Genomic DNA, 72089 nt, shown 5'->3' with positions numbered 1-72089 from the left:
CTTTTGTTTTCTGCTTTGCACTTTTTAACTTTGTTCTTTTTTCCCTTCCCCCACCCCCCAGAAGGCTACAATATAGTTTGGATATGTTTCTCGATATATGCATACAGATATACACTTATACATATATACATGCATATATACACATATACTTTTCCACATATACTCTAATCCTGATCTTTGTTTTTATGTTTGCACATATCTCTTGTTTCCTATCCCTCCTGCCTACTCTACTTTACTTCTACCCACTACATTGCCTTCCTATTACTTGCCTACCCCCTCCTCCACCAAACACCCTGCCCTCCTATTATATGCCTTTTCCCCTCCATAGATCCTTCCCCTATCCTCCCATTCCCATTGATCTAAACACCCTTTACCTATTCCCTCATTCTCTCCTCTAAAAATCCCTCTCTTATCCTAATCCCTCCCTTGTCCTCTCCCACCTCACTAAACCCCTATCATTTTATTACTTCTAAATTTAGAAGAATTTTATACTCTTCTAAATATATATATATATATATATATATATATATGTGTGTGTGTGTGTGTGTGTGTGTGTGTGTGTGTGTGTTGTTCTTTCTTAAACCCATTCCTGATGAAAGTAGGTTACCAGAACTACCAGCCTTCCTCCCCCGTCTAAATCCTCTGTATCCTTTCTTCTTCTTGCACCTCTCTTGTATAAAATAGTTGCTCTTTTTAGCTGTTTCTAAATGGTTTTACTTTTTAAATTCATATCATAATCAGGTTTATCCCTCTCTTTCTTATAAGCTCAGCAGTTATTAATAAGAATGTTAGACATACATTTTATGTTATATAAAAGGTAAGCAGTCTGTTCTTGTAAATCCCTTATAGTCAGTCTTTGGTATGTACCTTATGTTTCTCTTAGTTCTTGTATGTAGAATCTTCTATTAAGTTGAGGATTTTTTTTAACAGTCTTGAAAGTCAGAAAGTTTGTCAAATGTCCATTTTTTTTCATTCAAGATAATACTGAAATCTGAAGGGTATGATATTTTCATCGGGAGCCCCAGGTCTTTTGCTCTTCGATATACTGTGTTCCAAGATCTGCAGCCCTTTAAGGTCTCTGCTGCTAGGTCTTGTGTAATTCTAATTGTGGCACCATCATATTTAAATTGTTTTAATTTTGATGCTTTTAGTATTTTGTCCTTGATCTGGGGATTTCAGAATTTGACTATGATGTTCCTATGAGTTTTCCTCATTGGATCTCTTTTAAGTGGTGTGCAATGGATTTTCTTTTTTTCTACTTCCCTGCCTTGTTCTAATGCTTCAGGGCAATTTTCTTTAATTATTTCTTATATTATTGTATCAAGTTTCTTTTTTTGATCATAACTTTCAGTTAGTCCAATTATTTTTATATTTTCTCTTCTTGATCTATTCTCCAAATCTGTTGTTTTTCTTATGTTTCACTTTCTCTTCCACTTTTTCATTATTCATGTTTTGTTTAATTATTTCTTGATCTCTTATAATTTCACTGGCTTCACTTTGCCCAATTCTAATTTTCAAGGTGTCATTATCCTCCTTGAGATTCTGTATCTCCTTTTCTAATTGATTGACTTTCCTTTCATAGCCTTCTTGTTTTTCTCGGGTTATTTTTATTTATTTATTTGGTTTTTCCACCATCTCTATCATTTGATTTTTAAAGTCTTTTTTAAGATCTTCGATAAATTCTTTCTGGGCAAGTGATCATTTAATGTTGCTCGTTGGGGATTTCATTACTTCACTGTCTTCCTCTGAAGATGAACCTGGTCATTTATATTCCTGTAATAAGTTTCTATGGTTGGATTCTTTCTCCTTTGCCTGTGCATTTTTTTTGTGGCAATTACTTGATTTTTATAATCACCTCTAGCCCTGGGGTGTGGGAAATGGTGCTTCTTTTCCCAGATCTTCAGTTCCCTCTAGCCTGGAACCAAAGCCAAACTTCCAACCTCCTGTAAATGTCCGCAACCAGGGGCATTCTACCCCACTGCTTCTGCACTCACTAGGTACTTTCTTGCCCCCACAGCTCTTCACAGCACAGCTAGGTCTGGCGTTCTTTCTCAGGAGAGGTTCACGTAATCTTCCTGGTTGCAAAGGAAGGAACTACTTGCCTCACTATCCTGGGGTAAAAAGTTCCAGTGGCTGGAGCTGAGGCAGCCTCTCCAACCAACTAACCCCAGGGCTTGCAGCTTGTTGTTAAAATGAAACCTAGCCTGCAGGTGTTTTCATCCCACCCCGACCAAACCCAGTCCTGGGGTTTTTCTTCAGATCTTCTCAGACTGTCCCTGGAAGATCCTGGTTGTGCCCCTATTCTTCTTTTTCTCCACACTACTTTGTTAGCCCTAAGGTGATATTTTAACTCTTTTGTGGGGGAAAATCTTGAAAGCTTGGAATTTTCTGACCTACAGTGCCATCTTCCCACAATTCTCTCCCCCAAGCCTTCATTTCTGAATGGACATTGCCTCCGTAAAAGTGAAAAGTGTTAAAGACCTTAGCATGAATAGGCCAAGGTCCCCCCACTGTATCCTGGGCCATTTCCAATTGTCCTGATCCATATCTGGCCACTGAACCCAGAATAGCTCTGGGGGAGATAGTGAGGCTGGTGAATTTGCACAGCCCTCTCTCACTTACATCTAATTCACTTGCCGGTCATGGTGTAGCAGCAATGTTGCTAGCAGCTATTGTGCGTGTGTAAGACCAACAACAAGAACACACAGAAGGGCTGCCAACACAGGTTCTTTGATATGCTTTTCTAAGGAAAGCAGATTTAAGGGGTTAACAATCTCAGTTTAATCAAACATACATATGTCATTCACTTAGTTCTGGGGGAAAAGATCAGCCCCCTGAACTTCAAGGCAAATATAAACAGAAATTACAAACATCAACAGACAGATTTTGTCTGATTCAAATCACAATTCATAGTTACTAGAGAAATACCAATATCTGTATGGGTTATCAAAGCCGGGGAGGGGGCAGTTACAATGGCTTGCCCAGAGTCTCAACATTCCTTCCATGAGTGAGCCCCAAAAGTCAAACACGAAGCTCCCCCCAATTATATCTTGTTTGGATCCCTGAGGTCTCTGACCTCACCCAGTCTGGGTATGTGAAAGTCCCCTATTCCCAGTATCACATCATGTACAAATCAATGACTCCTGATTGCCTCAGTGCTGAGAAATAGCTGAGAAATATACTAAAACAAGGACAGCAAAAGGTTTCCCACAAATTCAAACAAAGGGGAGACTTGATAATCTTAGCATCCCCAAAGGGAAGAACAAGGAAAAGCCTGATTGCCTTAACTCATGGCATCACCTCCCTGATGTCATGGTCCCCTTTCATGAATAAAGGACAAGCAGGAACCATTCATTTGCCAACCTGATTTTTTTTGTTTTACTAAAGTACCATCCTTACCACTTCATTTCTCTTATTCAACTAGCTCCAATGACTCTGTATTCCCACAAGGAACAAATATAAAGTCCTCTGTTTGAAATTTAAAGCCCAATACAACCTTCCTAGATTTCCAACCTTCTTATACTTTACTCATCAATTCTACAATCCAACTACACTGGCTTTACTTGCTGGTCCTTACGCACCAAATGCCATCTCATCTGCAAAATATGAGTTTACCTAGATGATCTTTTAATTTTTCTTCTGACACTATATCTATTATTCTATGTACTTATAACCCATACGGTCATAACTTGAAGAAGTTTTACTCATTACTTAGAGGCTAATTGCTATCACCCATCAAAGGTAGTACACTATTCCAACATGGTAGAAACTCTAATGCATCCTAATGACTCCCAAGGTTCTAGGCAATTTTCTAAGACTATAAATTTTAGAGAAGATGGCAATTTGCATTGGGAGAGGGAGTTTCCTCATTCAGCAGTTTCTTATCCTAATGAAATCACAGTTCTAGTCTCTTGCATTATTGCTAATCATATGCATCAGTGTGGCATAGTGCATAGAATACTGGGTTTAGAGAGAGAGGACCTGGGCCCAAATAACACTTCTGATACTAATTGGCTTTTTTTTAACCAAGGGTAAATTATTAATCTTTCTGTGCTTGATGCAACTCTCTAGGCCTTGTATATGTGGAAAGTTCACATACCAAGTTTCCCACATGGAGAAAATCACAATTATATTTATTATTAATAAAATGATAAGGGTAGCTCTTAAATGATGAGCTATTATATATAATTCAATGTATTTCTAAGAACATTAAACAAATTTATTGTTGGTTTCTGTTATTTTATAGTATTGATGCTCTGTACTTTGACACTCATTTTTAAAAATGACTTTGAGCATGCTATACTGTCTCACACTGTCCTTCCTTTGCACTATGACAAAGACATCATATTAAAATTTGACAGTAAAAAGGAAAGAAAAATGAGTTTCTGCTGCTTCTTCTGGGATTAGGTTAGGAGATGAGGAAGATGTTGATTTATTACTACTTGGTGACTTGACCAAAGACAGTCTAAAGATGATATTTCATTTCCAAAATATTGTGCTATCAAAACGTAAGTATATAACTGAAGCAGTAAAAACAGTATGGCCCCTATGAATGGGGTCAGGACATCTGAAAGCCAGTATCTTAATCTTAGAATTGTAATAATAGTGGCTTACATTTACATAGCCTTTCAAGGGTGGTAGAATGGGAAGCATACTGGTTCTGGTATTACAGGAACTGGATTCACATCCTACCTCTCACACATATTACCTGTGTGAAGTTAGACAAGCCACTCAACCTCCTTGAGCCTCAATTTCCCCATCTGTACAAAGAGCAGGGAGGGTGGTTTGAATGGCTTCCGAGGTGGCTTTCAAATCTAAATCTATGTTGCTATAATGTTTATAAATTTTTTTCTCCCAACAAACCGGTGAAGCCTTTAGTGTACATATGAGTCCCATTTTAGAATGGAGTAATGGAGGCTCAAAAATGTTAGATGATATACCAAGAATCACATAGCTGTTGAGTATCAGAGCCAGGATTCAAACTCAGATTTTTGATTCAAAAATATAGCACTTTTTCTACTGCACCCCACCATTCCCCAACCATGCTGTAGTGGAAAGAATTCTGTAGTAAGGACCTCTTCCAAGTATAGGTGGCTGTCTGTCACCTTAGAATTTAATATGACTTGTTAGGGTATTACTAACATTAAAGTGCTTCTTGGCTTACTTATCTCAGCTTTGTCCATATGGGTGTTTCAGCCAAGGTAGTAATTTCTGGCTTTTACATAGTAGGCATTTCTGACAGATTTTGGAAATAAATGGACTTTCCCTGGCTGCTCCTCTTTTTCATAGCCTCTTTCTATAGAAATTGCCTGATTCATTTCAACTCCACTGAATCATCTGGAGCTCTAAGATCCTTTCACTAATTTTTTTAAAGGGACATTAGGCTTATTAAACTTGAAACTGGGGCAATGTTATAGATTATCTAGATTTTTTAAAAAATAGCATTTGGTAAAATACACTATGCTTATAGAAAAATATGGAGAGGTATGTGCTACACAAAAATATAATTAAATGAAGCCAGAAGTTTCTGAAAGGCTGGATTCAAGGAGTAGACACTTGAGGTCCCATGTTACCTTGACAAAAAGTCTGTAGTTGAGTGTTCTAATAATGTGCTTTGACCCTTTTGCTGCTTAACATGTTTTTTATTAGTGACTTGGATAAAGACATAGAAAGTATCCTCATCAAATTTGCAGAAAACACAAAGGTAGAAAGGATAGCTAACACACTAGATGACAAAGTCAATCCCCCAAAAGACCTCGAGGCTAGACTAGAGCATTAAGTTAAATCTAATCAGATAAATTTTCATAAAGATAAAATGCAAAGTCTTATGTTCATGTTAAAATATCCATTTTAAACAAGTAGGTGATGGAGTAAGGCCATATGGTTAGACAGATGTTTGTCAAAAAACATCTTGGAATTTTAGTAGATTGCCATCTCAATTTGCATCAGGATTTGAAATGATAGTCAAAAGAACTAGTGGGATTTGGGGCCAAATTAAAGGAGAGATAGCTTCTCTCTCTTAGAGGGAAGAATAATGAAGTGGCAGGCACTTTTTATTTTACTTTGGTTAGATCACACCTGAAGTGTTGTATTCAATTCTGAGTGCTATAATTTAAGAAGATCATCGATACTTTGAGCTGAGGGGGTCAGAGGAGGGCAATCAGAATGGTAGAGGGTCTTGAGTCCATATGGGAAGAACAGATAAAAGAATTGAAATTGTTTAGCTTGAAGAAGACTCAGGAGTGGCATGATCACTGTCTTTAGGTATTTGAAAGTCTGTTATATGGAAGAGAGACGTGACATTATGTTTAATGTAAAAGATAGACTCAGCAACATTGGTTGGAAGTTGCAAGGACATAAATTTAGATTTGATGGCAGGAAAAATTTCTTAACAATTAGAGCTGTTCAAAAGTAGATTGGAGTTCCTTGAGAGGTCTTCCCATGGAGACTAGATGGCCTCTTACTGAATATGTAGCAAGGATTTTTTTTTCCTTTGAGCACAGGTTGTATTAGTTGCCTTTCAAAGGTCTTTATGACTCTAAAATTGTATGAATCTGTGATCATAAAGATGATAAAAAAGTTACATTTTGGTGCTAGAAGAAAAAAAGTGTTTGTGTATAGGTTTTCTCTAATTGTAATGAGATTTTTGCTCTTTATGCTTTGGAGGCGGTGCCTTGACATCTCTTTTCAGAATAGGAGCTTCTTTAAACTAATCACATACAATGCTTAATTAGTTAACTATGTGATTCACAGGACCCTCTTGCCCAAGCAATGATTTATCAAGTGACCTCATTTACAAGTGGGTTGTGGCATTGAACATACTGGTGGGACAGGATATCTTACCACACAGCAGGACATTCAGGGCAGACATTGTAGAATAAATTAGTCAGTTTTAACTTTTTTCTTCCTATTTCCTATGGATTTAGTTTTGGATATTTGAGGGATAATTTTTGGTTTTTGATGGATCTTTTGAGTCAAGAATATATTGCCTTTAAATAACTGATTAAAATTTGTTAGCTTTTAAATTTCTTTTATAATTCTAAAACCAACAAATACAAAATAGAATGGTCACATGCATAGTATAACAGAGGAAGTAACTTGTACATAAAATTGAGGATCTTTTTTAAAAAAAATATAATAAATTTCATATGTAACTTTCAAATATATCCTACCTGTCTGTAGATTAAAATTTTGTGGTTTTTTTGGACTTTCTTCTATTCTCTATCCCTCTTCCCCCATTATTGGGCAATTGTTTTCTTCCTCATTTTCTCTCACTTACTAGAATGAAAGAGAGGAAGGAAGAAAGAAAGAATGGAAAGACAAAATACAGAGAGAAGAAAGGAAGCAAAAGAAAGAAAAAAAGAAAAAGAAAGAATCCCTCTGTCACACAAGCATTTGTAATAACAATACTACTTGCCCCTACTATCGCTATGTAAGACCAATAACACCAACACACAGGAGGGCTGCTAGAACAGGTTTTTGATTTGCTTTTCTAAGGAGAGCAACTTTAAAGGGTTAACAATCTTACTTTAATTAAACATTCATATATCATTCACTTAGTTCAGGGGAAAAAGTCAGCACCCTGAAATTTCAGAGAAAATACAAACAGAAATTACAAACAGGAATTTGGAGCAGAGAGAAAAACAGAAACCAACAGAAGCAGGCTTCTGTCTGTCTGACCAAATTATAATACACAGTTACCAGAGAGAGAAGCACCAACATCTGGGTTTTCAAAGCTGGTGAGGAGGCTCTTAATGGCTACCCGGAGTCTCATCTGGACAAACCACATGACCATTCCTTAATGAGTGAACCCCCGCCACCAACAAAATGCCCACCTCAGAGCATATATACCCTGTTTAGGGCCCTGGGGCTTAGTACCTACTTAGCAAAAGGGTGTGGGAAAGATCTTTAAGCACTAGCAACACATCATATTTATTGTTTCCAATGAATGCCTCTTGATTCACACAAAGGCAAGACTCATCAAAGGCAAATGATTGCCTTAGTGTCGAGAAGCACTCCAAAAGAAAAGACAACAAAAAGTCCCACTTTACTTGCTATCACAGCATTGTCAAGGAAAACAAATTCCTATATTGGCCAAAAGCCATTCTGAATTGGCATATTAGTCCATAATCTGTCATGTGATAGACAGCATTCTTTTTTTGTCAGTCCTCTGGAATCATGATTGATCGTTTAGTTGAATAATTCTAAAATCCTTAATTTTTTTTTAAAAAAATGATAAACATTTTAAACTATTGATGTACGTAGTTCTGTTCACTTTGTATCAGTTTACACACGTCTTCCTGGTTCTCTTTGACATTGCTTTTTTTCATTTCTTATATCTCATTATATCTCATATATTCATATACCATTTCTTTAGCCATTCTCTAGTTGATGGACATCCCTTTAATGTCTATCTAGTTCTTTGCCACCACAAAAAGATCTGCTATAAATATTTTTGAACACATAAAACTTTTTCCTGTGTTTAAAAAAAATCTCATTAGGGTTTAGGATTGGCAGTGATATCACTTGGTTAAAGGGTTGTAAAGGCAATCAGTAAATGAGAAGATCTTTCCCGCCCATTTGAATAGGCTTGGGGGGGTGGGTCTCAGGGTCCTAGGGGGAGTAGCTAAGACCAGAGCCAATGGTAGGCGCCTGAGTTGTGGTTGCTCAGAGGACATTCTAGTCGATGGGATGACGTCTGTCACCTATATAAAAGGAGAGAACACAGCTTGGAGATTGAAACGTAGTGGAGGCAGGAGAAGGAGAAGCGGTGGTGGTGGCGGCAGCAGAAGGGGTGGTGGCAGTGGCAGCAGGTGCTACTGAAAGCAGGACTGACCCTCATGCAGACTGGAGAGTGCTGAACAAGGTCTTGAGGTCAGTGGGTAATCTTCTTACTGGAGGGCCCTAGCATTGGGGGGAAGCACCAGTATGGCTTGGCTTGCTGCCATAAAATTTTCCTGTAACCTCCTGGTCACTATTGTGAGATGGGCATATTGGTTTTGGAAGGATCTTGCCAAGATATCAAATTGAGGACACTGGTCAGTGGGTCTGCTATTTTGGAGCTTGAATAAATGCTTTAACTCCTCTGTCTTCTACTTAGAGAATTCCTTATATCCTGCGATTCTGGGCCATTCAGGCATATTCATGATTTTCTTTGAAATCATGAATTCTGCCTTAATGATATAAGGGCATGTACTGTTTTGTAACTTTTGGGGCATAATTCCAAATTGCTTTTTTAGGATGGCTGGAACAATTCACGGTTACACCAACGGTACATTGATATGTATATTTTACCACTGTTCCTCCAATATTTGCCATTTTTTTTGTCCTTGAGTCTAATGACCTGGCTTCAAATCTTGACTCTTGAGCCACCTGTGTGATACTTTGGGTGCCATTTATACCCTCTGAGCCTTAGCTTTCTCATCTGTCATATGAAGATACTCAAATAGATGTCTTCTGATGCTCTTTTAAGGTCCAGTTTTATTATTTTAATGCATGAAATACAAAATGGAGAATCTGAGATCAGAACCTGACAGCAGCTTGTTTTTAGTAATAAATGTGTATCTATGTGTATGTGTATGTATATGTTTGTGTGTGTGTGAGAAAGAGTGTGAGAGAGAGAGAGAGAGAGAGAGAGAGAGAGAGAGATAGAGAGACAGAGAGAGACAGAGAGAGACAGAGACAGAGAGACAGAGACAGAGAGGGAGAGAGAGAAAGAGGGAGAATTTCTTTTTGAGTAAGATTTTATTATTTTTTCTTGCTTCCTTTTTAACTACTACACTAGAAACCTGGAATGGACTTTAGAGATCATTCTACTCCAACTCTTTTATTTTACGGATAATGAAACTGAAATTCATAGAAATGAATAACTTATCTAAGTTCACAGAGTTCATAAATGATCAAGATAACTGTCACAGATAAAAGTTACTTCGAGTCATTGAAAGTATTAAAGCTATAAATGTACAAGTGATTAAAAATAATCATGAACATATTAGAGTAAATAGTAAAAGTTTCAGGGTTTTTTTTAGATGAATAGGGACTGGACCTGTGATTTCACTGATACAGGGAAAACTCCTGGATGAGGAAATTCCCTCCCCCCAATGCAAATTGATGCTGTCTCTGCAATGTAGAGCCTTCAAGAGTTGCCCAGAGCACTGAGAGGTCAAATGATCTGTCTGGTGTCACGCAGCCATTGCATATCTCTGATGAAACTTTAACCTAGGCATGGAGGCCCGAGCACTATTGCCATCCTGCCTCTATTTGAAAAATTATTAATAACTTTAAATATGTATCACAGAAGAGTGCATTTGTTTTAAATAATTAGAATGTGTAGTTGAATTCCCTCAGAATGAAGGATCTAAACTCCATTATTTAGCTTTCAAGGAGGCTGTACTCTGTGATCGGGTTTGGACCCACTTTTTCAGTTTTATCTTTCTTTCCTATTGTCCTTTCATGTGCTTTGCTATATATAGGCCTATCTTTAATCAGAGTGAAAGGATCATAGTTTTAGAGTGGGAAGTTGCCATGTAAGGAAACTGAGGCCCAGAGAGGTTAAACAAATTGTCCAGGGTCACAAATCTAGTATTTCCCTGAAGATTTGGTTCTTCCCTGAAACAAGCACTGTACAGTAGGGACATTTATTGTAACAATAAAAAACACTTTCCAAACATGTAACCAAAAATCTCATGGATCTTAGGTGATCTTACCTAACTAAATTCAAGAAACAGAAAACAAGGTCTGGATGTTTCAGTGACTGAATCACAGAGCCAAGCAAACTTGCCTAAAAGGTATATTTAAGCATTATTTATCATTTGAACAACACCAAACACATGTTTGAACCTACTTTCACAGTTCAAACTATGAAAAAATGACCTGTGAATAACCTGTGAAAACTATGAAAATAATGCAATTGATCGATCAGTAAGTATTCATTAAATGTGTAAGTGTGCCAAGTATAACGATGATTTTTGTTTTGGACAAGAGAGCACTAGTAGCTGAGGAGATCAGAAAGTGTTTCATGTAAAAGATGCCTCTAGAGCCTGGTGCAAAGGTTTTAGGATTAATAGAAAGAATATGTTCATAGAAAAATGATAGTTTCTACATTGTGAAGAAAAAGGATTCAAGAGTAAGATTTGAGGGGTAATTCCCTTCATTAGTTTCTTGTAGCCTGTTTTATTATTAAATATCATGTGATATTTCCTCTTCACAATATATTAAGAAATATGTTATCAAGTCCATCACCAGAAAGTTGGCCACTATTCATTGCACTTCAAAAAGCATTTATTAAGCACTTGCTGTATGTCAGGAACTGTTTTAAATTCTCAGGATACATTGAAAAAATGAAACAATCCTTACCATCGAGGAGCTTATGTTGTTTTGAGAAGAGAGGGGAATGACATGATGCATATCAGTAACTATAAGTTATAAAAAATATTACTTTCCAGGGAGAAGGGCATAGATCTAATAAGGGTAGTTTGCTAACAATACAACAAGAATCGTAGGGGACACAATATTTACATAGGGGAGAGTGGGATAAGGATGTTCTAAGGATGACATAGGTGGTTTTGTAGGAGCAAGAAGAGGTAGTTAAGGAGTTGATCTTGGCAGTAAGAATAAGGATTTTGAGTGGTGCTAAAGAGCAACAGATTATCTGACTATTTCTAGTAGCAAAGATAATATCGATTTGATTATTAGTCCATGAGAAATAGGTAGAATGTGGGAGGAGAGATGAGTTCCACCTATGTGAAGGGCAGATAGATATCCAGTCCCTGGTCGTATATGATGACCAAGGCTGAAGCTTGTGGAATTCTGGAACTAGAGGGATTATAGAGCAGGGGGTTTTTCGGTTATTCCCTCTCAGCCAATCAGCTCTGTCCCAGAACTTACTCAAGTGTCGAATAGATTATCTCCCCCTCAGTGGGTACAGAAGGGCACATCTTTGTTCCTGGAGTGGTCACTGGTACAGAGTGGGACGGGGTGCAGGGCAGATATCCACCAGGTAAAAAGAAACAGTATGGTGAAATATGAAGAGAGTCAGGAGATCTGGGTTTGAATCACAACTCTGCTCTCTTACTATCTGTATGATTATGGGTAAATTTCTCTGTTTCAATTTCTGCATGTATAAACTGAAGAGTTTGGACTAGGTGACCTCTAACTACCCTTCCAACTCTAAACCTATAAACATTTTTGGGCCTCAGGAGCTCATGAATACTGATGACTAAGGTACAGAGGAGTCGTGCTCAACATCAGTGGAAGGAATATCTGTAGTCTCTGAGGCATGCAGTATTCAGTCTAGTATATATTTTGTGATTTTTTTCCTCAGAAATTAAAAAAAGCAGTCTAATGTCATTCAATATCATTAATATTTCTCATTTTTATAAAAAATGGGAACACTGTTGAACAGCATGACAGTTTACAGAATGTTTGTCAGCTACAGATAAGGATTGATATAGCCAGCTCTGAGCCAACAATAAGATTATTTTTGACAAACTTTTCATTTGATTTAGGGGAGTATGAAAAAGCAGGCTCCCACTCAACTGAACCTGCAGATAATACCACCAGGAAAGCTAAATCCTCTGATTATAATCAGGTTTCAATAACAACTCCCAAATCCAGACCTTCAGAGATAGCTAAGTCATGACAAACTGTGGATTTTTTATTTTTGCCTGCTGAGGAATATAATTATATTTTTTAATTGAGCAAACATTGAATATGATCATATACAAATGATATAAAGTGAAGAATTGATTCAACTAACCAGATAGTTGAAGTTTAAATCATCTGTTTCCCAGATAGCTAAAGACCTGATTTGAATGTTATATGTTTTGTTGGATTTCCTGGACTTGGTTCTTTACCCTAGAAAGGGGTCTATTGGACACTGCAAGTCAGGGTGTCTGGGGTAGGTACGAGTTCTGTTGTTTATTAGCAATGTGACCTTTAACAAGTTATTCATCTTCTCTGGGCTTCAGTTTTTTTATATGTAAAACAATTGCGTCGAACTCGATGCATCTGTCCTTCAACATCAACTTATAATTAGAAATATAATGTGAATTTAAAATAATCTTGGTCTCCAGGGATGCTTTTGTTGAAAAGAGGTATAAAAAAACAGCCCTGTATTTTGGGGAAATTAGGGAATGATAGATTTTAACCAAACTGAGTCTTTTCTTGCAGAGAGAAGAAGGGAACAGAGAAAAACACTTAGAATGCCTCATGAGTCAGTCATTCTATCAGCATGGCCTCCGATAGCAAAGGAGTTTAACTGATCCCAGTGATTATACTTGGACCTACTTATGAAAAATGTATTCAAAAGGCCTCAGGCCTATACACCATAGTTAGGTACATGTGTAACATGTACCAGCCTTCCGTTGTATACTTCAGCATGAAACTACACATGCTCTAACACAGATGAGTCACTCAGATTAGTCTGCATTTCTGGGAAAGGTTGATTGTGGACTTCCATTACATGTACAATTTTATTTTCCAAAATCTGAAAAAAAGACCGTAACCCGAGGGTGGTGGAATTATCGAATCATGTACTTTTGTATATCCGTAGCTCTACATCAGTGCCCCATCGATGCTTTGAATACTATCATATAGCTACCATGCGGCTAGTTGGCTCAGTAGATAGTGCTGGATTTGGAGCAGGGAAGACCTGAGTTCACATCTGGTATCAGACATAGCTGTGTGATCTTGTGCAAATCACTTAGTCTCTGTCTGCTTTATTTCTGACAACCTACTGAAAATTTGCACCAACATGTCCCAGTAGTACCCTAAGATGAACATGCATTAGCAGCTTGGTGGTGAATAGAGTGCTAGAATATCTACTGCGGTGGATAGAGTGCTGGGCCTGGAATCATAATGACCTGATATCAAATTACTTACTAGTTGTGTGCCCTTGGGGGAGTCACTTAACCTCTATTTGCTTCAGTTACCCTAACTGTAAAATTGAGATCATAACAACACCTGTCTCCTTGAGTGGTTCTGAGCATCGCATGAAATGGTATTTGTAAAGTACTTAGTATAGTGTATGTATGATGCCTGGCACACAGTGCCATAAAGGCTTGCTTCCCCTTCCTTTCCCCATCCCATTAACCCTGTTGTTAGATTGCATGTTTGTGTGGTCTGATATTTTATTTAAGATTCAGCACCAAATTTGTTCAGGTAGGAAACCTAAATTTGAAAAAAAAGAAAAATCTGTTATTGACCAGTCAGAATAAAACCTATTTCATGTTTTCAAAGTTTCTTTGCTGCTAGAGCCTCTAGTGTGAAGGATAACAGAAAGCTAAGGTAAAACTAGCAAGACTCTTCAAAAATGTCTATAGTTAAATTTAGTGCTCTATTCAGCTGCAAACAGAAATGATCATTCCCCCCCTTTGCTTTGTCTAAGTCAGTCACCTAACAGATATTTCCCTTTGTAGTCTCTGCATTTCACTTTCATGCATTCTTCTCTATAGTTTAACTTGCTTCGAGCAGCTTTTCTTCTTTTTGCAGCTGGGTAACTTCCCTCAGGTGCTTTTGCAAAAACTCGGTCTGCTTCAGTGACAATCCCTCACCCAAAGGGCAGATGTTAACCCCAGAAAGAATAACAAGAAAAAAGCAAAACAAAGCCAGTCAAGCCGAGCTCTCATCTAGTATTATTTTTCACATGAATAATGACTATTAAATTCATCTTCTGCCTTAAATGACAAACCCTAAGGGCAGATCTCTCTCTTGGATGACGCTTCAGTGACACAATTAGTCCTGTGCATGATTATGATGTCTATTAATATAAGCAAATTTTAAAATCTCTTTCATTTTTAAGCACTGCTGCTAACCCAGGATTTATTTTTTTTTGTATTCTGGAGTTTACAAATGGCATGAATATTTTAAATGTTAATTTATTCTGATATTGTTATAATACCACTGGAGACACTAGCACCTTAATTTATCCCTGGGCACCTTTGAAAATAAGATTTTTTTTTCCCTCAGTGGAAATTCCTTAAAATGGAAAAAGGAAAGATTAAAATAAAGGGAAAGTTGGAATATTATTCATGTAAGTCTTCTTTTTTGAGATTGCTAATGGAGTAAATTATAGTTCTATTATGCCTTGAGAGCTGGAGATAGTTACATTCTAATAAATTGTTAATTTGCGTCTTATGGCTTACAGGGCCATAGGATTAGACATGGAAGAGACCTTAGAAGCTATCTTTGTCTAATCCTCACATTGTAGGGGCGAGGATATGAGGCCTGAAGAGGTTAAGTGACTTACCTAAGGCTATAGGGACGTCAACTTTTTTTTTTGCATGCATTCGTAATGCACATTCTTGATTGGTATGGTAGATTATTGACAGACTATACCTATAACCACCTCAAGTCAGTGAAAGCCATATTACCAATGCTAGGGCATGCCCTGGAGGGACATGTCAAAAACAATCTGAGGAAGAAATAGTAAACATGCAGGCTTTTTTGGCTGGGGTAAAAAAGACACAAAGTTGGCACAAAGTTAGGACAGATTCCTATCAGCTGACATTTTCCACCTCACCTGACCTCCTGTTAAGGTAGTTGCTTGTAAGGAGCAGAGTAAGCATGGTAAGATGGCCAGTGGCCTTTGTTTTGGCAAAGCTGATTTAGCTGATTAAAATTTTAAAGACCTCCATAATTTTGACAATCACAAGAACCTAAAACCTCCTAGCCCACCCTACTGGTACTGTGCCCTTCTATCCAATTGTGTTAGCTGGTGAATCTCTTCTGAAAACAATCCTTTCAATCCTGGGTCCAAGGAACAATGTCTTCTTCGTGGTTTTGGAGGAGAATCTATACTTCCTGTAAGGGAGCCAATTGAATCCTGTGTGTGAAGTCAGGGGGGTGTTGGGGAGTACTGAAAACACTGCAGGACTAGGAGTGAGGAAGACCTGGGTTCAAACCCTACTTCTAATACTTTTGATCTGTATAACACTGGGCAAATAACTACTCTTTACCTCAAAGTCCCCATCTTTAAAATGAGGAGTTGGACTCAGTGGCCTCTAATGTCTCTTTTAGCTCTAAATTCAGCTAAGTGACACAGTGGATAGTACCAGACCTGGACATAAGAAGACCTGAGTTCAAATCTGACTGCCACTTACCAGTTGTTTCACCCTGGGCAATCATTTAGCCTCTGTTTGTTCTAGTTTCTCGGTCTGGAAAATGGGGTTAATGATATCATCTACGTCTCTGGGTTCTTGTGAGGACTGATTAAGATAATAATTGCAAAGTGTTTAGCATAATGTAATGGCACATAGTGAGCACTATATAAATATTAGCTGCTTTGATTATTATCATTCGATAGTCCTATATGTGGGCTGAGTTGGCCATCTCTTCCACATTGCAAGGGTAAGGCACAGCACCCCTGTGATCTGGAAAATTCATGTCAAAGTTTTTGGCTCTCCCTTCATACCAGACAACAAGTCTGAATTTTTTTTCTTTTATAGGGTGCTTACAATACCTTATTGAAAATTTGAGTTGATATTGTACATTAATATGCATATATTTTATGAGTTTCTTGGCTTCTAAATTTTTTCTGTGTGGTCTGCTGGCCTTTGTGTGTCATCTGTGGCTTCCGCAAAAATCCTCCCAAATTCTCATTTAATTTCTTATTCTGACCTATGGTATATTGAAACAGCAATGGGGAAAGTGGTGATGTGGAAGATATTACTGTGTTATGAGGGGTAACTACTCCTGGTGAGACTGTTCCTAGACTAGGCTAAATTGGCCCTTGTCTGAGACTATTGCTATGAGACTCTCCTTCTTTCTCCTACTCCCTATGAAAGACACTCAGAGAAGAAATAAATACCTTCACAATATGTGAAAGTGGTTTGGAAAGTACCAGACGCCATCTGCGCATTATTAGTTGAATCATTATAGGGTGACTTTGCATGGGAACCTAGAGCTGAATTGATCAAGAAGCTAAGTTGATGGTGATGGTAGATGTGATGTGAGATTCAGGAACTAGCCAGATGAAAACAGGCTCTTGACATTTATTTCAAAGCTTACAAAGCACTTTAATGTACATTATATCTGTGCTGTGCCACTCTCAGCATCAAGGTCTAATTATCACCATGGGGGGAGGGGGAAGAGTTGAGGAGGAATTTGAACCTTAACCTCCCATTGTGGAAATTCTCTCCCTTATGGGCAATTAATTTGTGATTAATTATTAATATTCCTTACTCTTGGTTAAAAGTCACTGGCAAGAAACTGAGGCTCAGAATTGTGGGGTTGAAAGAGGTTGGAGGTTGGTGGTTTTTTGCCTTTGGGGACACACTCATTGAAAGAGTATTGGTGACCAGACTCTGGATAAGCTGTTGAAGCAACACCCCCAGCTTTGAAAATCCCGATGTTGGTGCTTTTCCCTCTGGTAACTATGGTCAGACAGCTAGAAGGCAGTCTGTTGATTTGTGTTATTTGCTCTGTTGATATAATTAATTATTGCTTGTAATTTCTGTTTGTGTTCTCTCTGAAGTTCAGAGTGCTGGCTTTCCCCCCTGAACTTAGTGAATGATATATGTATGTTTGACTAAAGTGAGGTTGTAAACTGCTTGAAGTCGCTTTCCTTAGAAGAGCAGATCAAAGAACTTGTGCTAGCAGCTCTCCTGTGTGCTGGTGTTGTTGGTCTTTCACCCTCCACAATAGCTGCTAGTAATATTGTTGTTACAGGATCAGATGAGACAACATATGTAAAGCCCTTGGCAAATCTTAAAATACTACAAAAATAGTAACTGCTATTTAGGGTCAGAGGAGCTGGATTCCAGTGCCAGCTTATTCTTGCTGCCCATGAAACTTGGGCACTTCACGTGATTCTTCTGAGCCTCAGTTTCTTGTCTGTTAGATGAGAGGGTTGGACTGAATGGTCTCAAAGGATTTTTCTAGCTCCAAGTCCTGGACTGTGTGATCTTAAAGAGTGGTCTATGTGGTTCATTGAAAATAGGAATGGGGAAACTGGCAAATGTATCAAAATGACAAGGAGTCTTTATTCATCATTAAAGCTGGGATCTCCTGATGATGCCAATGACATTTAACCAAGAGTGAAGAGAACAATTGAATAATTATATTTTGAGATTAGTAAACCCTGTAAAGCCAGTGTATAGGTCACACAGCAATAATTCCACGTGGCTAATAATATTCTTCACTAATTGACCATATAATATTATATATATGCCTATCTACAAATTTTAACAGGTATAGATTAGACTTTATCTCATTATGCTAGTAAGAGTTACTCATGTAGAATTCTCAAGAGGTTTTCACATGAAATGCAATTGGAGAAATATTAGTAATTAAGCTATAAACCTGTACTTGTAAACTTTATTTGAGTCATATAATTTGCTCTTGGTAGCTTTATACTCCTCCAATGTTACATTTTATCTTATCTGTCTCTTCCAAAACAGACTATCTCTCAAGAAGCAAATTAGTTGTGGCATTACAAGGTTCTTAAATGTATTGCCTTCTTTTTCTTTTTTACACTCCTTTAATAGAAAAGAGACAGTTCATTTGGTTATTAACTCACATATCACTGATTTCATCACAGAGAGCGGAATGAACCCATTTCTCACTTGTATTGCTTCACGCCATCATCTGAGAGATGGCTTCCAAGGGCTGCTGAATAACTTTTAATATATGTTGTCATTTAAGTCTCGAATTTAAGTTGTTTTCTCTGAAACTAATTTCTGTAGAACATGGACTAGGGGCTGGTCTGAGTTCTGTTTTGTTTCTCTTATTCAGCAGACCTCAGTGCTAAGTGACAAGTGATAGAAACATGAGAAATAAGATTATTATGCCTCTGGTTTGCAATTTTTCTTTCTATATCTCTCATTTTCCTGTATTACATTTTACTTACATCTTACAGATTGCTGTACATATCTATGACTGTAAGCTCCTTGAGGACAGGGACTAAAATAGTTTTATATATTTGCCTCTCAAAAGCCTTGCACAATGTAGTAGGTCAGTAAATGTTTACTGAATGAGTTTTTTTGAATAAAAACACATTATCCCTTTCCTACTAGACATTAAGAAAATATTAAGAAAGGAATTACTTTTCCTAAGCCAATTTTGGAGAAAACTTCAGTGATGGAGATTGCTTCATTAAACTCATGAGGGCTGACTGTAGCCTTTAAACATCATAAAGTCAGCTCCATTAAGGGTCTAACAGTAAAGTACTTGGCTTGTGTCATGAGTGAATAACAGTCATGCCCTTTTCTTCTCAGGGGGGCCTATGGGTCCTTTACTTTTAAGATAAAAAGGAGAATAAAATGATGTTAGCCAAAGCTTACTTCCCTATAGAAACACATACATACACATATTTACATATGTATTTATATACATGTAACACATATGTGACATATATCTATACATCTATGACATACAAATACACATATTTATATCTGTGTTTGTATGTGTGTGTATATGTTTATATATGTGTGTATACACACAGAGCACCACAGGACTACATTTAAAAATTTTAGGTTATTGGAATCCTATGTACTATCCTCTTAAATTGTTAGCTATATTTCTGCTTTGAATTCATTTGGGGAAAGATGTTATATAAATGCATTCTAAAATATTAAATACTAAAGCCAGGAAATGCATCCTAAAAACCTGTCAGTACACAACTCTTATGAGCAAGCTCGAGACTGTTGGAAGGATTTGTAAACCAAATAATTTGGGATCTATTTCATATATTTAAATATCTTTTTAAAAAAGATGAAATTATTAAATTTGAAGGAGAGAATAGAAAAATATGGCTTTGAGAAACTGTGGTTACACTAGGATATTTGGGGGTCATTGATGTATTTTGAGATGTCTTGAGACTAGGGGAACTCCTATGCCCCCTCTTCCCTGCCAACACAGAACTTGAGCTTGTATTTTAGGATCTGATCAATACAAAATTCCTATACATATACGGGCTTGCTCTGTCTATTGTAACAAATATGTTTTTATGTGAATAGTTTATCTAATTCAAACAACAACAAACACTGACACTCCGTGTCAAAATGGGAAGAACATTGAAATTGGAGTTTGAATATCTGAATTCCAATTCTAGCTTCAATACTTTATATTCATGCAACCTGTGTATGTTACTCCATCTTTCTGAGCCTCGTTTTCCAATCTGTAAAATGGGAATAATCTACTTTATGGGCTGCTAAAATGATAAAGTAAGATTAAGCTAAGTGTTTTGCATGCTTAAGGTATGCCTAGTTAAATAAACTTAAGTTATTACTACAATTAATAATAATATCGTATTATATGTATGTATTTAAAAAGCATTATGCTAAATGTTAGAGAACACAACAATAATTTAAAAAATATTTCTGCTCTAAGAAGTTTGTTATTTAGTAGGGAAGAGAAAACTGCATACAAATAACTATAATAAAAATATAGAAAGGCATAACGGCATAGAGGCATGAGCGCTAGGATTGGAGTTGGAAGACCTGGTCATGCTACTTACTACCTATGTGATCTCGGGGAAGTCATTTCATCTCTTTGTGTGTTTCTTTTTCCCCTTATGACATTTGAGGGTTGTATTAGATAAGAGGAATTATTAATCTTTTTTATATCAAGGCTGCCTTTGGATATCTGGTGAAATCTCTGTACTCATTCTGAAAATAATGTTTTAAATGCATAAGATAAAATATCTAGGCATTCAAAGGAAACTAGAGATGAATGAAAATAAATATATATTTTTCCCACTCAAGTTCATGAGTTCCCTGAAAATTTTCATCTTTGGGGTCCATGGACCCTAGGTTAAAAACTTCCAGACTACATGGTGTCCAAGGTCTATTCTACATCCAAATCTACTTATCATAGTATAATTAGAAGGGAAATTAGAGGGCATATAGTCCCACCCCTCATTTTATAGATAGGAAAACAGACCCTTAGAGATGAAGTGATTGGTTAAGGCCATATGGACTGAGTACAAGCCTAATACTCATTCTACTCCATTTCACTGCCTTCTCCTAGGCTTATGATCTGAAGGACATGAGTGGGGTATGAAGTACCATGAAAATTCAGAGGATAGAAACACTGCTTCTAGGTGCATGAGTATTAAAGAAGATGTCAAGGAGGAGATGGCATTTAAGCTGAGCTTTGAAGGATGGGAAGAATTTTAAGAAGTGAAAATAGAGAGGAAAGCATTCCAGATACAAAGAATAGTGCAAAAAATCACAGAGATGGGAAAAGGAGGATAGATGAGGCCCAATTTATATGGTATATAGGCTATGTAAAGTAAGTATGAAAAAATAGATTAGATTGTATAAGGTTTTGGTTTTTTGTTATTTGATAAATATTGGAGACTAAGGCAGGTTTTTAAACAATGGAACAATATAAACAGAGATACATTTTAGGAAGATAAAGCTGGTGGCTTTGTGCAGAATGGATGCTATGGAGGGGGAGAAAATGGAGCCAAAGACATTGATTAAAAGCTATTGTAATCATCTAGGTAGGAGGGAGTTATGATGTGCATTTGGGTGGGGGCAGTAACAATGAGAGACACTTTCAGAAACAGAATTAAAAGAATTTGGATAATGAAGGAGAGCACAGAGAGGAGACGGCATCCAGATGATAGTAACACTAAAAAAAAAAAGTCAGGAGGAGCAACATATCTTAAGAGAAACCTGATAATTTCAGTTTGAAGTGTGGGATCATGGGAGAGCTAGGAGAACCAGTACAGTGTCACAGAAGCCAAGTAAGGAGAAATCATAAAGCAGTGGGAAACCAGAGGAGCCAAATACTGCACAGAAGAAAAAAGAAAACCCTGAAGACTGAGGAAAGGCCAATTCATCTGGGAATTAAGAGTTGAATGATGAATGCTAAGCAAAGGGATGAGTATGATTTTGGATGTGAGGAGTTTAATAATGAATGAATGGTGAGGAAATTGGGCATTTCCTATACTTTTAAGAAACTTGGTAGTAAAAGGGAAGAAGATGATAAGGGAGGAGCATGAAATGATCTGATAAAGAGACATTTAAAAATTTATTTTGTTTTGTTTTCAGAATAGGAAATATTAGAGCATGCTTATAGGTAGAGGAGACAACCAGTGGAAAAGAAGAGTTTGAAGATACATATAAGAGAACTGGGGAACGATTGCTGGAGAAAAGTTTTTAGTTTCAATAAGGCATGGTGTATACTTCTTTGTCTAACTAGATCACAAACTCCTTGTGTCTTATATAAACTTTATGCTGTATCCCTTTCCTTCTCAGTGCCTCACACAGTTTTGTGCTCATAAGAAGGCACTTAAAGTGCTATTGATTGCATAAGTCCAAGACAGCATGTGTATATAGCAGTGGCATTGAACACGTTCTTTTCTTTAAAAGGAAGAACTTGTTCCCCAATGTACCCCTTGTTCTTTCCAGCTGAAGGATTTGTTACAAGCAGTTGTTCTCTGACTTGGGTATAAGTGTGTTTTTTGAGACCATTTTGCTTATAGAATAAACATAATATGTACCAAATTTTCTGTTTGTTTATTGTTGTTGCTCTCTAGATGTCAATAATTATCTATTGGGTTTTTTAAATTTTTGCTTCACAAACAGCCCGAAATAGCATTATTCAGGTACTAAATATTTGGTGCTAGGACCCAAATTTTAAGATGGACATTAACAAACTGAAGCATGTCCAGAGGAGGGCAACCAGAATTATGAAAGGTCATATAAACCATTTTTTTAAGAAACAAAAGGATTAATCTGGGGCACAAAATGAGACATAGTTGGGGAGTGTTGTCTTAAAACACTTGAAGTGCTGTCATGTAGAAGGGAGATTAGATTTATCCTGTAGTTCCAGAAGGAACTAGATCCAAGTGGTGAATATAAGGTATCAGATTTTGCTTATTTAGTGAAAAAGAAAAATTCCAATTAAAACTTTTCAAAAATGGAACTGGCTATCTTATGAGGCAGTGAATTCTTAGTCACTGGAAATTTTGAAGGAAAGACTATATTGTCTTTCTCTAAATTTGTAGGAGGGACATATATGGTCAGACACTGTATTAGTTCAGCACTAGGAGGCCTTTAACCTAAAGATTTTTTGTGACTCATGCCATGAATTGGAAAGTTCAGGTTTTTTTCAACCATCAGGTGGCATTGTTAGACACTAACTGATCCTATTTACCAAAAACTTGTAAAAGCTATGTTCCAGTTAGACAATCTTCTGGGAAAATGTCAAGCTTTCTAAGGCTCTCAGAGAAGAGTTTTCTACTCCCAAGCTCCACCTCTCTCATTGCCACTGTATATATCTCACAGCGGTGTTGAGTATGTTCAGAAAAGACTAGTACCTCTTGTAGGAGGGCTGCTGAACCCTTTCCAGGGCTGCTTTCCACCTTTGCTGTCCATCTGATTCACCCAACTCTCACCTGTGGCTCCAAGGAGCTGTAGCATGCACAGCAGCCACACCATGATACATTATTTTGACAAATGGGCTAAACTATTTTGAAGGTAACTGAGGGGGGCTCAGATACTTAGGTGAGTTAGGGAGGTGTCTACCCCAACCATGTAAAGACCTTTCCTGGAGGAATGGGACATTGGAGAGCAGTTTGTTCCAGTGGCCATGAAGGTTGCTGAAGCAGGCATTGTGGAGCCTTGAATTGGAATTTCCAACTGAAGAAGAGGTTTTGCATGCCTTTAGGTTTCTCTGAGGTGGCAAAGTACCTGGTGCTGATTCTATTTCAACTGAGATTTACAAGGCAGGGATCAACTGCTTATATAAAAGCTAACTAAAATTTTCTGGGTTATATGGAAAGTGGAGGTTATCCCCTAGGAGTTTGAGGATACTTCCATTGTTCATCTCTATAAAAATAAAGGAAATAAACTGTCCCATGAAAATCATGGCAGGGGAGTCTCTTTCTTGGTCATTCCTGGCAAGATTCTTGCCAGAATCCCCCTTAATAGGCTGATATTTCACCTGGAAAATGGTCATCTACCTAAGTCAATGTGGCTTCAGGAAGGTTTGAGGAATGGTCAAAGTGATGTTTGCTGCCTGATAACTCCAGGAGAGTTACCAGGAGTGGAACAAAGGTCTGTATACAACATTCATTGATCTGACCAAGGCCTTTGATACTGTAAGTAATGAGGGCTTGTGGATAATCCTGTCAAAATTTGGTTTCCTAGAGATGTTTATCAGTATTGTATGTCACTTTCATAATGGCATGCTTGCCTGGTTTTGGGTAATGGATGATATTTTTAAACTTTCCCAGTCACCAATGGATTAGAGCAAGGCTGTGTGCTTGTTCCCATGCTTTTTAGCATGATGTTTTCAGCAATGTTATCAGATGCCTTCTATGAGGATGAAAATGGCACCAAGGTTAGCCACCATGCTGATGGTAAAATATTTAATTTGAAAAGTTTACAAGCCAAGACCAATGTGGAGGGGGAGTTGGCACATGATTTTTGTTCACAGATGATTGTATACTCAATGCATCTTCTGGAGCCGAAATGCAACAGAGTATGGATGGATTCTCTGTTGCTTGCTCTAATTTTGGACTAACACCACCAAGAAAACACAGGTTCTCCACCATCCAACACCACACCATCCATAAATGAAACCATTGGTTACACCAAATGGAGAAATTTTGAATGCTGTGGATAAGTTCACTTAGCTTGGCAGTATACTTTCCAGGCACGCACACATAGATGATGGAGCTGATGCACACATTTCCAGAGATAGCTCAGTGTTTGGGAAGCTCCAAAGGAAAGTGGGAGAGAAGAGATAGTAGACTGACTACCAAAGTGAATGTCTACAGTGCTGTTGAACCCTAATCATATGACCTTGGCATAATTGAGTCAGCCAGCCATACGAAGATAAAAGACATGTTAAGATGTTTATATAGTGCTTTTATTCTTTGCACAGATCAAGTAAAAGGAACAAATGATGCACTATATAAAATCTACCATATGACTGCATTTGGGATCCTTCCAGGCCATTCTCAACTAGTCCAAACCCAGCAGCTCTAGATTATAAGAGATGGAGTGACTTGCCCAAGGCCATCAAGATAGTAAATAGCAATAATAGGATTTGAAACCATATTTTCTGATTCTAAGTCCAGAATTCTTTCTGTTATAGTTTATTACTTCAACTGGAGACTTTGTGGTGAGATGAGCAATCAGCCTCAGTATCCTAACTTACATTTATGTTAGCATTTTAAAGTCTACAAAGGATTTTGCATATATTACCTTACTCCACAAGCATTTATGAAACATACTACATACATGCTCCACCTCTTTCATGGTCAATAAAATAAGATGCTTTGATTATATGATCTCAAAGGTCCTTCTCAATTCTAAATCCATGTCCCTATTAAGCCTTGAAATTGTCCTAGCCTTAATAATCCTAGTGGTCCTAGTTTTGTAATCTTCTAGGACTCCTTTCTTTTCCTTCTACTTCCCCCTCAGCCCCTTCATGGTTTGGGTCTGGATCTGTAGGACAATCTCCTTTGGCAACCACAAAGTCCAGCTCAGTCCAGCCCTTTGAAATAAGGTGGCTGATAACTCTTTGCTTCCTGTGTCATAGTCATAAGATAAGGCCAACAAGATCTTAAAAGTGGTTCCAAAAGAGAAGTTCCAAAAATATTTTGGGTGATCACAATGTCTCTGAAATCAATATATAGTCTCCTACTGTAACAATTTTGAAGGGAGAGATATTTATTTTGATTATGAATTCTGGTATGTTTGTGAACAAAACAAAACAAAAATCTTCCCCCATATCTCACATTGTTTCACTTTTTTGCTAAGTTCGTAGGATCAGGTCATAGAATCATAGCTTTAGCACTACAAAGGATCTTAAAGGCCATCTAGAACAACTCTGAGAGGTTGTGTCTTGTCCAAGGTCACACATGCAATAAATAGGAGATCCAAGATATGTAACTTCTGGAAAAAGTAGAAAGTAAACACCACCCTTGGATGGAATTTCCATTTAATCACTTTTCAGAGTTAACATCCCCTCCCCCACATATCTTGAGGCAAAGAAAATCAGTCTATTTTTCTTAGGAGGAAGAAGCTGAACTAGAGACAATGGGTAGAATATGGAAAGAGTCACATGAGGGAATGACGTAAGGAAAAAATTTCTGGACAGTTAGAATAGTCTCAAAATAGAAAAAAACCATTTCATCAAGAGAAGTATTCAATCAATGATTTGAAGACAATTTAGTGATATAATTTAGAGGATTCTTGGTGTGTTGGATCATGGGGTCTCTGAGGTACCCTGCAAGCTGATATTCTCTGTTTTTGTTAGAAATAAAACTAAAGTTATTTTTCCTTTTTTTTTATAATTTCCAAGGAATTAAAAATAGTAATTAATTCAGGAAAAATTGTGAGGCGCATGATGGAAAAAAAGTCTATAACACATTACAATGATGAATAATGTATGTAGGCATAACATATCAATGAGATTCAGTGTTGGAAATGAAGGTTGTCTAGCTCTTATAGATATAGTGAGAACAGCCCAATTGTGGAACTTATGGATTGTCAGGAAATCTAGACATAGGCTGCTGCATGTTTGGTTGGATGGCCTGTGGAAGATTTATTGGAGGATATGGATGAGAGTCACACAGGATGATCCATTCACTTGGAATTAAGACTTACATGAATTAGATCACAGATCCAATAACACACTGAAGAATCAATAATCCACCTACCTATGTACTAACTCTCAGGATCAAAGGCCAGGTATGATGATGTTTCCTAGATTGTTTAGTGCCATAGTGGTTTTGAGGCAACCATTCATAAAGATGTTTGTTTTTGTCCTTTGTGGATTGTCAACAGTCTACAACTAATTTCAACTTGGTTTTCCACTTCAACTGTTGCTGGGAACAAGCCCTAATATAAAGCTGAGTGTGAGAACATTGATCTCTATCTTCCTTGGGCAAAATCAGGACTAAAAGTAATGCAAAGACAGTTTCCTACTTTTGCAGCTCACTGAAACTTCAAATACATTTCAAAGTTGTTTTTCAGGGATACAGATGTGCTTCTATCATTTATTTTAACTTTTTTCTATTCCACATGGATCCATAGTTGTTCACCATGAGAAGAGACTGAATGCTAAATTTGATAGCCTTATCCTACTCTAACAATTTGTGTTTCTTTCTTGTATCTGGAATTTTAACTTGTGCCAAAGGATTTGAGTTGTTGGTCATTAGCAACATTTTATACTACTAGACACAAGTGAGTCCTCCTCCCTGGCTCTTTCCAGCATGCTTGTGACCTGGTGTAGTAGAGACCAAGTAGGATCTACAGTCAGAGGAATTTGGTTCCAATCTTGGCCCTGTTACTTGTTCCTTGTTTGATTGTGGACAAGTCATTCAATTTTTCTAGACTCAGAAGTCCTCTTCTGTAAAATGTGGGTATTTAACTTGATGGTCTTTCATGTCCCTTCCACCTCTAAATTTATGATATTATGATCTTCAAAAGAGGAGACTGAATCAGATTACCTTTAATTTCTTTTATAGCACTAAACCTATCATCATGTAACGCATACTCTGGTAATCCCACTTCTCTGCCTTCATTCTCTGATGATATTAGTTCCAGGGAAAACACTATACTTGTAAATCAGTTTCCACAGTCAAGTCACTTTAGGGGAGGATGATGACTTTAATTTCTTTAATTCTCCTTTATGAAATTATAGCTAAGGAAGAAAAGGAAGAATAAGAAAACATCTATGCATGTGTGATTGGAGGATTCTTGCTTTCATCTATGACTTAAAAGAATCTGACAATGGAAAGATGTGTTTTGTTTTTTCTTTTTCCCTGACAGTGGAAAATTTTAACCTAGTTTTTCTTACTTCAATACTCATCAGAATAGGTAGTCAATGGCAATATCATAGTGCAATTCTATTTTTCTGGGCTTTCTTCCAGAACCCTGGCATGATCAGTAGAATAGAAAAGACAGGGACCTTTCTGAATGTGACTGTGCTACTATTTCTCTTCTAGACTTTTTAGAACAGCCATGGGAGGCCACAGCTAAAAATAAAATTATAAATTTAGAATTCTATGCATTTTTAAGCACATTCCTAAGTTATGCCTTGATTCTAATTTAAGTGCTTAAGGAAGCTTATTAACAGTAGGCACCCACTAGTGCACCACTGAATACATGACTAAAGCCAATTTAACATGTCCCTGGAAGAATAAGGAATAGAAACAGTGCTTTGTTTTTTATTATTTAGTAATGCTTCTGAATTTCACCCACTCATTCAGGGAACTTAGAGTGTGAATAAGATGTTCTTACTATGTGTTTACTTGGTCTGTCTTTTGTATATGCTTATACTTCACTATGTGCAAATGTATATATACACATATGTGTGTGTACATATTTTTCCTTGATAGAATGTAACCTTCTTGGGGGCAGGTACTGCTTCATTTTTTTTTTTTACCATTTTATTATTCCCTTTGCATTGCTAACTCCTAGAACAGTGCCTAGCACATAGAGGGTGCTTAATTTAATGTCTATTTATTCATGTTCTCATATTACATGTTATTGTGATCTACCTTGCAAAACATACAGACATTACTATGAAAACTTAGAACTAGTTGTAATAACTTCCTGTTGGTTGGGGAGATATCCCAGAATTTCCTGGGTTATCTGGGCCTTGGCTTTGACTTGGCAAACAGTACCCCAAATATCTAGGGGATCCTGAGTTTGAATAACTTCTTGAAAGGTGGAGAGAAAACCAGGAAACCATTTCAGGTAGGAAGAATGAACTATGGAGACAGCTATTGTGATTGGGAATTCTGGGATGTCTCTCCAAAAAGTAAGAATTCATTTCCCAAGTCCTGAGTTGTCAAGTTAATGCCTATGTATGTGAAAAAGAGGGCTACCCTGGCTCCCCTCTTCACACAAAATACTGTATCAAAAGGTTTGAAGCTATGAATCAATTTTTTATACAGGGTGTCCCTAAAGTCTGGACACATAAGCAAAATGCATATTTTGAAATACTTGCAATATTAACAGACCTTAGGCCCCTTGACTTCTTTTTCTGGGGTGTGCTAAAGGAGAAGATGTACTCAATGAAAATCCAGATGCAACACACTTGATTGAATGCATAAAGAATGAATTGCTAAAATTGATGGCAATGTGGAGTTATGCCTCAAGTTCACGTGACTCTTGTAAAGTTCATCAACCTTTGCATCACAAATGATGGAAATCATATTGAAGATGTTATTTGTTAATATTTCAATTAAATAAAATGTTGCTGGAAATTTCATTCATTTCATTTCTTGAAAATATGCATTTTTGCCTGTGTCCAAACTTTAGGAGCACCCTGTAGGAACAACCTGAAAATGTTTAGCATTTGTAGATGAGAATACTTTTAAACTCAATTTATTCATGCATTAAATTTTTTTTGAATAGAAATAATTTCCCAAAATGCTCTTCATCCACATTGAGGCTTCCCTTGTAATAGAGAAAAATGGTTAAGCAAAACCAGTTGACAAGGCAATCATTTCTGAAGTGTATGTAATCTTCTGTGCCTTTGGTCCCCAACCTCTACTGAGAATAATGATTTATCCCTTATTTTTTGTTCTCCTCTCCCCTGTCCCAACCTGTAGAACTATCTCTCATAAAAAGTGATAAAAACAGAAAGAAAATAAAGGTACTTGAGGAAAATGAAGCAACACACCAACTAAGACCAACAGTATTTTTCACTCATTTTTTCCTACCTTGGCAAAGAAGGAAACTTGATGCATCCTCATATCACTTCTTGAGGGTCAATCTTGGTCATTATATTTACAAAATCTTCCTTTTCATTTTTTTGTTCATTCCATTTACATTATTATAATTATTGTGTATATTGTTTTTGGTTTTTCTTCAATTTGCTTCAATTCATGTGTTTTTTCATGTTACTCTGTATTCTTCACATCCATTGTTTCTTACAATGCATTGATATGTTACTGTAAATAAGGTATATATGCATGATGATGTACATAATGAATGTAAATCCATGTCCCATAATTTATATAGCTATTAATAAAAAATTCAAGCATATATTTCCAGTCAGTTCATAGAATCCAAATGGCCATAAGGGGAAACATTCATCAGCTTATTTGTAATGATCAAAATAGCTTGTGGTTATTAACTGGTTAGTGTGCCATATTGTTGAGGCCAATGTCATAGGTTTGATAACTACATGAACCAGTAATTCCATGGCCATGACTTCTGTCCTTAGCCATCTATCTCTCCCACAAGAGCAGTCATGATAATTAATAATAATAATATCAGTAACTCCTGCATATAATGTTTTAAGATTTACAAAGTGCTTTACTCAGAACATGAAGTAGGTTTAGTTTATGATGGTTACAAGGAGGACAGAAGGACTGGATAAATCAGTACAGATTCATCAGAGATACTAAAACAACAACAAAAACAACCCCAAAACAAAATCTCACAGAACACTCTATTGATGAGGATAAACAGTGTGAGGCCATAGAAAGAATTATAGATTTGGAATCAGAAAATACGAGTTTAAGTACCAGTACTGCTTCTGATTATCTGTGAAGAGAGAGTGAGGTTAATGATTTTGCACAGCCCTCCCTCACTTAAATCCAATTCACTTCCACCACCCTCTTGATGTCATTGGTCTTCTTGGAGAAGGAAGGACAAACAACAATCTGTGAGATCTTGGACAAGTCACTTGATCTCTCTGTGCCTGTTTATTCATCTGTAAAATGTGGGGATTGAAGTAAATCATCTCTAAGGTCCCTTCTTGCTCTAAATCTATAATTGTATGGAATAAGGATCAGAGTCATATATGAAAGAGAGAGAATTTAAAAAGTATTAAAGTCAATTCAGCTGAGCAGGTAGTTTTGAAAGCAGTTGTCTCAGATGAAAATTTGAGTTGTTTGCCCATTTTAACCATAACCCAATGTGACTTACCCTAAATAAGTCAATTTCTATTAAACTGAATAGTGTTTCCACTTGGAGGAGACACGATGTAGCTGAAATGGCTGAAATGAAGGCAGATTATTTTTTAGATCTAGCTGTTAAGATAAAATGTAGGAAAGCTCTTAAAGGCAATTGCAGTGGAATTTAACATTTTTACTTTTTCCTGAAGAAAAAATAATATGGCATCAATTCAGCAAAGGAGTACTTAACATCGGTGAAGTGTAGGAGTAATGGAGCTTAAAAGTGAAATAGTGTATTGTAGATTATTTTTTAAATGTCATAGACAAGTCATTCATAAGTCTGCTAGGTTGGTAGTGACTCAGAGTCTGGAATTACTTGGAAGTATGTTTGCCTACTCAAGTAAGTCACAAAGCCATTGAGTGATAGAACTGATCACTAAAGATCATCTAATCAAAATTACCTCATTTTTACAGAAGAGGAAACTGAGCCCAAGAGAGATGACATGACCTGCTCACAGTTAGTTATTGCCAGATTTGAGATTAAATCTCAGGTTGCCTATGTCCCAATCCTATATTCTTTCCAGCACCTCAAGGATTCCCAATCTTTTTGAATATGAGAACCCTTCTTTCTCTAATGTAAAAAATACAACAGAACTCTAATATGATAATTGCTGTACCAGTAGGACACATTGATTGAGAAATTACATGACAAAAAACTAGGAAGTTCACCAGTTTATTCATCCCCCTCCCCATTTTAAATAGAGTAGTCTTACAGTCCTAAATATATGTAAGGGGAAAAGACTTAGGCAAGGAGTATGCTGGAGTCAGCTTGTTCTGGCTCAGGAGAGCCAATTGTTAAATTTTCATCGTGAGAATTTATGCCTCAGAAATCAGCAAATCCTACAAATCAGGGTTTACTTTATTGTCTTGGTGATTGTCTAGACTTAAGATTGTGATATAGAAAAAAATTAATGTAGATTAAATTTTTAAATTATGTTGTGTGATACATTTTTCCTTTGGAGAGTTGGTGGGTAAGTATTTATCAGCACACCCCTGCCTCATCCATGTTCACTTTTCTCCTGGCCCAGTTCCTAACTCTTTGGGCTTTTCTTTCTCTGTCCTAGATGCCTCCATACCTTGGAGATGCTTCCATCCCTATGTCTCTCTTCTCCAATTGGTGAGTTCTTGCCCAGAACCTCTGAGAGAGTGCCAAGTCCAGCCATATTAATTTCCCTCAGAGCTACAGTCTTGACTCAAAGGACTTTTAATACCTTCCCTCACACCCCATGCAGTGTCCTCTCCTACCCTACAGTGAACACTTTCCTCCTACGCATTTCATCTCCCTCTCAAGATTCGTTTTCCTTCATTAAAATGTAAGCCCTTTGAGGGTACAGGCTGTCTTTCTTTTTGCTTGTATTTGTATTCCTAGTGCTTACTACAATGCCTGGCACATAGTAAGTACTTAATGAATGCTTTACATACTATCTATCATCTATCTATCTATCTATCTATCTATCCATCTATCTATCTGTTAATCACTCTGGGGGCTCTGTGCTAGTGTATAGTTGGGTCAAGAATGCCAAAGGAAACAGTCATGGGAAAAATTAAGTCAAATTGAAAATGCATCTAGCTCACATGTATTTTAGAGTTGGAAGATATATCTAGTCAATCCGTATGCTAAAAGGAATTTCCACTATAACATTCTTGACAAGTGATCATCCAGCTTCTATCTGAGGTTGATGAAGAACATATTGTTTTCCAAGGCACCCTACTTCACTTACTGATATTTCAAATTGCTAAAATATTTTTCCCGAAGGTCTAAATTTGTCTCTTTATAGCTTCTAATTAGTGTTTCTGGTTTTGCCCTTTGGGATAAGTGACTCATGGGAAGGGCATTAAAAAATGCTTCACATAGAAGGCAGTGGTTGAAGTAAGTGTTGAAGAAAACTAGCCCAGACAAGATGCGGTATATGATTGTGATGGAATACTATTGTCCTATAAGAAATGATGAGCTCAATGATTTTAGAAAAACATGGATAGATTTGCATGAAATAATGAAGAGCAAAATGAACAGACCCAAGAGAACATTACATACAGCAACAAAGATATGATTTTAAGAACAACTTTGAGTGAATAAGCAATTTTGACTATTATAAATACCCAAGTTAAGTACAAATGACTTGTGAAGGAAGATGCTATCTGCATCTAGAGAAAGAACTGATAAATAGAAGTATATATAGAATGGTTTTACAGACACACACATGCATTTGTGTCTAAAAGTAGACCTCTTGAGGGCGCAGGAGGGAGAGAGGAAAGAAAAAAAGAAAAAGAAAAGAGAGAAGTTGTAGCATAACGAGTGGTACATAACAGGTTTGCAGTTTCATGTACAATCATCTTTTTCTATTCTGCTTTATTATGGAAATGCTTATTTTATTTCTTAAGTTCAGAATAAAATAAATAAAATTTTAAAAAGAATTAGTGGTAATGGGGGAGTGCGTTCTGAGTATGGGAGACAGTCATTGTGAATGTATAGGATGGAAAAAGGACTAAAGTTTTTAAGGTCCAATTTGGTAGCATTTGGAAAGGACAATAATAAGTATTAAGGCTGGAGAAGTTATGAGAAGCTTGAAATACCAAAAGGAGAAATTTATATTCATTTGTATTTATATTTATTCCTACAAGTAATGAGGAGCCACTGGAATTCTCATATACCCCTTCAGTCTTTTTTTTTCCTCCAGGCTAAACAGGCCCCACCTTTCCAGTTGCTTTAATTAAACCTCATATGGAGTCAAGGCCCTTCACAATCCTGTTTATCCTCCCCCATGGACTGTGTAGTTTATTTATATTTTCTCTAAATTGTGGCACTTGGAATTGAAGAGAATTTTTCAATTATAGTCTGACCAGGGCAAAGTACAGTACTACTACCATATCCTAACTCCTTAACATAGCCCAAGATTAAATGATTTTTTTTTGCCATCACACAGAATTATGACTCATACTGAGCTTGCATTTAACCAAAACTTTCATATCTTTGTCAGATACTATATAATCTATATGAGTATCTTATATCCATCCCAGTGTTTTAGTCCAATATGATCTTTTGGGAGCCTGACTTTGCCATACATTGTTAGCTAACACATCTAGCTTTGTGTCATCAATAAATTTAATGAGCATGACATCTCTGCCTTTATTCAAATAATTGATAAAATATTAAATGACATAGGGATTAGTGGAGATCCCTAGGTCACCCCATTATAAACTTCTTGCTGGATTAATACCAAAGTTGTAACAATTACATTTTGCTCCTGGTAAATCAACCAGTTCTAAATCCTCATAATAACATTATCGTCTAATCCACATTTTTTTCATTTTTCATAAGAACATGAGATATTTTATTAAGTACTTTACTAAACTCTAGCAAAATCCAATCTGTAGCATTACCCTGATCTGCCAGTTCAGTAAGTCTGTCAATCAAGAAAATAAGATTAGCCTTGGCGAGGTATGACCCGTGTTCAATGAAGCCAGACTTGCTCTTTGTAATCTGTTTCATTTTCTAGTTGTTCAGGAACTATCTCTTTAATGATCCATTCTGAAATTGTCCTGGCAATCAAAGTCAAGCTCATTTGGTTTATGTTTTATGCACTGATCACCTCTCTTTTGAAAGAACAAGAATACTAGCCCTTCTCTGGTCTTGTGATATCTCTCCCATGCTCTGTAATCTTTCTGATATCACTGAGACTGAGTCAGCAGTTTCATTCTCCAGATATTTTAGTACTGGAGGACTCAATTCATTTGGAAGAAGTCACTTGAATTAATCAAGGTCAGCTAGGGGTTTTCTCACTATCTCCTTATTTACTTATCTTTTGTACCGTGTTTTTCAGTTCTGATCTTTCCCTTTTCATCCCTGGTAGATGGGACTGATGCCAAAGAAGATGTGAACAATTCTGCCTTCCCTCTTCTGTAAGTTATAATTGCCCCTACTATCTCAAGTAAAGATTCAAGAGATTCTAAAGATTTTTTGTTCCTCCTCTTCCCTCCATGTTACTTTATTATTGTCTTTAATTTTAATTGCTAGGTTTAACTCATTCTACGTTTCAGTACTCCTGATACTAATCTTGTCTTACTATGCCATGCTTTTGTTTCAATCTTCTGTTTATATCTTTAAAAAAGTCTAAGTGGTTTGTGAGTGCCTATATATCCACATAGATCTCTTTAGATTACTACCACTTTTCCTCATCAGATTTTTTTCCCTTTTTTGTCCTTGGAATTTCATTCCCAAGAAGTTTCCATTCCTCTTGGGCTAACCTCCTATAGAATTGTAGTCCATGGTGTTTCATCTATCTTTTCTCTGATCTCTTTGAAATATAGTCTACAAATCTAGACTGCACCTTAGTTTATGCTGGTTTTCCTGTCGTCTTTCAAAACTTTGGGAACAAGGAGGAATCATTTTCCCCAAGTTTCTCATCATTTCTTTCCTAGAAACCAATTCCTCTCTATTAGGGAAAAGCAGATACAAAATAAAAAATCAAGAATTTATTAGATGCTCTGCTCTTGACAGAGTGAGAACTCAACCAGTGTCTAGATAATTGGCACTCCTTATTATATGAACCTTTATGCTTGACTTGTGATTTGTCTCCCTAAACACTTATCTAATTTTTTTTTCTTTTTGTCCAGGAAGGTTTGTAGTACACTCTGATTATAAGTTTGGGGACAGCGAAGTCCCACCTGCCCCAAATTTGCTATGTGCTAATTGAACTAATATGCCTCAGTTTAAGAATATGTGATGAAGCTAAAATGAGTTAACAGAAACATTTTTAAAAATAAATGTGCTATAAGAACAACAGCCTGTACTGACTCATTTGGAGACATGCACCATTAGCTAGTACTAATTAGATAGGCTAGGGAGTTGCTAGCCACCATAAAGTGCCCATCAGCTGATGCTAATTAAACTTCATCTTCCAAAAAAAATGAGATAGATTATCACATATTACCATGTGTCCTACAAAGGGTTCTTTTTGTAGAAAAGGAATTTATACCTTAGGACAGCTAGGCACATATGTGATATCATGGAAGGAATTATAGTGATATTGTGGGATTGAAATCAGGAAGATCTGAATTTGAATCCTGCTTCAGACATTTACTTGCTATGTGACCCTAAGTCAAACTCTCTGAAACTGTTTCTTCATATGTAAAATGAAAGAGGTCCCTTCTAGCTCTAAATCGATGATTCTATTATTCTATGGTAACAAGCTAAAGATAGGGTAAGAACAGAAATAGTTAGAAGGGGAGGGAGAAGCAACACTACTCAGGATGAGACTAGAAAATAAAGATCATCCACCCACATGGAGACATCTATCTGTAAATACCTAACTAAACTTGTCAGTGCCTCCTACTCTCTTTGACCCTGATTGACAGGCTAATTCTTGAATATCCAGCCTGCCATTTTCATTTCAGGTTTTTGACAGTATGGAATTGAGCTAGGCTCAAATGTTTTGAGAGATAATGCGTTAAATTGGAACACATACTAGTTTTGGAATCAGCAAGCAGGTTCTAATATAGAGTTTGATACTTAAAAGCTGTGTGACCTTGGGCAAGTCAATTCTCTCTGAGCCTCAGTTTCCTGCTGTGAATGGGAATAATATTTGCCCTATCTACATCATAGAGCAATAGGGAGGGAAGTGCTTTGAAAACCTCAAAGGGCTATATAAATTGAATTATTTTTATATATGTAAATGTTTCCAAGACCTGAGAATGGATTGTTCTATCCTAATAGATGATAGCAGGTAGATCTACAGTGGAGTTTCTTATAGAAACACATGGTAAAAAGATAGAGGGAAGTTCACAGACAATGATGCTGATGCCTAATCTCCTAGATAAGAAGTGAAAGGATCTTCCTGAGAGAAGCTTATTGGCTTCTATGATCATTCTATGTATTTTCTACATCACAGGAGCTTATAGACTACTTTGAGTCTTGTAAAGCTGCTGCATTATCTATGGAATGAAATAAAGGCTGGCCTTTATCTAATATGCATGTTTTTATTCCTTCAGTGATTGTGTGGACTTATGTACCCTTTCATTCACATTTTTTAAATCTTAGTCATAATCAATACAATCTAGAATAGCAAAAATACACTGACTCTGAAACAATAGAATATGGGTTCAAATTCTAATTTGAATGGGTTCAAATTGACCTCATTTTCCTCACCTGTAAAAAGAGGAAAGTGGACCCTATGGCTTTAAAGTTCTCTTTGACCTCTAAATCTGTGATTGTATGAGTTTTAGGTATCAGAGGGATTTTTAAGGAGAGCTGTCCTGGAGAATATTGGAGATGTAGGTTTGTAGATTGGAAAAGAGGTCTGGAGTGAAAGTTACTGGCATAAAGTTGAACACTGAAACCATGAGAGTGAATAAGATTGCCGAGGTTGTGAAAGAGGAATGGATCAAGGAAAGAACTTTGGGAAATACCTACCTTAATGTATCAGAAATAGAAGACAGTGCAGGCAATAGAGAACGAGCGATTAGGGAGATAGGAGGATCAAGAAAGTGAGCTGCCTTTGAAGTCAAAGAGAAACAAACCAGAAAGGGAATAGAGATTTGGGTGAAGGGCATCAATTTCAGCAATAGTGAAGTCAAGGAATATGAGGAATGAAAAAAGACTAGTGGTTTTGGTGATTAGGATATTACTTGTGAACTCTGAGAGAACATTTCTCTGTAGTGTAGAAGCAACAGAAATCTTGAAGTGAAGAGGCTGAGGAGGTTAAGAAAGTAAGAGTACTGGATGTAGGGTACCTTGTGAGGATTTTGGATCATGAAGGAAAAAAAGAATTTACATCATGAGAGGAGGAGCAAGATAGGTAGTAGTTGAATGGAATTGCTAAATGGAAGTCAGCAACTTAAGGAAAGGCTTTTTTAGGGTTGGGGTAATCTGAGTAAACTTTTGTAGACACAGGAAGAAACAAGTGAAGACCCATGAAAGTTAGGGGATGAAATCAGATCAAGGTCCTCTGGGACTTGAGAGGGGAAGGGCATCACAGACCTAGACAGAGGAAATAACTTAGTAAAGGGGGCAGTTGTATGCTTGAGACAAGAAAGAGAACATGTGATGGGTACTGAGATGCTTGCAAAAGTAGAGAAGGGGATTTAAGGGTGCTTCCACTTGGTAGACCCATCTTCTAAGTGAAGATAGAGGTTAGTTAGGTTATTTACTCCGTGTGTGTGTGTGTGTGTGTGTGTGTGTGTGTGTGTGTGTGTGTATGTGTGTCTATGGGAAGGTGAGTGGTACCCTATGGGGGAGGAGGTAGGTGGACATTTGGAACATTGAGAAAAGAATAGATTTAGAAAAGCCACTGTGACATAGATAGAGGGAAATGTTAGTCTTTATTGTAACAAATACAAACAGAAACAAAAACTTCTGTAGCTCATTCTGTGTGAGACAATTAGAAACTAAAATTCTTATATTCATTCTGTGCTATAAATTAGTTTTTTTTAAAATAAAACACTAGCTAGAATCAGATTTTCTTATTTTCAATAGTAATAGGCTAGTAGTCCCCCAAGTTTCACTCATTTTCATCGTCATGATGTACATGATTGGATCCAGAGCCCTGAAGAGTTTAACAATGAGCTGAGCTCCCATGCCATTTTCCAATTCACTTGCCTGTTTACACAAAGTAACCAGAAACCTAAAAAAAACTACTTCTCTATAGAAAACAAAGCTGGGAATTAAGCAAATTGTCTACATAACTTAAATCCAAAACTAACATGAAATGATGAAGGGTAGGGCTGTCCTATGATCCCTCTGGGGAAGTAAATCCCCTAGGAACTCATGTGAGAGCTCAGCAAGTGACTGCTTTATTCTACCACACATTCTAATTATGTCACTGTCTTTTCAATGCACACAGTATATCTGGTATAGATAAGATAAAGAGAAATTTCAATAGCTGAGGGAAAAGAAGGGAGAAACAGGAGCTGGGGCATCATCCCAATGTTCTGAATTTTAGTTATTGTTGTGAGGGAAAAAATACAACACTTTTTACAACACTCAGTTCCCATGTTGACGTGCTACTTTGAATATCCTAAGCCTAAAACACTGTGCTAAGTCCAGGGAACCCAATGTGGTGGATGATAATGTAGCATCCTTAATGAGTAAATAGGTGGTGGTTGCTCATGCTGTGTTGGTAAAGTGGCAGGAGATTTCTAGAGTGACTAATAAGAAGCAGGGACCAATGATCCTCAGGAGATGTATGTGTGTGTATGTGTGTGTGTCTGTCTCTCTGTCTGTGTTGCATGCTAACTTTGGAAAATGGTTGTGAGTGGTCTGAGCTTGATTTTATTCCTGGTTATTCACCTTGCATTCTGCTTTAAGTAATGGTAATTTGTTTTACTATGATGTCAAATGGTTTGTTCTATCTTGGTTGGGGAAATTCAGTGGAAATGAGGACCTGTGAGTTGTGATTATCTTGTGAGTGCTATGGACCTAGAAGTAACCAAGAGAGGTCTACTCCAGGGGTCCCTAGAGTTAATACTCACTTTAGCTGAAAATATTCAGATACTTGAAGTGGAAATATTCTTAGCTTTAATTATCCATTTAATTACCTCAATTCTCCACTGAGTTATTAGTAGAAACAGCCCCTGTCGGTTTATAAAGTTGTTTGCTATTGAACAGAATCCTGAAATATACTTTCAATTGGGAAAAAACATAAAATGTAGAATTATAGAAACAATGACAACCTGCTTGTTCTGGTATGCTTCAGAAAGGGTTGGGTAGAAATCATTGGCTCATAGAATTTTAAAGCTGAAAAGGACCTCAGAGATCATCAATTGCAACCCCCTCATTTTACAGATGAAAAACCTGAGCTAATAGGATTAGAACTAATATTCAGCCTTTGTTGCAGGACACATGCGATCCCCCCCCCCCCCCCATGTCAGAGGTTTACCCGAATGTTAGAATTAAATTTTGGATTAAATGGATTTGCCAGAAATAGTGTAATGCTTAAGTCTTAGTAATAGCAAATGCATTGGCAAAGAGATCCGTACTAATAAAGTTAAAATACAATATTACTGTATATTGACACACCAAAAACAGATAGGACCAACACTAGGTAAAATTGAGATATTCCTAGTTTGTCTTTAGAGCTTTCAGTCTCCCTTTCCTTGACTTTTTTCTCTATTTTCTCACATATAATTTTCTACCTAGAATCGACTAGAAGACACTCACTAGGCCTTGAGTCAGGAAAACTTGAATTAAAACCCAGCATCAGATACTTACTAGCTGTATGACCCTGAGCAAATCACTTAACTGCTGTCTGTCTTAGTTTCCTCAACTGTAAAGTGGGGATAAATATCTACTCTCCAGGATTGTTGTGAGGATAAAATGAGACAATATTTGTGAAATGGTTTGTAACCCTTCAAATGCTATGTAAGTGCTAGTTATTATTACTCATTATTACTTATTCCCTGTATCCCATGTTTGAATGTCAACTTCATCTTTTCCTCCATGTAGAAAAAATTTTGGTAAACTTATTTATACTAACATTTTTGGAACTTATTGTATTTTACCTCTCAGAATCAATCAATCAACAAATACTTATTAAAACCTTAATTTTCCCTCATATTTTGCTAAGCACTATGGACAGAAACATAAAAGCAAAAAAAAAATCCTCAGGGAGTACCTACATTTCCAGAACACTTCAGGAAATGAGTAACAAACACTAAAACCAAAGGAACGAATTGCTAAGGGAGATATGTCTGGCATTGGTGAGGAAGATATTTTTGGATAGTTATCTTTCCAGGATTCATAAAATCCCAACATTCAGGTTTGCCCATTCTGCCTAAATTCCTGAAGGCAGATTCGAATAGTGTCTTCTTTAGAACACATAAGTTTTTATTTGATAAGAAAAATTTCCAATATTGCTAATTTAACTTCCTGTAAAAAAAGAACATTTACTTTTTTTGGTATTCATTTGTAAGTCTAAAATAAGAGACATTTATAAAGCCAAGATTTAGAGCAAGGCCCACTCCCTGGTCAATCATCACTGATCATCTGATCATGAAACTTTATCTGCTAGTTGATTTGTGAGGTGGCATGCTAGATAGATGTAACAACAATGTTGCTAGCAGTCATTGTGGCTATGTAAGACCAACAACAAGGACACACAGAAGGGCTGCCAACACAGGTTCTTTGAACTGCCTTTTTAAGCAAAGCAACTTTAGGGGGTTAACAATCTCAGTTTAATTAAACATATATCTATCTATCTATCTATCTATATATATATATATATAGATATCTATATCTATATCTATATCTATTTCTCATTCACTTAGTTCAAGGGGAGAAGATCAACCTCCTGAACTTCAGGGCAAATACAAACAGAAATTACAAGCATACATTATAAACAGAGCAAATAACACAAACCAGTCTATCCACAGCAATACATAGTTACCAGAGAAGCACCAACATCCGGGTTTCAAAGCCAGGGTGGAGTGTTGTTTCAAGGGCTTGCCCAGAGTCTTGTCACCCTTTCAGTGAGTGTATACCCAAAAGTGAAACCTTCCAACACATATACACCATTCAGGGCCCGGAGGGCTCCAGGGTCACCACATCTTATACATGGTTTCCAACTAATGACTCTCTATCCTCTTAGTGCTGAGAAACACTCCAAGACAAAAGATCCCACTTTACCTGCCTTATTCAAAGGCCAGACTCATTAGAGTCAATTCCTTGCTTTAGCATCCCAAAAGAGAAAAACAGCAAAAAATCCTCCCCTGATTACCATTACAATAGTAGTGCTTTGCCTGGAGTCAAGAAAACCTGCTTTGAAATTTGACCTTAGATACTTTTTAGCTATGTGACTTTGGGCAAATTACTTATGTTTGCTTCAGTTTCTACAACTCTAGAGAAGGGATAATAACAGCACCTACCTCCTTGGATTGTCCTGAGTATCAAAGGAGATAATAATTACGAAGAACTTAGGATAGTTCCTGATATATAGTGAACACTATTTGTTAGCTATTATTATTAGTTATAGAATTTAAGATGTGGAAACAACCTTAGGAATCTTCTACAATTTACCCTTCTCAATTTGCCAGTTCAGGAAATTGAAGGCCCCTAAGGTGAGGTAATTTTTCTAAGGTCACCCAACTAATTAGAAGCCAGGATTCTCAATTCCCAGGCCACAGTTCATTGCACTAAATGAGGTTTCAATCCTTCTCCGCTCACCACTCATCTCCCTTTTTCTCTTTCCCATTAAGTAATTTCTTACTTGCAGGAAATGAAGATCACAACTTCTCACGAAAAACTTCATTTTGAACATTCTTGTTAATAGGTGATTATTCAGAACATTTTTCACTGATCCTGAGTATGTAAGGTTCCAGTGTTAAGTAAAATTTAGGCTCCCTCAGGAGGTATGTTATGTTAGAGAGGAGATTCTTATTCAGGTATATTTTGGAGTAGGTAGCTCCTGAGGTCTGAAATTCTGTGAAAATTGCTCAAAGGAAGTAAGGGACACTTTATCTCCCCTATCTGTGCTTGTTCATTTTCTGTCCCCCATGCCTCTGTAATGCTTTCCCTTTGTTTCTCTGGCTTTTTTCAAGACCACCTCAAACCCCAACAAACTGATCTTTCCTGATCCTCCCGCCTGATATGTAACTTCCCGCCTGAGTTTATGTCCAATCAACTTTGAATATACATTCTATATATACCTATTTTTTCCAAACACTTTCTTTGCATTAGAACATGAGTTCCTTGACAACAGGAATTGTTTTTGTCTTTCTTTGAATCCTCAGAACTTAGTGCAGTGCCTGGTACAAAGTAAGCACTAAATAAATGCTTGTTAGGTGACTGACTGTTGAATATGTTTTCTGTTTTTATAAAAACTCTTATTTTTAGCATCTTACGCAGGAAACGATCGTGTCATCCTTATACTCCATAATCTCTAATGGTGCCTCTTCTCTCTAGGATCAAATACAAAATGTTCTATTTGGCATTCAAAGTCCTTCATAACCTACCCTCCTGTTACCTTTTCAGTCTTCTTATACCTTAATCCCAAACATATATTCTTCAGTCCAGTGACACTGGCCTCCTGGATGTTCTAGGATCAAGACTCTCTATTTCTGGGCAGAGCCAAGATGGCAGCTGGAAAGTAGGGACTTGCGTGAGCTCCCCCCAGGTCCCTCCAAAAACCTATAAAAAATGGCTCTGAACAAATTCTAGAACTGCAGAAGTCACAGAATAGCAGAAGGAAGCAGGGCTCCAGCCCAGGAAAGCCTGGATGGTTGCTGGGTAAGGTCTATTGCACAGAGCTGGGAGCGGAGCAGAGCAGAGCCCAGCGTGGGCTGCACCTAGACCAACCAGACTGGGAGCCCGGCAGAACAGGCCCTGGCACCTTGAATCAGTGAGCTGTGGCAGTTACCAGACTTTTCAACCCACAAACACCAAAGACAACAGAGAAGGTTAGTGGGAAAAGCTGTGGGGGACACAGTGACAGGAGTTCACTGTTCGGCCACCACCCTGGGGGCAGTGAAGGTGGTGCAGCTCTGAGGACAGAACTACAGCTGCAGTTGCTTCTGGCCCCAGACCTACCTGGTGGGAGGAATTAAGTGGCAGATCAGCAAAGGAGTGCAGAGCCTGCTTAAAGTGTGAGTCAGTCTGAGTTGGCAGTTCTTGGGGGAGGAGGAGCACTGGTGTGGCAGAGCTTGCTGTGTAGAAATATCTCTGAAAACATCAGCACAACCCCTCAAACTTGGGACAAAGTACTCTCTACTCTACAAGCAGTCACATCCTGACGAAAAACTCAAGGGTCAAGTAGTTGACTGGGAGCATGGCCAGGCAGCGAAAACACACTCAGCTTCAGACTCAGACTTTGGAATCTTTCTTTGGTGACAAAGAAGACCAAAACGTGCAGCCAGAAGTCAACAAAGTCAAAGAGCCTACATCAAAAGCCTCCAAGAAAAACATGAACTGGTCCCAAGCCATGGAAGAGCTCAAAAAGGATTTGAAAAAGCAAGTTAGAGATGTAGAGGAAAAATTGGGAAGAGAAATGAGAGTGATGCGAGAAAACCATGAAAAACAAGTCAATGACTTGCCAAAGGAGACCCCAAAAAATACTGAAGAAAATAACACCTTAAAAAATAGACTAACTCAAACGGCAAAAGAGCTCCAGAAAGCCAATGAGGAGAAGAATGCCTTGAAAGGCAGAATTAACCAAATGGAGAAGAAGGTCCAAAAGTCCACTGAAGAAAATACTACCTTAAAAATTAGACTGGAGCAAGTGGAAGCTAGTCACTTTATGAGAAATCAAGATATTATAAAACAGAACCAAGGGAATGAAAAAATGGAAGAAAATGTGAAATATCTCATTGGAAAAACCACTGACCTGGAAAATAGATCCAGGAGAGAGAATTTAAAAATTATTGGACTACCTGAAAGTCATGATCAAAAAAAAGATCCTAGATATCATCTTTCAAAAAATTATCAAGGAGAATTGCCCTGATATTCTAGAGCCAGAGGGTAAAATAGAAATTGAAAGAATCTACCAATCACCTCCTGAAAAAGATCCCAAAAAGAAAACTCCTAGGAGTATTGTTGCCAAATTCCAGAGCTCCCAGATCAAGGAGAAAATACTGCAAGCAGCCAGAAAGAAACAATTTTAGTATTGTGGAAACACAATCAGAATAATCCAAGATCTAGCAGTTTCTACATTAAGGGATCAAAGAGCTTGTAATATGATATGCCAGAGGTCAATGGAGCTAGGATTAAAACCAAGAATCATCTACCTAGCAAAACTGAGTATCATGCTCCAAGGCAAAATATGGATTTTCAATAAAATAGAGGACTTTCAAGCTTTCTCAGTGAAAAGACCAGAGCTGAATAGAAAGTTTGACTTTCAAACACAATAATCAAGAGAAGCATGAAAAGGTAATCAAGAAAGAGAAATCATAAGGGACTTACTAAAGTTGAACTGTTTTGTTTACATTCCTACATGGAAAGATGATGTGTATAATTCATGAGACCTCAGTATTAGAGTAGCTGAAGGGAATATACATATACATACATATATATACATATATATATATATATATATATATATATATATATATATATATATATATATATATATATATACACATATACATATATATAGACAGAGGGCACAGGGTGAGTTGAATATGAAGGGATGATATCTAAAAAATTAAAACCAAATTAAGGGATAAGAGAGGACTATATTGAGAGAGCGAGAAAGGCAGAGATAGAATGGGGTAAATTACCTTGCATAAAAGTGGCAAGAAGGGCAAGTGATGGGGAATGAATGAATCTTGCTCTCATCAGATTTGACCTGAGGAGGGAATGACATACATACTCAATTGGGTATATTGCCCCACAGGAAAGAAGGAGGAAGGAGATAAAAACAGGAGGACGATAGATGGGAGGGCAGATGGGGGAGGAGGTAATCAAAATCAAGCACTTTTGAAAAGGGACAGGGCCAAGCGAGAAAATTGGATAAAGGGGGATAGTATAGGAAGGAGCAAAATATAGTTAGTCTTTTACAACATGAGTATTGTGGAAGCATTTTGCATAATGATACACATGTGGCCTATGTTGAATTGCTTGCCTTCTTGGGTAGGGTGGGTGGGGAGGGAAGAGGGGAGAGAATTTGGAACTCAAAGTTTTAAAAGCAGATGTTCAAAAAAACCATTTTTGCATGCAACTAGGAAATAAAATATACAGGCAATGGGGCATAAAAATCTATCTTGCCCTACAAGAAAGTACAGGAAAGGGGGATGGGGGGGGGGGAGTGGGTTGACAGAAGGGAAGGTTGACTGGGCAAAGGGGCAATCAGAATATAAGCCATCTTGGAGTGGGGGGGGGGAGGGTAGAAATGGGGAGAAAATTTGTAATTCAAACTGTTGTGAAAATCAATGCTGAAAACCAAATATGTTAAATAAATAAATTTAAATTTAAAACAAAACAAAAAAAAAGAAATGGGGAGAAAATTTGTAATTCAAACTCTTGTAAAAATTAATGCTGAAAACTAAAAATATTAAATAAATAAATAATGATTTAAAAAAAAAGACTCAATTTCTTGGCTGTAGGCATTTTCTCTGTCTGTTCCCCATGACTAGAGCCCTCTCCCTTCTTAGCTCTGCCTACTGACTTCCTCTGAATCCCACCTTAAATTCAATCTTTTACTAGAGGCCTTCCCTAAGTCTTCTTAATTCTAATGCCTTCCCTCTGTCTAATTATTTCCTATTATTCTGTACATAGTTTATTTGAATATATTTGTTTGTTGTCTCCCCTATTTAGTTTTAAGCTTCTTGAGAACAGGGATTGTTTTTTTGCCTCTTTTTGTATCCCTAGCACTTAGAACAGTGTTTTACCTTTAAGCTTTTAGCTTAATTAATGTTTATTGGTTGGTTGATTGAACTGGAGAGACAGCATGCCAAAATAGAAGGAGCAATGAACTTTGAATCAGAGAACCTTGGATAGGACTCCTAGCTTTAATATTTACTAGCTGTATAACCCTGAAGTCATTTAAAGTTTCTGAGCCTGAGGTTTTTAGTTGTAAAATGGGGATGATAACCCTTAACAACCTATAGGAAAGTGAAGGAACAGAGGAAAAGGGCTCGTCTGGGCTTGACATAAAGCTCAACCCCACACTCTACATCCCTTCTTTCCAGAGACTTGAAGACCCAGAATACAGAAAAATCAACCCTATATAGTCCCAGTGTTGGAGCTCTCTGAATTTCCAGTGCTGATCTGGAGAACTGAGGAACAGAGGAAGTGGCTCAGGACACTGGGACTGGGCATTATATTTGGGTAAGGGAAGGGGTGGCTGCATGGCACTCCACCAAAGGAGAGAAAGAGCCCAGCATCCAGCTGGGGCCAGTTCTATGCCTATAGAAATCAGTTGGAGCAGAGACCTAGTCTGGTGAGCCATATGAAGAGGCTGAGATACTTTGACATTCAACCCTAATGGGTAAACCACCAAATACACTGAGGGGAAGAAAAGTTTAGAAGAGAAGCAAAAAAAAAAAAAAGAAATACTAAAAGAAAATATGTTCACTGTCAAAGGAAAACATAATGATCTCAGAAATAGGATATATAGAGACTACCTAAGGATCATAGGTCTCCCAGAAGAACATGACAAGATAAAAGCTTGAATACTATAATGCAAGAAATAATGCAAGAGAATTGCTCGGAACTTCCAAACACAGAAAATGAAACACCAATTGAAATAATTCATAGATTGTCTCTAGAAAAACAACAAAAACAAACAAAAACTAAGATTGTAAAGTCCAAGACACACAGTGGTTAAATATAACAATTCAATTCAAAACCACTCTAAGTGATCAGGAGAAAAAATTTCAGATACAGAGAAAAGGAAATTCAAATAACACAATACTATGCTGAACCCATCAGAAAACAGGAGAGAATGGAATAACGTGTTCTGAAAAGCAAGAGAGCTTAGCATGTAGCCCAGGGCAATTTAGTCTGCAAATACGAGCTTAACCATAAATGAAAAAAGATGGATATTCAATAATAATAGGCGTTTGAAATGTTCTGAGAAAGAAAACAAGACCCAAAAGATTATTTATTTCTTGAACACCCCAGACAACAGAAATGCAAGAAGGGTGAATGAATGTCACAGCCAAGGACAGCAGCAACAGAGTAATAGTGGAGAGAACAGTAAGAGACTTTTTTTCTAAACGTACACAAGGAGACAATGGTGAAGGGAGAAGTCAGGTGGAGATAACTGTGAAGAAAGAAGTGGATCTGGGGCATTAAGAACAGAACCTAGTGACCTACTGGTTTTTTTTTTTTTTGGAGGGATTACATTACAAAATGAGATAGTAAATGAGGGAAATAGAAGGGAGTATGTGATGATGTGACGTATACTGATTAAATCTACGGCTAGCAATGAGGGGAAGGTATCCACAGTGGTCTCAGGAAAAAAGAACAGATAGGGGAATAGGTGAGTACAAGGTGGGTGGTGGATTGAAAGGGTAGGGAAGTAGAGAGACCTTGCATTGATGGTGGTGCTGGGGGCTCCATTGATAAATGCTACTAAGGGTGAAGGGAGATGTTCTGTGAATGGGGCTCTTGTGCTGGATATGACTTGTGGGATTTGACACTTGAAAAGACCTTGGGAAAAGGGGAGTCAGAATGCCTCAGGGCAACTGGTATTTGGGGGCATGAGCATAGGGAGGAGATTTGGAGGCAAATGAGGAAAAGAAGGTAACCAAGGTGAAGGTATAGAGTTGCAATAGACTGCACACTGAGTGATGTGTGGGTCAGTGGGGTCCTACCCTGAAGCAGTGTCTCTCTGCCACCTGAAAGACGTAATATTTCTGTGGGCAAGAGGCATAACAAAAAAGGGGAATCCATGGGGCAAGGGATACAGGGCAGTGGTATAAACTCTCTAGAGGGGAGAGTCCAGAATAGATATCTTGGAAGCTTTAATTCCATAAGGAATAAAGAAAACAGAGATCCTAGGTTAATTATAGAGGTCGTCAAAGAACACTCTACAGAAAGAGAATATGGATAATGAAGAGAAGAGAAATCATGTGTGGCAGGGGGTATTAAATTTTTTTTTGTAAAAAGCCCTAATAAACAAAACTGCTTGAAGGGGAGGAGAGAAAAGGTGGAACTATTTGATTAACTGAGAGGAAAAAAGGGGGGATAAATATCCAGATAAAAGCAGGAAAGGAAAAGAACTAATAAACAATGCTCCAAAGGGAAAGGGCTAACAGACAGAAGCTGGGATGGGGGTTGAGGGGACAAGAGCCAATGGGAATGGTGCCTCCATAAAAAAAAAAGATTAAGTTAAAGTTACTGAAGGAATTGAAGTTTCTGAAGTCTGTGTTTACAACAAAAGGAAGGAAATCATAACTTGAAAAAAAACAGTATTAGAGAAAATGGAAGAAAAAATAAGTCTAACTCTTATAACTTTACGTAGGAATCCAATAAAAAAGTGACAGATTGGATGAGAAAACAGAATCCTGCTATCTGTTTCTTATAAGATACACATTAAAGGGGCAGCTAGGTGGTGCAGTGAGTAGAGCACCAGCCCTGCAGTCAGGAGGACCTGAGCTTAAATCCAGCCTCAGACACTTGACACATGTACTAGCTGTGTGACCTTGGGCAAGTCACTTAACTTCAATTGCCCTACCTTCCCCCTCCAAGACAAAAAAAGACACACATTTAAAAAAAACATACACAAAACTGGGGGAATGAAAAAAATTTTTACTATGAATCAAATGAATTAAAAAAAAATCAGGAGTTATAATTATACTCTCTGACATAAACCCAAATATTAAAAAAATAAAAATGAATAAACAAGAAAACTACATTATGGTGAAAGGAACTATAGACAAGAAAGCAATGTCAATAATAAACTCATATGCTCCAAATGCTTTAGCATTCAGATTCATAAAGGAAACATTAATTGAGCTACAAGAAGACATATACAGTAATGCAATACTGACAGGAGGCTTTAATATCCCTCTTTATGTTTTGGACAAGTCTAACATAAAGATAACCAAAAGGGAAAATATGGAACTGAACACATTACTAGAAAAACTAGAGTTAAAAGAGTTATATCTTCTAAATGGGAATACAAAAGAATATACCTATTCCTTAGTACCACATGGAACTTTTGCCAAAATATGGCTTTGCACTTAGATATGTATATTACAGACAAATATAAAAAGGCAGAAATAATAAACACATCATTTAGACATGAAAACACAATAAAATTAGTAATTAGTTTAGGGACCACAAACATTGACCCAAATGGAGAATTTTCAATGAATTCCTAAGTAATGAGTGGGTCAAAAACCAAATGATAGGAACAGTTAAGTCCAACTTTTTTCCCACTACACCACACTCCCCGCTGAAAGAATGAGCACCAAAACTGAGGGGGGGGGGCAGTTAGGAAGGATTTCATGTAAGCTGTGACACTGACCCGAGCCTGAAGAAAAGCTAGGTATTATAAAAGGTGATGGTAAAGAGGAAATAGATTTCAGGCATTGCAGACAGCCTGTGCACAGGTATTTTGAATTTCTAAGATGAAGTAAGGAAATACACATTTTTTGGAGAGAAGTTGATAAGTCACTAGAAAGAGATCACTCAAAAAATTTGACAAATTGATTTCAATGGCATTAAAATTCCTAGAAGATGGAAGAGCTTTCGGTAGTAGAATTGCTATGCTACAGGCATTGCCCTTAGGTAACCAAGTGATTTTTTTTTTCTTTCAGTGGGGAGCGGTGCTAATGAGAATTATACTTTTCTTCTTGTTGGTTCTCTTCTCTACTTTCTCTACCTCTCCTCTTCGCTACCTTTTTTAAAAAACTTTTTATTTAGTTCTATCACTTTTATAGTATCTGTATTCATATGATTACTTACTTCCCTGGTTCACATTTTATGTCATTTAAAGACTATAATTAAATTTTCTGATTACTGAACCAATCTTCAGTATTATGTGTATTGGCAAGGATATTAGATTTCAAACATGCTGAAAAGCTCCATGAAATTTCATTTGTAAAGATGCATTGTTCTTAATTTTGATGACAGCTGTCTTGTTCTTACCTACATTCAAAATATCAGTCTCATTAAGAATGGGCTACATCTGAGAAATCTAAACTTTCAAGTGAAATGTTGGCATAAGATTTGCAAGGAGTCTCTTAGATATGAGTTAACTGGAGGTGGCATGGAGAAATAGGATTTTCTTATGATTTGGATAAATTTTATATAAGAGTCATAGCTCTTCTACCAAGTGGCAACTGAATTTTTGGTGATTTGACTTAAATCATTATTTTCTCTATCTTTTTCTTTTAGACTATATTCCACATTCTTAATCACTAATATGGATTAGAATAATCATAAAATAAAAATAATAATAAACATTTACATTGTGTGAACTGGAAGCTGAGTTCAGGTCTTATAAACATACCTATGTACTTTTACCCTAAAACAGAATAACTAATGAATAGTCACTAGACAGGTGATTGGATGAAAGCATTTTCATATTTGCTGTCTCACCTCAGCTAATATGGGAAGCTCTATTTATAATAGAGCCAGTTAATGAGATGCCCATCATTGCCTATTCCAGGTGCATTTCATTGTAGATACTTTCATCAGACAAAATATTATAATAATAATAACAGTAATAATAAATTACTAAAATAAATCTATTATAAATAATTATAAAATATTTTATTATTATAACATACATCTACATAGACCTTAGAAGCAGCATGGTGAAATGAGTACAATTCTTAGGTTGGTGCCGGGAAGACTTGGGTTCAAATCCAGCCTCTGACACTTATTAGAGGTGTGAGTGGATAAATCATTTAATATTTTTGTGCCTCAGGCAACCCTTTAGGATTTATTTACTAAACTGTATGCTCTGTATTGCTATTAGTAGTTTCCACCACTGATAAATCATTGAATTACTAAGTGTTTATACTTAATTCGAAGGTTTTCAAAGCACTTGCCTTGAAAGAACCTTGTGAAATGATGGAACAGGAATTTTTGTACTCAGCTTCCAAATGAGAAAACTGAGGCCCTGAGGAGTCAAATGACTTGCTTAGGGTTACAAAGCTATTAAGAATCAAAGGAAAGTTTCAGAACTAGTTTTCAATAATCTAAATCCAACTGTCTCTCTATTCTCCACCACCCTCCATTAAACCATGTTTGGGTCTATAAAAGTACTGTTTTCCTTAAATATTTTCCTAGATATTAAATGCTGGAACACTCACGCATAAAACATCAGCAATAAAATTAGGGCCCTTCAGCAAGGACAGTGGAAGTGCCTGTATCATGCAATTTATTCCGATTAGTTTTGCAAGCTTAACAAAATGATGGTTTCTGAGCACTTATGAAAATGTTCTAATAAAGGTAAGTAAAGGATGATTGGCATTTGCTTCATTATAAGACAGCTTCTTTCTTGTGGAATGACAGTGATTTAACAGAGAAAATGTGAGTTTCTGTTTTCTTGATATTGTAATCTTTTGTTGTGTTTTTCTTTCATCTCCTTTCTGACCAGCAAAACTTCTAATTTGCAAAAAGTCTTGAGTTCACTCCATGTTATTATGAAAATTGAGTGCTGGAGATCTGGGATGTGAAAATAAATATTATACTGAAAGAATGTTTAGTTTCATTATACAATAGCAAATAACTGTGAGTAAATGCAAAGGGGAAGGTGTGTGAAACATGTATGGCTACATGAAGAGTTCTCTGAATTCAGAAGATATAAGGAAACACACATAAAAATCTTAAATTCAAGTCCAAAATGGAACTTATTATCCTTTCTTCTAAATCCTTTTTTCCAGATTACCCTATTTCTATCAAGGGTACCATTATCCTTCTAGTGTCGTGGGTTCATAAACTTGCTGTTATTCCATACTCCTCACTCTCATTCAGCCCAAATATTCATTTAGTTGCCAAATCGTACAATTTTTATCTTCATAAAATATCTTGCATTCTAACCCAGCTCTCAGAGCTACCACATTAGTTCAGGCTCTCATCGTTTCTTTTTTATTAAAAAATACTTATTTCATTAAATGTTTCCCAGTTGCATGTAAAAAATTTTTAACAATCATATTTTTTAAACTTTGAATTCCGAATTCACTCCCTCCTTCCTCTCACCCCTTCTTAAGAAGGCAAGCAATTTGATATTGATTATACATGTGAAGTCATACAAAACATATTTCCATATTAGCCATGTTGCAAAGGAAAACAGATGAAAATAAAACAAGAAAGATAAAATTTTAAAAATGTTCTTCAATCTGCATTCAGTGTTCATCAGTTCTCTCTCTGGAAGTGGATAGCATTTTTTAAATCATGGATCCTTTGGAATTATCTGTGATCATTGTCTTGATCAGAGTAGTCTTTCAGAGTTGATCATCCTTACAATACTGCTATTCCTGCGGACAGTGTTCTCTTGGTTCTGTTGACTTCACTTTGCATGAGTTTATATTTCTTCTCAGGTTTTTCTGAAACCAGTCTGCTTATCATTTTTTATAGCACAATACTATTCTATCATAAATATATGCCACAACTTGTTCAGCTATTCCTCTGTTAGTGGGCATCCTCTCAATTTCAATTCTTTGCCACCACAAAAAAATAAGCTTCTATAAATATTTTTTTTGTACAAATAGGCCCTTTACCCTTTTCTTTGATCTCTTTTGGTTACAGACCTAGCAGATGGGTCAAAAGGTCACCATTTTATAATTCTTTGGGTGTAGTTCCAAATTGTTCTCCAGAATGGTTGGACTAGTTCACAACTCCACCAAGAGTGCACTAATATCCCAATTTTCCACATCTCTTCCAGCATTTGTCATTTTCCTTCCAATTCACATTTTGAGGTTTTGCATGTAGCTATTTTGACTCCATTGTTTTCTTCTGAGTTTGTGTCTTGATCTTCTGTCACTTTTTATGGTCAGGTTCTTTTTGAGTAGTTTGCTCATTTTTCCAGACTATTTCTTGACTTTGAACTTTATGTTAAAGTTTAGCTCTGTTTCCAGAATGAGAGGAGGTAGGTGACTGTCTTAAGCTTCAGTGGTTTTTTTGTGCTGCTGTTATCAGAGCTAATTTTATGGTTTTGAAGTTTTTGCTGCTTGGTAGTATGATCAGTTCTGCACTCTGGTCTTTGCCCAGGAAAAGCCCCTGGACCTTTGGAATTGCAATCAATACTACTCTTCAGAGCCCCTTTTCCCTTGGGACAGGAAAGGATATTGTTCCTCAGGGTCTCTGATCCCTTGTGACCAAAAGCAATAATCTCCCTCAGGGTTTTTACTCCCTCTTGACTAAAAGTGCTCCTCTCCACTCTTGAATTATGACCCAGCAGTGGGTATAGGCAATGGAATTTCCAAACAGTTTGCCTTCAGGGCTCTCACTCCCTCTTATTGAAGTGCTCATCTCCACCCTTGAACTATGATCCAGAAGTGATTACAGGCAATGCAGTTTTCAAATAGCATCTGGTCCTGCATACAGTACTAGTGTAGGGGTCCCCTATAATCTCTTTCTGATCATTTACTAGATCTACTTACTATCTCTTGCTTGCTGCTTCTGACATTACTACCTGGTCCTGGACAGCCACCACTCTTGTGATCTCTCTTTCTTAACTTCTTAAATTGTCTTTGACTGAAAGAATATCTCTCTGACCTTTTGTTGGCTGTGCCACTCCAGAACTTGATTTGAAGGATTATTTTAAAATTGTTTGGAAAGGAGAGCCTTGCTGAGTTCTTTCTTTATTCTACCATGTTAGTGTCACTCCTAGAAAACCCATCGCTTTGTACATAGATTATCACAACAGCTTCCTAATTGATTTTGCTGCCTGAAGACTCTCCCTACTCTATTCTATCTTATGCCCTTATATATAGAGCTGACCATTGACTTCCCTACTCAACCATTTCCAATGGCATGTTATTGACCTCAAGATAAAATATCAGCATCTCTATTTTTCAAAACCATATTTAATGTGGTCTCAACTTGTCTTTCCAGGCCTGTGGCAATTGTCATCCCTTTCAACATGCTGTAATCTAGCCAATTTGGCCTTCTCTTTCTTTTTCACACAAACACTGTATCTGATATCTCCACACCTTTGCATGGGCTATTGTGTCACATAGCTGGAATGGACTTCTTCCCTACCTCTGTTACCTTACCTTCCTCTTCTCCTTTAGGGCACAGTTCAATCACCATCTTCTGCATAAAATCTTCCTTAGCACCTCCAATTGCTAGTGGTCTTCCTCCCAAATGATCTTCCATTTAACTAATTAATATGTACTTCTATTTATCAATTCATATTCAGTCTGTATATGTGTATATTAATGTACTTACTGTCTCACCTTTTGGAGTGTAAGCTTCTTGGAAGGAGGGATGGCTTCATTTTTTGTATTTGTATGACTAACACCAATCACACTGCCTGGCATATATTTGTTGTTCAGTCATTTCAGTCATATCTGACAATTTGTGACCCCATTTGGGATTTTCTTGGCAAAGATGCTGGAGTGGTTTGCCCTTTCCTTCTCCATCTTACTTTATAGATGAGGAATTGAAGCAAACAGGGCTAAGTAAATTGCCCAGGGTCACACAGCTAGTAAGTGTCTGAGGCCAGATTTGAACTTAGGAGGATGGGTCTTCCTGACTCATGGCCTAGCACTTTATTCACTGCATCATCTAGCTGCCCTGGTCACATGTTAGCTCTTAATAAATACTTGTTTGACTGTTATTGACGACCAATTGTAAGAATATTTTCAAGAAGTTATATTTTCAAGAACTTATACTGTGAAAAATGCTAGTGATGATAAACAGGTTTTTTTAGGTTCTTAGTGCAAGAAGGAAAAAAAGGAGTAAACACTGCTTAGAACAGATGGTATAATGATTACAGATGAAACCAAATGAGTAAAACTACTTAACCCCCATTTTGTTTCTCACTTCCCCACCAAGAGGAAGTAGAAAAGGTATATTGTAATCATATAGTAATACGATAATGATGGAAATTTGTCCAACATAGGTAAGGAGAAAATAAGAAAGCATCTAACAGATTGAAATTAATTGAATTCTCTAGGTCTACAGGGATTATATACCAAGATACTTAAAGATAGAATCTGAGAGCCATTCTAAGCAATTTCAGAATCATGGAGGTTAAGGGAGGTGTCAGGAGACTAGAAATTGGTAAAACCCCAATTTAGTACTCAAAATATCTTGGGAAAATGTGGATTTTGGAAAGTAAAAATATATGATCTCAAAATTAATCCCTGAGAGCATGCTAGAGAAAGTTATTAACTGGATAATTTGGGAATAATTTGAAAAGCCTGGGCTTATCCCTGGTTTTTTGGCAGTTAGGTGGTATAGAGGATAAATTGCCAGCCCTGTAGTCAGGAGGACCTGAGATCAAATCTGGACTCAGACACTTACTAGCTGTGTGACCCTGGGCAAGTCAGTTAACCCTGTTTGCCTCAGTTTCCTCACCTGTAAAGTGATCTGGAGAAAGAAAATGGCAAGCCATTCCAGTATCCTTCCCAAAAAAGCCCCCAAAGTGATCACAAATAGTCAAACATGACTAATCAACTAAATAACAATGAAATCCCTGGTTTGGGGGTTCACTTAGAGCATGTGTTAAACTGACAACATTTCCTTTCTCAACATGGTTACAATACTGGTCAGGAATAACAGCCTGCATCTCAATGGCGCTTTGTGGTTTTCAAAGAGATTTCCTCACAATGCCTCTGTGAGGCAAATCATGCTTACATTAATATCCCTATGTTACAGATGAGGAGAAGATCGTGCCCATGATCCTACAGCTAGTGAGCATCAACTCAAGATTTGAATTCATGGATCCCAAGTTCAAATAGATCGCCCTTTCCACCATACTGTACTCCTTTAGTTTTAAGCAGTGCGTATCCTGTTTTTAGTGAAGTGTGCGATGAATTTGCTTCTTAAATATATATTGGTGAGATAGAGGAATGGATGATTGTGCATTTATATGTGTGAATAGCTGGAGAATGCTAGGCGGCACATTGGGTCTGGAGTCAGGAAGACTTGAGTTCATATCTGACCCCAGATACTAGCTGTGTGAACTTCGTCAAGTCGCTTGACCTCTCTCTGCCTCAGTTTCCTCAATAGCAAGTACCTACCTCATAAGCTTGTTGTAAGGATAAAATGAGAAAATATTTATCAAATACTTGGCACAGTGCCCAGCATATAGCGAATACTTATTAAATTCTAGCTCTATGCTTCTATATTTACTTGGACTCATAGAATAGATAGTCATATTCAATGAGTTTTAATTAATAATAAATACATAAACGTTAACTTGGGTGGAGATTTCTAATGATCTGCTGTAAGATAGGACACTACCCTTATGTTTATCTTTTTCAGTACTTTTTTAACCAATGATTGTAAAATAGGAAGACATGGATCGAATGCTTGTTAAATTGGCAGATCATATAAATTTGTGAAAGATAGTAGGATGAATGATAGTATCATTTCATTTTAATTCAACAAACTTTTAAAAGTGCTAAATATGTTTTGGCATTGTACTTAGTGCTAGGGATATGAAAATATTGATGACACAACCTGTTCTGAAGGAACTTGTGGTCTAATTAAGGTCAGGCAAGCACACAGATAATTACAGCACAAAAGAGGGTGAGATAAGTGTAAAGAAATTATTATTATTGGAAAAATACTTTAGAAGTATAATTCAAATCATGGTGTGAAAGATGGATGGAGAAGTGCGTAAACTAGAGGCAAGAAGCCTATTTAAGATGTGATTAGAATAGTCTAGGTCAGAAGACATAAGGTTTTTATCTATGGTGTTTAATCATTCGATCAATAATAAAGATGTATTAAATACAAAGGAGCTAGGAAACTATGTGGGGCACTGGGGACGCAAAAGCCAAAATTAAAATGCTCTTATCCTTTAGAAATTTACATTCTAGTGAATATTTACATAAGAGATTGAAAAAGTGGAAAAAGACCCCAAGGTAAGATAAGTGGATGCGTGGGGTAAGGTATAGGTAAAATTAAAAGGAATATAAAAAGTAGGAGGATTAACACATTTGAAAAGAAAGGTGTGGAACTGACTTGAGACATTTTGAGTTTGAGCATCTGACAGGATGTTCAAGTAGAGCTGTCCAGTTATTGGGTTGAAATATGCTACTGTATCTCTGGAATGAGCTTGGGTTTGGAAGTACAGGCTTTGGAGTCATCTTATATAGAAGTAAAAATTGAAACCACAAAAGTAGGTGAGCTTACTAGGGAGAGAGTGTAGAGAGAAAAGAACTAAGGAGATATCCATGTTTGCATACAGTTGAAAAAAAGATGGGGAAGACTATTGAAAGAAACAAAAGGAATAGTCAGAGATTTAGGAGGTAAGCCATGAGAACAGTGTCATGTGAGCTTAAAAATTAACTTAAGACATCAAAATGCTAGGCCTGAATCATGTCTGGATACCTCAATGGCTCCATGATATCACTGAGGGGAAAGCTCTCTTCACACATACAGCTCACTAACCACCTGTACCTTAGTCTGTGTGATTTTATGTATTTCCTTTCCAAAGAAGATCTAACCAACACACTCAAGGCCTTCCTCTAGGAGCTCCTCTGTGATTTTGGTCAGCATGCATTTCCCTTTCTCAATGCTTTGACTGATAGTATTTTGATATTTTAGTGGATCTGGAATCTGATTAATGTGGGGCTCTCTCCAATGATGCTATTGTAACCCATCCATACCCTTTTATCCTGCGCAACTCTTGTCCAGGTGTTCCCCTTTATATGCCACAGTGGCTTCCCCCAATATGCTAAAGGTTATTTTCTATTTCTATTGACATTCTGTGCCTACCAGTAGAACATAAGGTCTATTAATCCATTATTCCTTGCTCTCACCACCTGACTAGCTCACATTCTTTTCTGGTCATCAATCCCTCTTATGATGCTATGCTTATTCTCTTTTTTTTTCGAAGGAGGGAAGGCAGGGCAATTGGGGTTAAGTGACTTGCCCAGGGTCACAGAGCTAGTATGTCAAGTGCCTGAGGCTGGATTTGAAATCAGGTCCTCCTGACTCTAGAACCGGTGCTCTACTCACTTATTATGCTTATTCTTTATCCTCTACTGACTCAGTTTAAATAGCTATCATTTTCATAGCACTTTAAGGTTTGCAAAAAATTTACAAATATCTCAATCTGTCAGTAGCATTTATTAAGCACTACTATGTGCCAGGCACTTTGCTAAGTGCTAGGGATACAAGGAAAGGCAAAAGACATTCCCTATCACAGTCCAATGAGGGAGACAATGTGCAAACAAATATGTAGAAACACCTATATGAAATAATCAACAAAGGGAAGGAACTGGAACCAAGAGGGATTAGAAATGGCTTCCTGTAGAAAATGGGATTTTAGCTGTGATTTAAAGGAAGTCAGGTAAGCCAGGAAGCAGAGAGGAGGAAGAGCATTTTAGGTATGAGGAAATTAAAATTCCAAAGAAAATGCCTGGAGCCCAGAGATGGAGTGTCTTGTTCAGGGAACAGGAAGGAGGTAATATTCCTGGATTGAAGAGTTTATGGGGGATGTTGGTATAAGATGCAAGAAGACTGGAAAGATGGAAAAAGGAAGACTATGAAGAGACGTAAGTGATACCAAACAGAGGATTTTGACCTTGATCCTGGAGGTGATGGGGAATCATTGGAGTTTATTGAATGGGGGTCTTTAAAACATCCCTGGGAGTTAGGTGCTCATATTATCCTCATTTTACAGATAAGAAAACTGAGGCAGTCAGCATTTAAGTGACATGCCTACAGTTACATGGTGGTAAATGTCTGAAACTGATATTTAACTCACATTTACTTATACAGATAGTTATTTCCTTTGATTGTTTGAAATAGGAATTCTTTTATTCATTATATCTATATCCCTAGCATGTAGCACAGTGCCTGGAAAATAGTAGGCACTTAATAAATGCTTTCTGATTGATTTATTGATTGACTTTACTAGAGATGAGGCTGAATATTTTTAACAGTATTTTATTTTTTCCAAGTACATTCATTTTTAATAAAATTTTGAGTTCCAAATTTTCTCCCTCCCTTTCTTTTCTCCTCCCTATCTAACATATTAAGCAATTTGATACATGTTATATATGTACAATCATGTAAACCTATGTCCATATTAGTCATGTTGAAAATGAAGATAGCTTGCAAAAAATTTATAGTTTTCAAAAGAAAAATCATACACAAAAATAGAGAAAGTGAAAATAGAATGCTTCAATTTGTATTCAGACTCCACCAGTTCTTTCTCTGGATGTGGACAGCATTTTCCATCATGAGTCTTTTGGAATTGTCTTGGATCATTATATTGCTGAGAAGACCCAAGTCTATCATAGTTGATCATCTCACAATATTGCTGTTACTATGTACAATGTTTTCCTGGTTCTGCTTACTTCACTTTAAATCAGTTCATGTAAGTCTTTCCAGGCTTTCCTGAAATCTGCATTCTCATCATTTCTTAGAGCATTATAATATTTCATTACATCCATATATCACAACTTGTTCAGCCATTCCCCAGTTGATGGGCAAACCTTCAGTTTCCAATTCTTTGCCACCACAAAAAGAACTACTACAAATATTTTTGTACATGTAAGTCCTTTCCCACTTTTTTACGATCTCTTTGGGATACAGACCTAATAGTGGTATTGCCTTTTGGGCATAGTTCTGAATTGCTCTCCAGAAATGGTTGAAGCTGTTATATTTGAGAGTGACTAATTAAAACTAAATTAATTTTATGTGAAGGGATAGTACACGAGGAAGCTTGCACATAAAGGACTTATACATTGCTGTCTCATTGGGACAGCACAGTTTTGTGGCTTCTCAGCCTTGGTCTTTCCAGCTTTCAGTGTAAGTGATGATTATTCTTTGGGTAGGTATCTCATATATACGCAAAGATCGGAAAAGAGCCCCAGTCTGAGGGACTTTCCTAATTTACACTGATTAGTACTGCAGTAGCTGTCATCTTGGCGTTGTTAGCCAGATAGTTTAGGACAAACGATAGATACTATATGAATTCTAGGTTACTGTTATATAGATGGTCTGCCTGGGTTAATTTTATCATTTCCTATTCTATGTTTTGTTCCAAGAGTTTGAAAGCCAGGTGTTGCAATGAATAGATTGGTCTCAGCTTCAGTTTCCTTATCTGTAAAATGGGGATAGTGATAACACATTCTGGAGGAACAAATAAGTTAACTTATATAAATTCATTTGAGTTTTGCCAATGTTAAAGCTCTATCTAAACAGTCGTTAGTCCTACTATTACTGGGATACATGAGGTATTCAGGGAGGACTAGCACCTCTAGTATGAGGGTTTGCTGAGCCCTTTCCGGGGCTGCTTATCCACCTTTAGTGTCCACCTGTCACTCAACCCTCACCTGTGGTTCCAGGAAGCTGTAGCATGAGCAGGGGCCACACCCTGCTAAAACTCAGCAGATGGGCTAAATGAGGTTGAAGGTAACTGACAGGCCTCAAATCTCTTGGTGAGTTAGGAAGATGTCTACCCAAGCACAAAAAGACTTCCCCTGATAGGATGGGCAAATGACAACAATTTGTTGCAACGGCCAGTGACCGAAGAAGGTGCTGCGGAATTCTTAGCGCTTGTTCAGACATCAAAGATGCTAAAGTCATCCACTGCATCCAGGGCCATCACCAGTTGTCTCAACTTTTGTCTTGCCACTGGACTTTGATGACTCTGGAAGGGAGAGTGAGGCTGACAGCTTTGTGCTATACCACCTCACTTAAATCCGAATGACATTCAAGTTAAGACATTGCCTTGTGATGTCATTGTTCCTTTTATAAAATTAAGGGCAAACAACTACTACCACAACTACAACAACAAAAATTACTACTACTACTACTAGGGTGCCTTACCCTGATACCTTATTACTACTACTACTACTACTACTACTACTACTACTACTACTACTCCTACTGCAACTACTATTATTATTATTAATCTCATGTCACCTTCCTATGTGAGAGGCTTCAGATTTTCAAACACTCCTCTTACACAATTCTCAATGTAATGGTAATGTGTTGCAGTCTACTTATATGCACTATGAGTCTTTCTAGTTTTCTTTTCCTGATTCTCAACTTTAATTCTTCAGAGACTGGTCTTCCACAGCTTATCACCAAACTCAATCACCAGATGAATATTATTAATTTGAAAAATTAGACCTTGGTTTCAGGTAAAAGCTTGGTGTCATTAAAAAGCTTACACAATTGTATAAAAAGCATCCAGCTGACTTTCCTTCTGCTCTGTTTTGGACAGTTTGGGCATATCACTGATTATGCGTATTATTTTGTATGTTACCTTTGACAAAAGTATACGTATTGGTGGACCAGTTCTAGGAGTTGTATGTCCTACTGCATTTAATAATCTATAGGTATTTGTCAACTACTTGATAATCACAATATTGTTGAATCTTTGTGATTGCATTTATCAAAAAAAATTTTATACTGCCTTAACTTATACATGTATGAAAGTCACTTTGTTGGAGGACAAACTTTGAGGTTTCTTGAAAAAAATGAAAATATATTTACAAGTGTACATATACACACACAGAGCCATACACGCATACCCTATATTAACATGCAGTGTACATATATACTTATGTTTATGCATGTGTATCTGTTACATTTTATTTATTTATATACACACATGCATGCGTGTGTTGCTCATGTGTTATATAGGGAAGATGTATGGTGCAGTGGAAAGAACTTTGCTTCTGGAGTCAGAAGATCTGCAAATTTTACCTTTGACACACTGCATATGTGACTTTGGGTAAGTCACATAATATCTCTGAAACTTAGCTTCCTTCTTTTCTGTAGGCTCATTTTTGATGACTCTTAACTTTCTATTTTGTGAGGTGATACTACTCAGAGTCTTTTACCAGATATTTTACAAATGAGCTTATATCCTCAATTAGTATTGTCTTTGGCTATCTTATATACCTACATAGCAAAAGAGATTTAGTGTTTGCTCATACTGGCGGTTTCTAGATGATTTTGGACTTCTTCCTGTAGTGGTAACTTTATATTGGTAAACTTCTCTTAGAAATAGTGATAGCCAGATTCAATGTCTTTACCTTTATCCATTTCCCACTTTTTTCAGAGTCAAAGTTTGTTAAGAGCCAGAAGTACCCAGGTATAGAGAGCAGAAAATAATAGCATAAAAATGAAATTGGCTATGACTCAATAGATGATAATGACTAGTTATTGATGAGACAGTTATTTTTTCAATAAGCTGCCTGTGTGGAGTCAGACCATTGACTGGTTAGAGCAAAGGTCAAAATCAACACCAAATCAGAAGAAAGGATAATGATGAGAAAATACTATGTGTAATTACAGAAGCTCTAACCTGACCTATTTAAACAAGCTTTTGACTGTGAAAAATGGGAAATGGATAAGGATCAAAATTAACAAGATTAAATTAAACAGGAATTTAAAAATGTAAACACCTTCTTCTAGGCTAAAAAATCAATTGTATAATTACAGAGGGGAGAACTGACTAGACAGCAGCTGTAATAAAAAGGAACCAAAATATTTAGTTGAATGGGCTCAATACAAACCTACAGTATAACGCAGTTGCTAAAAAAAAGCTAATGTAATGGTAGGCTGGATTAACAGGAATATAATGTCAAAATAAAAGGAGAATTTTCAAATACTGAAACAATTTTTAGTTTCTATGCTTTAAGAGCATGTTTCACAGTTGCAACCTGATTGTCAAGCAATATTACAACCATGTCACATGTTAAAAGTGGACTATGGACCTTACCCTGGCACCCTATTAGTTCAGTGTAGATGCTGGGATGAAATGATTCACTTGTAGGTCACTGAACAGTTAACAATGAGGAATTTACCTAGTTATAATAGGATAAGGATATCAACAAGGATACAATAACATTTAGCTTTGGTAGACATCCTCAGTACTCTGTGCTCCCTTATATAAATACATCTGGTTAGTAGGGCAAGGTGGGTGTGATGCGGGTGGTGATTTGCATAATCAAGAAAGAAGTAGAATGAGAATTGATATCAATATATAAGATCAAGAACCATTCCTGAATAGTCAAAGAATATGAATGACTTTACAAAGAACTGAAAACTATAGAGCACCATTTGAAAACAAGTTCTAAATAACTAAATGAAAGATAAATTAAAACAACTCTGAGGTTTAAAAAACAGGCACTCAGATATAGTCATGGTGGAGCTGTGAATTGATGAAGCCATTCTGAGTACCAATTTGTAAGAAGCACTACATCTTTCAGATCACAGGAACAATAAGATGATAAAATGCAAATTTATTTTCTTCAAATTTCTTCAACACCAAATGCCCAAAGATAGGAATTATAGCCAGGCACAGAATAATCATGGTTGACTCCATGAGATAACATAATGTCCCCTACACAAGGTAAAAAAAAACATATTAATTAACATTTTAGAAGTTTAATAATTAGAACTCCCATTTAGTGTCCCTGTCTCCATCTGGATTTGTGTGTTTGCTGGAATGAGCACTAGTAATCTCACAGGGCTTGAAACTGAGGGTTAAGCTGTAGGAATCCCCAGTGAGAGACTCAGCTGAAACCACCTATTCTTCCCTGAAACCCACAAGAGTCAGAAAGCAATTATATTGCGATTCTGCCTAACCACTAGGGAAAGGAGGAAAAGATAATGATTGAAAGAATAGGAGATGAAAAAACAGGACAGAAGACACATATGGAACAGTTCCAAAGCCACAGCGAAGACAACTAAAAATCCAACAACGGACTGGGTGAAGAGATAATGAAGCCTTCTTTCCTTCTCTGAATGGAGAGCCAGGGGTCAACAAGGGTAGAATGTTATATCACCGTATATGGTGTTTTCGCTTAATTATTTTTCTTTCTTAAAAGAATAGGTTCAACTTTGAGGGGCAAATGGGGAATAGTTCCAGAGACTTATGTAAAAAACAAAAAAAAAATCCTTTTCTTCTTTTGTTTTCCTTCTCCTCCCTGCCTCCCTCCCTCTCTTCCTTCCTTCCTTCCTTTCTTCCCTCCTTCCTTCTCTTTCCTCCCTTCCTCCCTCTTTCTTTCTTTCTTTCTTTCTTTCTTTCTTTCTTTCTTTCTTTCTTTCTTTCTTTCTTTCTTTCTTTCTTCCTTCCTTTCTTTCTTTGTTCCTTCCTTCCTTCCTACCTTTCTTTCTTTCTTTCTTTCCTTCCATCTTTCTCTTTGCATGCTAGACTAACCTCATAACCTTTTTGGAATTGTTAACTAGATTGGTAGATCAGGAGATGCTTGCAAATGTAGTTCACCTAGCTTTTAAGCAAAGTGATAAAAATGTTCTCATGTTATTCTTGCTCAGAAGGTGGAGAGATATTGGCTAAAAATGACACAATTTGGTTGACTTCAAACTGGTTGAATGGGAATACTAATGGAAGAGTAATAAATGGTTCGATGCTAGCCTTGGAGGAGGTCCAAGTATAGTGCTCCAAGGCTCTGTGCTGAGTCATTTGCTTCTTAACATTTTTTCAATGACTTCGATAATGGCACAGATGAGAAGCTTATCAAATGTGCAGATGACCCAATTCAGAGAGGGAAGCTAAAACACTACAAAGTAATTTAAATTAAAAAAAAATACCTTGACAGGTTAGAAAATTAGGCTAACTCTGTATTGGTAGATAGGGTTTCCTTATGGGGTCCCCTACAACTGTGAAATCTCAGTTCTATTCCAAAAGAATTGCTGTTAAATAAATATTTGTTGCTTTTTAAGTAGTCAATATTTATCATTAATTTAGGATGTACAAAATTTCCTTGCCTAGGAACCCTTTACTGGGTCCACCTCAAGTCACTGAGAACATCCTCTTCAGTTAGATCTACATTTAATTAATTCCTTAATAATTAATTTGGAGGTTTCAGAAGGGTAAATACACCAGAAATAGAATCAGATGTCAGGAACAAACAAGTCCAAATCATCTGTACCATTTTGCTACCTACTGAGAAGTTTATTCACTATTTTATAGGTGCAGTCTGAATCTTCCTGGCAATTAGGTTGTTATTTATTGCTTTTGAATTGAGCGAAGTAAATATCTTCCATATATGAACTTCCGAGGGGTAAATTTTGTGCCTATTTAATTTACTGTCTTGTCTCATATGCAAGTCTCTAATTATTTGGGACTTCCAGAACAGTTTAGGATATATTTTCCTGCTTAGGATGAGGGTTCAAAGGGATAGGAAACTGTTTTTGCTCCACAATGTCCTAATACCTGGTTAGGTTTGTCATGCCTTGACCTTTTAGGAAATATCAGATCAGAGATGCAGTCCCTTCTATAGCTTAATTCTCTTCTTATTTTCCCGAAGAGGAAATAAAAGCATTGGGAAGTTAAATGTCTTGGCCAAGGTTAAAAAGTGAGTCAGAAGATGGAATAGAAACCAGCTTTCATGATCATATTTCAGGGTATTTGTCCATGAGGCTGGGCTGTCTGCTTGTGGCTCACTCATTTTATACTTTTCTTTCTCCTTGGTTTCATTTAGCAGTAGAGTCGATATCCATCAGCTGTCAATGTCACGAATGCCATATAGGACTGTCTATGGAACTCTGCCTGCTGCTTAATCACAGCGAGTTCAATTGTTCTGTCATTGACTTCATTGTATTCTTTGTTGAGTGTTTTTCTTTGTTAAGACAAAGTTTACCAGTAAAGTTTGTCTGTTAGCCTTTTATTCTTTTAACCCTGGAGTCATCTTTAACTCATTCTCTTCCTTTATCCTCTATATAAGTGAGAGTTCACTTCTAGCAGTGAATTGAGCATTGAACTTGGAATCAGGAATATAAGACCTGAATTTAATTCCACCTCAGATACTTACCAGATGTTTAACCTAAAGCAAGTCACTTAACCTCTTTAACCATGTTTCCTCATTTGTGAAATGGATATTATAATAATAGCCCCTACCTCACAGGGTTGTTCTGTGCATCAAATGATGTAAGTAAAGCTCTTCGTAAATCTTAAAGTACTTTCCAAATGTTAGGCATTATGATGCCTGGTCAGTCATTAGGTCCTATTATTTCTTCTTTCAAGGTCCTCTCATATCTGTTCTTTTCTTTCCTTTCAAGTTGCCACCTCATAGGTGAATTACTCTAATAGCTTCCTAGAGAGTTTCCAGGCTTCTATTCATTTTTGTGCCAATTTGTCCTACATAAAAATGACAGATGACCTAGTGTTGACTTTGTCATATCTATTCTATGTTAATAAGCTTATAATAATACCCTATTGCCCAGTATAGGTACCTAGGTGGTGCAGTGAATGCCAGGCCTGGAATCAGGAAAAGTTCAAATCCAGCCTCAGACACTTACTAGGCAAGTCACTAAACCCCATTTGCCTCAGTTTCCTCATTAACAAAATGGGCTAGAGAAGGAAATGGCAAACCACTCTAGTATCTTTCCCAAGAAAACCCCAAATGGGGTCACCAAGAGTTGGACATAACTGAAAATGATTAAACAACAACATTGCCCAATACATTTCTGCATTTTTAGCAGTTCATAATAAAAGCCCATCCATCTATCCAATTTTATTTCCCACTAATCTCTATTTCAATCTGCCTTGGATACATACGACCATGGGCACATGATTTAAATTCTCTAGGCAATTCTTTAAAACTACAAGTGGCAGAAAAGTTTGCCAACCTGCATTTGTAGATGAAATTTCTAGGGCTCCCTACACCTATGAAAACCACAGGCCCATTGACTATTCTATTCCCTGTTCCTATCCCCTCTAAAAGTCACATGAATATTGAGAGAGATATATAAGATTTCATTATGATTATTAATATTAAACAAGTATAATCTTAACAATAGCTAGTATTTTATATATTTGTTTTAAGATCTACAAAGGAGTTTACATATATTATCTCATTTGATCCTCTCAATAACATTATGAGATAAGTTTTACTATTATCCCCTTAAAGGTAAGGAAACAGAGAATTAGAGACTTTGTTATTTGCCCAGGGTCTGACTCCAAATCCAATATTCTTTTTTATATCACTGATACAGATTAAAGTCAAAGTTGGGCTATATTTGAACCAATTGGAATGCTCATAAAGATGAATGTGTCATTCATTGCATTGTGTGTATTAGTCTTTATGCCCTTCCACTTCTTGAGAGGTAAAACCATATCTTATATTTCTGTATCCCCATGGTAATCAGCACCATACGCAGCAAATAAGTATCTAAAACATGCTTATTGCTTGATTGACCTTTTCTTATCTTTATGAGATATAAGGGGTTTCTGTTAAACATTGCTGGAGATTGTAGAAAACTATGGTTGAATAGGTTTATATCCTCCTATCAGTTTGATTCCACCATTAAACTGTTCTCCTCCAGTCTGAGCCACTGCAGAATGAAGCAAGTGGTTCATGGGTATTTAGAAGAAGGGACTTCAGCCAAGGATAAGGCAGAAAATTAGATGAGACCAGGAGAGCCTTAGAGAAGGAATAATAATAAAGATTTAAAAATAACACAATGGCATTTTATAGCATTTTAAGGTTTGCAAAGCACTTAAAAATATTATTACATTTTAGTTTGCTGATCTCATCCCCACTTTACAGATGATAAAACTGAGGCAGACAGAGAGGTTCACACAAGGAAATATCTAAAGCCAGTTTTAACTCAAGACTCCTAACTCCAATTCAGCCTTGACACTCAGGAATGGGGAAATGGTGAACTGAGCAGAATTCTTCTCTGACTTAATGCTAAACAGAGATGTTGACTCATAACCCCTTCTTAAATCAGAGCATCTACTTCTTTTGTACAATTTATATAGGTTTTTATGGTCATGCTAAAGAGCTCAGTCATATGGGGAAATAGTTAATGGAATTGAGCTTTACAGAACCTTAGAGAAATCCCTCCTGAATTGTCCAAGCAAAATTCAGATACGTTTTTGGTTCTAGATGAGCCTCCACTCTTTTTCTATGCTTTATAAAATCATCTCTAGTTCGATTGTTACCTTCAAGATTGAGAAGGTTTATGACGTTGCCTAGTCAATAAGAACATTTACCCAAAGTTCCCTACGTTTGAAGCACTGTTCTAGGCATTGTGGTCAGTGATTCATTAATACTTCAAGAAGCTATGACTTCATCTTCATGAACACTCCAATCTAATTCAAGTCAAGTCAATTGTATATTCATTTATCAAGCACCTACTATATGCTAGGCACTGTCCTAAGGACTGAGAATACAAGGACACAAATGAAATAGTCCTTAACCTCAAGAAGCTTACTTTCTACTGGGGAAAACAATATTTCCATAGCTTAGTCAATACAAGTTATATATGTAAGAAAAACGGTCAATCAATTTGAAGAGTTCCCCAATCAACCTCTCGGGGTTATATGGTGTTTGATTAAGCTAGGTTAGGTTCAGATTCGGATTCGCACTGGCAATAAGACACACTCTCAACAGAATAAAGTTTTTGTTGAAAGACAGGGGAGATACTCTATTAACCCTGCAACCACATTATTCAACAACTCCTACTACACAGTTAACACAGTGATAAAGACAGAGCCATAGACACACAGAGGCATCACCTGTTCAGAGGAACACCGCCACCCAAGGTTTCTTCAAGTTGAGGAATCCATCTTTTTTCTACAAACACAGCGACAACGACAAAAGACATACACTCAACATACAACATACACTTGACGTTCAGCACCTGCACCCAAGGCTTCTCCGAAGCTGGAGAACCCCTTTTAAAGCTTCCTTGGTGGTTTTCTGAATGTAATCCCAGGCAAAGCGTCCTCTCCGTGGGTGAGGTTCCAATGTGATTCACCCACCTGGTGATTTTATAGGACTCTGAACAAAGAAAGTTTTTCCCTCCAGAGAGGGGAGCCACCTCTGCCCTCCTTATTCCTAAGAACTGGCTAGATTAATGTCTTCAGGAATGTTTCTCCAGCGGGAGAGGAGTTATTTCCTATCATTTGCCTTAAGAGTTTCTTGTTCTTTGTTCAGGGCCTATCAGTCTCCAAGCGGGAGAGTCCAAAGGTTTGTAAAAAGGGGGCAGGGAGCTTGACACATATGTGCTGGGCTTACACTGTAATATGGAGGATCTTCTCTAATGATTTATCATTTATATGGCAACAGCCTTTGCTTGGAGGCACTTAAAGGGTAACTTTTCATGGAATGTGAGAATGCCCAGTTACACCATACTGACTGGGTTTCAGAAACTGGAACTGCGTCTAAATGATTATGTCAATGAACTATACATTCCTATTGTCTATAAGAGTGAGTTGAGGGACTCAGCTTTTTATTACTCTCTTGAAGACCTTCTCTTTGTCTTTTCCCCTTGTGCTTCCTTTTTAGAATACTGTGCTCTTTAAGCCTGTTTCCTCATTTGTGAAATGGATATTATAATAGTAGCTCCTACCTTACACGGTTGTCTTGTGCTTCAAATGATATATGTAAAGCTCTTTGTAAATCTTAAAGTACTTTCCAAACTTTAGGCATTATTATATCTGGTCAGTCATTAGGTCCTATTATTTCTTTTTTCAAAGTCCTCTCGTATCTGTTCAAATTATTAATTAAGCTTCAAATTATGTATGGACATGGAATGCAAGTTTCCTTGAACAAATTGGAAGTATGAGGCTAGGATTAATGTGAGGAAAAGGCAGAATAAGACTAGGGCTAGTAACAGTTGGCAGAGATCCTTTACATACATATACAGATGTTTGGACTTGACCAGAGCCAAATGAGGATAGAATATTGAATAGGAAATGATGGAATCAAAGCGGTATGTAAAGAAGAGGCAGGCATATACATGATATCAGGAGAAAATGAGGATGGCCTCCAAACTTGTGGGACAACATCATCGAAGAAATGTAAGAGAGGACAAGAAGATAGGCTGATCATGTGGCAATAATGAGGGATTGCAAGTATTTTAATAATGTTAGAGAAAGTGAGGAATACCTTCTACATGTTGAGAGAACCCCTGTCGTGAACTTTTCTGAGGGCAAGAATGAAAGTCCCACAGGTTGAACATGAATGAATAGGTTATGATTTGCAGCCTTGGAGAGAAATCCCAAATTGATGAGATCACAGACTCATTTGAATGAATCAAGTCCATTCTTGTGAGTTTTCTGCGATTATAATTTCTTTTGTGTGTAGAAAATAAATACCTGTATCCAACCTGAAAAAAGGGGAAAAGACATCATGGTTTAGTGAATAGAGAGTTGGTCTAAAAGACAGAAAAAACCTAGGTTCAAATCTCTCTAACCCTTTCACACATGCTGGATGTTTGACCCTGAGAATGTTGTTTTACCTGTTAGTGCTCTAGGTAACTCTCAAAGACAACTCTAATTTGCAGAGGAAGTGTACTGAGAGTGGAAGTTCCTTAATGGGAGCTCCCTACACCAAGGAAATCATACATCTTCTTTTTATCTCATTTTTAAGAAAGGTGATTTTTGCTGATTCACATATGATAGATTAGAGAGGAGTTGAGCTGGAGGGTGTGAGGTCAATTATCAGGAAGCTGCAGCATAAGGGCTAAATTATGCCTCAAAAAAGCTAAATGGTTGAGGAAATGAAGAAGAATAATGAAAATGGAAGAAAATGTCAAACCACTCCAGTATCTTTGCCAAAAAAGCCCCAAATGGGGTCATGATGAGTTGGACATGACTGAAAAATGACTGAACAGTAAAAATGGAGGTAAATGTTCTATCTCAGAGTAAAAAAAAAAGTGTTTGCTACTGTGGTACAGTGTAGTATCCTAGCGGAAGATTGCATGTGGGGTGTATTAGGGCATCTCTGAAAGAGTAGGAATATACATCCAACTTGAGTTAAGCACTAAACATTAAACTTTATTTATTTTGAGGTAAAATGTAATTGGAGGTAGGGAATGTAGGATTAATTCAAAGGCAGTTTTACAGATTGGCCATGGGTATGGGCACTCTTTGAAGTATCTAAAAGTATACGTGGTCTCTCATGTAAAATCTCTGGACAAACGCAAGTAAACACATATTTCGTGTCGGCGTGATGTTGAAATAACCATTTGTCTTTTGATGCACCCCTTAGAAGTAGCTGTACATGAGTCCAGAGGTCAGGTGCTCCTTTTCTCTCTGTATCCCTCTATCCATTGGCCCTCGAGACTTGATTCATTTTTCTTTCTGCTAGATATTGAGAAGATTGTGTTTGTTACTCTTCTACTGCAACATGGAATTTTTATTTTATATTTTTTGAGAAAATGGGTGCTTCACTTTCAGAGTGCAGTATTTATCTTTAGCAGACTAGAGGGACATAATGTCACTGTTATTCTGCAGGATTTTTTAAAAATGAAAGAAAAATGCTCAAAAGAATTCAAGGTGACAGAAGCCACCTTCGACTTTCTGGGTGACTACTATGCAAATACATTATCCAGTGGCCTTGAGTTGTAACAGGGATGAGAGTCAAGCCTCATCTATTAGTGCTACTGCAAATCTGCCATGGGAATAATAAAAAAGAACCTTTATAGTGTAAAATTCTAGTATTCTCCCACTTTAAAATATCAGATGATACATGTAAAAGCCTATTGGTCTCTCAGTTTTGGAAACTTCCAACAAGATTGAAAATGTGTCTGTTCTGACTACGGGAACACAGTGACCTTATTCCTATAAAAATGAAGGGGTAGGAGATGGGAGAGGTGAATTGATGTCGAGATGAAATGCACATCTGTATTTGTCTTTGTACTTTATAGTCATTAGTCCTTCATAGCTGTCCTTTGGAAAGCTGAGAGAGGATTATTTCA

This window comes from Trichosurus vulpecula, chromosome 7 (genome assembly GCF_011100635.1).
Source record: "Trichosurus vulpecula isolate mTriVul1 chromosome 7, mTriVul1.pri, whole genome shotgun sequence".
In the NCBI taxonomy this organism is placed as follows: domain Eukaryota; kingdom Metazoa; phylum Chordata; class Mammalia; order Diprotodontia; family Phalangeridae; genus Trichosurus; species Trichosurus vulpecula.
Note: the sequence above shows the minus strand (reverse complement) of the source record.